Here is a 72,089-nt window from a genome sequence, read left to right as displayed (position 1 = left end):
AATGCTCCATTTGTTACTTTATAAACATCATTCAAAACTACAACTTATCCCACGAAAAATGCTGACTGAAACATAAAAAAGTTATAGGGCTTGAAAGAAGGGGAACACACAAACAAAATTGCAAAAATTAAAATTGATGAAGGGGTTAAGCCACACCTCTTGATCTAAACAAAGTCCCATTTCACTAAAACGTTACCTGTCTTAAAATCAACAAGTGTCTAAAGCTCATGATCCTAGCACACACCCCGAGAGAAAATTGTGAGCCATGTCCCTTACCAAGGGGCACGTCTTTCCAGAATGCAGCATGTCTCTTTACAATGTGGCGCCACTCCGTCGCTGCTTTGTACATTTACCATAGACTATCATTAGTTGTGGTAAAACCGCATCTAATGATTAGTCACGTGCGTAATAACTGCGTAAACGCAGCTTACTACACATGTCTACTAATTTAAATAAGGTCTTACCTGTCACACCGCCGGAAGTCCGCGTCCCCTGCAGTTCTCGCGATAGCTTAGCTTAACGCGAGAACTGCTGTGCACGTGACCGGGGGTTATCTCAGGTCACCCTAGGCTAGTTCTCATGGCCAGCTGACTGCGAGAGCTAGAGTGTAGGTGATCGTTGGAGAGTTATCTCCGGTGGTCATCTACAAGCTCTGCTATGTCTGGATGTCAGGCTGGTTGGTGGTATCATGCCACCATTCAGCCAAAGGCATCCAGATATAGCAGGGCTGGACTCTTCCTGGGACACTCGTAAATAAGGACTGCCTCGGACCAGGGAGTACACTGTTGGCTTATTTATTTTTATTTTTTTCAGAAGATCGATCGCTTCGCTCGGATTACCAGTTTAATAAAGATGGCAAAACTGTGTGGTGTTTTATTTCATTAAAATACTTCTACATGTGTGTGTGTTTTATTAACCCTTTACCAACTATAGGAGTAGAAATGGTAGGAGTCTTATTGACACCTTTCCATTACTAAGCCAGCTTAATGTCACCTTACAAAGGTGACATTAACCACTTATTACCCCATATGCCACAGCTGCAGGGCAGTGGGAAGAGAGAGGCTAAGTGCCAGAAATGGCACATCATACAGATGTGCCATTTCTGGGGCAGCTTTGAGCTGGTATTTATAGACAGGGGGGCCAAAATCCATGGTCCCTTCCTAGGCTATGAATATCAGCCCGCAGCTGTCTGCGTAGCCTTTCTGGCTATAAATTATAGGGGAACCCCATGTCATGTTTTGGCGGGTCCCCCTATTTTAATAGCCAGTAAAGGCTAAATATACAGCTGCGGACTGATATTCATAGCCTGGGAAGCTCCATAGGTATTAACCCCTTCCCAGGCTATAAACATCAGTCCCTAGTCACTGGTTTTCCCTGTCTGGCGCACAAAATTGCGCGGGAGCCCACACCATTTTTTTTTCCATCTTTTTTTAAATTAAACAGATATTGCATTTAAGGCCGGGGTCACACTTGCGAGTTACTCGCATGAGTCTTGCACCTCAATAAGTGGCACTGCCGCCGGCACTTGGGAGAGGAGCATGTGGCTGCATAGAAATACATGCAGCTGCACACTCTAGTCCCAAGTGCCAGCGGCAGTGACGGGTATTAAGATGCGAGACTCGTCCAAGTTTCTCGCATGTGTGATCCTGGCTTAATTCTTTATGTACCATTTTATAGTTTATTACTAAACATCGGGCTTGGTATTATCTATAGATATATCTATCTATTATCTACCTATTATCTATGTATCGATATATCTATCTATCTATAATATCTATCTATCTACCCATCTATCTATCGATATATCTATCTATTATCTAGCTATCAAAATATCTATCTAGCTATCTATAGGTATATCTATCTATAGACAGATATATCAATATATATCTATAGATAGATATATGTATAGATGGATGATAGATAGATATAGCGATAGATAGATAATACATAGATAGATGATAGATAGACAGATAGATACGATAGATAGTTCTATAGATAGATCTATCTATTATCTATCTATAGCTATATCCATCTATTATCTATCATCTATCTATCTATTATCTTTCTATTATCTATAGATGTATATATCTATTATCTATCTATCATCTACCTGTCTATCTTTGTGTGTAAACATTATTCTTCAATGGAGTATGTAAAAGAGGTTGGACAATGAAATTACATCACAAGTTTTTTTTTCGTATATCTTTATTTAGCTTATAAACACACACACAAATCCGCATGAAAAAAACGCATAAAAAACGCAGGTGACCTGATAGTGACCTCAGACGCAGATTTTACCTGTGTCAAATCCTGAGCAAATACTGAGCCATTCCTGACCATGGAAACATACCCTAAAGGTACCGTTACACTAAACGATTTACCAACGATCACGACCAGCGATATGACCTGGCCGTGATCGTTGGTAAGTCGTTGTGTGGTCGATGGGGAGCTGTCACACAGACAGCTCTCCAGCGCCAAACGATGCCGAAGTCCCCGGGTAACCAGGGTAAACATCGGGTTACTAAGCGCAGGGCCACGCTTAGTAACCCGATGTTTACCCTGGTTACCAGTGCTAATGTAAAAAAAAAACAAACACTACATACTTACATTCTGGTGTCTGTCCCCCGGCGCTCTGGTTCCTGCACTAACTGTGAGCGCCGGCTGGCCGTAAAGCACAGCGGTGACGTCACCGCTGTAATCTGCTTTAAGGCTGGCCGGCGCTGACAGTGCAGGGAAGCAGAACGCCGAGGGACGCGACAGACACCGAAATGTAAGTAGGTAGTATTTTTTTTTTTTACATTTACACTGGTAACCAGGGTAAACATCGGGTTACTAAGCGCGGCCCTGCACTTAGTAACCCGATGTTTACCCTGGTAACCAGTGAAGACATCGCTGAATCGGCGTCACACACTCCGATTCAGCGATGTCTGCGGGAGATCCAGCGATTAAATAAAGTTCTGGACTTTCTGCTCCGACCAACGATGTCACAGCAGGATCCAGATCGCTGCTGCGTGTCAAACACAACAAGATCGCTATCCAGGACGCTGCAACGTCACGGATCGTTAGCTATATCGTTGTGAAGTTGGTCAGTGTGAAGGTACCTTAAGGCTCCAGAGTTCAGGCATGGTTGCAACCCCTTCCCCCACTATAGTTACACCCCTGGCTTTGCTGTAGGTGGCCTTAATCATATTATTTGTCTTTAAGGAATAGTAGCATATGAGTAATGTGTTCTTTTGCTCTGTTCCGTTAGGGTATTAGCGCATGGCAAATGCATGCCAAACCAGGACTGGAAGGACTGTGATAAATCTTTATAAACCAGTTATTTAGGCACATGACATAGGTGCGAAATGTAGTGTTATGGCACACGATAGCATAAGAGTCAGGAAGGATAAAGTAAAAATAAATGTCAAAAGAAGAAAACATCCCATGGGGGCTAAGAGTTTACAACACACCTGCTGGATCTGGGTGGTACTGCAGCACTATTAGCTGATGGCTGTGATTTTAAATTACCCACTGATTTATATGTATCACAGAAGTAAAAGACCATTAAAATCCTGCTGTAGATTTTCCTTAAAAACTTAAAACTGCCAGCAGACATATCAACTTTGCAAGATCCTACTTTAATTTAAGAACGTATTCAACCAATTACTTAACTCACCAGCAAGAAATCACTTCTCCGATGGATATTTTGGACCGAGGATTCTGATACTAAGAAACTTCTCCCCTTCTCTCCAGTCTATATATCTAACCAATGATTATTTACTAAAATCCTAGTGATGAAATCACTATTTGCCAATAAATTGTATATTTTTTCAGCATTTTTTTTTGTGCTAGCACCCTTATTCATTGCAAAAAATAATATGTATTTAATACATTTAGTATATGAAAACCATACCCAAATAATACATTCAGAAATTGAAAAATAAAGCATATAAATAATAAATGACCAATCACAAGGCAAGTACATAGAGAAAAGAGGAAGGAGATGAGCACGGTGGCTCAGTGGTTAGCACTATTGCTTTGCTGGGGCCCTGGGTTCCCACCGAGGACAGCAGCTACAAGTAGTCTGTATCTTTTTGCCTCTCTTCTCATGTCACAACCCCATTATATGCCCATAATAACTGTAACGCCTGCAGTTAGGCTACTTTCACACTAGCGTCGGAATCTCCCCGTCGCAATGCGTCGGGCAGAGGTTCCGACGCTAGCGTTTAACGCACTGCACAACGGAGGCAGCGGATGCATTTCTCCGACGCATCCGCTGCCCCATTGTGAGGTGCGGGGAGGTGGGGGCGGTCCGTCGGCAGCAAAAAACGTTACATGTAGCTTTTTTTGCTCACGACGGTCCACCAAAGCACGACGCATCCGTCGCCGACGGATGCGACGTTTAGCAATCCGTCGCAATGCGTCGTCAATACAAGTCTATGGGGAAAAAACGCATTCTGCAAGCACTTTTGCAGGATGCGTTTTTTCTGCAAAACGACGCATTGTGACGGATTGCAGTTAATGCTAGTGTGAAAGTTACCTTAGAAGGAAATCTTCATCTGTTTCTAGTTTGTACCTAACGCATTTTCAAAAATAGACTACATAAAGGATGTCAGTCAGTGCCGGGGCGTAGCTACAGCTGTCACTCACTCTGCTCTGAGCGGTGATTGAAGCCGCACCAGCACCACCCCTATGACTGAAAGTCCAAGGCTACTCTCAGGAAAACAGTTAATTTCCCCCTGGCAGCGGGGCTCTAAGTGTGTGCACCAGGCAGCTCCAGAATGCTAGTAAGGCCTCTTTCACACTTCCGTTTTTTGCAATCCACTGCAATCCATCATTTTGGTCAAAAAACAGATCCTGCAAATGTGCTCGCAGGATACGTTTTTTGCCCATTGACTTGTATTAGCGACGGATAGCGACGGATTGCCACATGTCGCGTCCATCGTGCGACGGATGCGTCGTGTTTTGGCGGACCGTCGTCACAAAAAAAGTTCAATGTAACTTTTTTTGTACGTTGCGTCCGCCATTTTCGACCGCGCATGCGTGGCCAAAACTCCGCCCCCTCCTCCCCGGACTGCAGAATGGGCAGCGGATGCGTCGAAAAACTGCACCCGCTGCCCACGTCGTGCAGTAAATTCACAACGTCCGTCGGTACTTCGGCCCGACGCATAGCGATTCCCTTTAGGAACAGATTGAAAAGTTGATGTAATAGTAGAATTTGAATGTCTTTCAATATTTCTGAAGGTAAAAATGCATTAGGACATCGCAAAAAAATGAAATTGCATAATTTTCATGTTATCTTAATGACATGGTAGGAAATTGTAGATGATTTTAAATTTTTTGAAAAACTATGGCCTACAAAAAAAACTTGTGATATCGAGCTTTAGATTATAGCGTGATTTTTCTCCCTTGTACCTTAACCTAAAGAATTCACTGTATTAGACATACATATATAAAGGAACAAATATATGACCATAAACACGATTTTTTTTAAGTAAAAAAAACTAAGGGCCCAATTCCTTATTGTGAGTGTAACATTTTTTGTCTAGTTTATGGTCTCGTTTCCCAGCTTTTCATTTGTGCCTTATTTTTTTAAATTTGCGCCAGTTGTAAAGTTTATTTTTTTAATGTTCTCCTTTGTGACTGAGTTTTGGGGCTCCCAGATGTTTTTGGCTGACTCATCAAGGGACACTTTTAAATAATGTTTATTTGCTTAAAGAGGTTGTCCACTATGTTTTCATTAATGACCTATCTGATCGGCACCCGGCACTACCGCCAAACAGATGTTATCGGTGGCAGCGTCCACCAGCTGGAAATACTCACTTGCGGAGGTGGCCATCATATGATAGTGGTCACTGCAGAGTACTACACATCATCCCCCTGTATCCTGATTTCAATAGGAGGCGAATGTGTAGTACTAAGCATCGGCCATTACCAGGAGATGTCGAGCTCCGCAAGTGAGTATTTCCAGCCGGTGGCCGCCGACACCGACAACAGCTGATTGGTGGGGGTGCCTGGTTTTGGACCCCAGCCAATCAGACATTGATGACCTATCCTAAGGACAGGTCATCAATGACAAACTAGTGGAAAATCTCTTTCAGTGTTGCATTATTTTAACGGAACATGTGGATTTGTGCGCTAAAATCTCTCTCAAACAAGTTAAAGCCAAAAATAAAGAGCATTTTTGGTTTTGCTCAAAATTCATTAGTCACATGCACCATTTTGGAGAATTTGACTAAAAAAATACAATACAACAGATAAAGAAAGAAGATAAGTGACTTAAAACACTGCAAGTTATGAATAGGGTCCTTTATACAATTGCAAAGGAAAGATTTGTGATTGATTGGATAGAGGTAGGGTGAAAATTGGATGCTACCAACAACTAATACTAATGTCAAAAAGTTCATGTCAATTTCATACAGGCTTGGACTGGCCCACAGGAGAACAGGTGAATTCCCCGGTGGGCCTCCCAACCTGTGTAAAAGCAGTGTTTGTTCCAGTACAGCTATAGGCAGCATCTTGCCATTGATTTAACAATGAGCATAGACAAATTTGTGTGCAGGAAATACTGAATGTAGCTGTGAACAGTTGACCCACAGAATCAATGTCATTGGTTGGCTCTTGGCACCCCAGTCCGAAACGGATTCCATTCCTTATTATATTCCCAAAAAATACTGAATATTTATGTGAAGTTGAACATGGAAACATTGCATAGTTATTTTTCCATAAAAGTTCACGGGGAGCAGAAGGGGTTAAACTTCGCCTGACATTTACTTATGTCAAAAGGCAGCAAATCAGTGGAGATCTCGCAGCCTCTTAGGAGAGGAGAGTTCACTGACAGACAGTGAGAGAATCTGAACTTAAATGGGAATCAAAAAGCGTAAGGCCCAGAGGAGTCTGACAGTTTGCAGCTGCTACCTGGGTATGCTTAACGAAGACAAGGCCCGCTCGCATGAATAGTTAAATTAGCATGTGTATGCTCTCCCCTCATTATCACACATCTAACCCACCTTGATACGCAGGAAAATCTCCTTGTGATGTGACAGCCCAGCCACTGTCAGAGAGAAGCTGTTACAGGAACCTTACTCTGTGGTAATGGGTTCTGAACTTCTTATTTTTTATTAAGCACGGTGATACATTTTGACAGCATAAAAGAAGAGGAGAATTAGCATTTAGGGTTGATCCCAAACAAAGACCAGTGTGATATGTTGTCAGCTGTTTCGAGTATACATCATGTCAAAAATGGATGGTCGTGTCCTATGTATTTTTAGGTTTATTGGTAGGTCGGGTCAAGTCTATCCCAAGATATGAATAAATTGTAAGGAAAGACGAAGAATTGACTGAAATTTAGGTCTTATGCACTTCCATGATTTCTACTTACAATGGCTCGGTGATGCTATGAAACAGAAATGGCGTTTACCGTGTAGAAGACTAATTCGCAATACCCGACAGTAGTTACTAGGGGGTCATTCGGGAAGCAATGATTTTTCTTGGATGCAAAAAACAGACCAATTTTCATCAGTATTTTAGATCAGATTTTCATCAATGTTTGATCAATGTTTCAGAATTTACTGGAGATGAGCAAATTGATTCTCATGATCCTGGTCCAGTATTAATTCTCTAACCTCTAACCCCCCTTCTCTTTCGAGGCTGATCCTTAAGGTACCGTCACACTGAACGATATCGCTAGCGATCCGTGACGTTGCAGCGTCCTGTGCCATCGTTGGTCGCTGCAGAAAGTCCAGAACTTTATTTCGTCGCTGGACTCCTGCTGACATCGCTGAATCGGCGTGTGTGACGCCGATTCAGCGATGTCTTACTAAGCCGCGCTTAGTAACCCGATGTTTACCCTGGTTACCAGCGTAAAAGTAAAAAAAAAAAAAAAAACACTACATACTTACCTTCCGCTGTCTGTCCTTGGTGCTCTGCTTCTCTGCTCTGTGTAAGCACAGCGGCCGGAAAGCAGAGCGGTGACGTCACCAAACAGCGACGCTGCAGCGATCCGGATTGTTGTCGGTATCGCTGCAGCGTCGCTTAGTGTGACGGTACCTTTAGACAGAAAATAGGGCTAGAATAATTATTTAAATGACTAGTCAGCCAGCCCCCTTAACACACACCACTGAAGGTATACTAACAATGGAGCTGCCAAGGTGGCGCTGATACCTGAAGAGCAGGACATCTTTGTAAACACAAGTTTATTAGTAATGTTGATGCTTTTTTACAGCACCTAAAAAATTATGTTCAAAGTGCATAGCAATGTGACAAATTCTTGTACCATGATCCAGCACCATCACATCTCACCTTAGTGATGACACCAGACAGGATATGACTTCAACGTTGACCATAAGAAAAATACTAGGTCGAAATTTGGACTTTCTATAACTTCTTTCAGAAAGGAGTTTTAAAAACTCTCTTGTAGCCAAGGAAATATATTAAAGGGAACCTGTCACCCCAAAAATCGTGGGTGAGGTAAGCCCACCGGCATCAGGGGCTTATCTGCAGCATTCTGTAATGCTGTAGATAAGCCCCCGATGTTACCTGAAAAAGGAGAAAAAGACGTTATATTATACTCACCCAGGGGCGGTCCCGCTGCTGGTCAGGTCGGATAGGCGTATCTGGTCCGCTGCGGTGCCTCCCATCTTCATTACAAGACGTCCTCTTCTGATCTTCAGCCACGGCTGCGGCGCAGGCGTACTTTGCTCTGCACTCTTGAGGGCAGAGTATAGTACTGCAGTGCGCAGGCGCCGGAAAGGTCAGAGGCCCGGCACCTGCGCACTGCAGTACTTTGTCTGCCCTCAACAGGGCAGAGCAAAGTACGCCTGCGCCGGAGCCGTGGCTGAAGATCAGAAGAGGACGTCTTGTAATGAAGATGGGAGGCGCCGGAGCGGACCAGAGACGCCCATCCGACCTGACCAGCAGCGGGACCGCCCCTGGGTGAGTATAATATAACGTCTTTTTCTCCTTTTTCAGGTAACATCGGGGGCTTATCTACAGCATTACAGAATGCTGCAGATAAGCCCCTGATGCCGGAGGGCTTACCTCACCCGCGATTTTCGGGGTGACAGTTTCCCTTTAAGAATATGCCTCCTTCATTAATAGGTTACAAAATGTAAGTAACATAGCTGTTGGATGGATAATCATTGATTAGTTCTATCCTGTTGAACCAAAGGGAAGTCCTCATTGTATGTTAGGACCACTGGTGGACAGACAAAAGAGGACTACTGTACAAGAACAATAGATGGGCCTTCAGCCTTCTGCAGGCCATTAGCTTCTCATAATGCACAATTCCTCCTTCTTTGAAGGTGAAAATAAGCCCTATTACGTTTTAGGCTGCTTTACGGTTGCAAAGTTTGCATCCATGATATGTCCACCCCTGGTTGGGACCCACAGCAAAGTCAGCACTTTGGTAGCACAGTGTCCATTTACATAAATTGCAAAAATCCTTCAACTTGTCCTAAAATTGCAACAGCCATTTATGTAAAAAATATTATTTAGAAAATACTTAAAAAAGGCAGAAAAATAATAAAAGCTACTGATAAAAGTGATGGATGCAATGATAATATTCATCAAGATCACAAATAGAGGCCACCAGAGAAATGTTCACTATCTTTAGGATGCATATATACTACACTGGGCGTCCCTTGGCTTGAAGCTGTTCTCAGGAGATACCTAACAAGCTTGACTTTTCCATATGGTAATATTAAATATATAGATATAGATAGATAAAGGCAAGTTCTAAATGCATAATAACAGACTGTGACACATATAGACATGCAGACTGAACAAATAAGGCATATTTATTAAGGGCAAGTATTTTTTCAAAAGGCGTCATATCTTTGAAGCCTTTAGCCTAAGGCAATTATTTTTTCAAGAAGGCACAGTACTGGTGTGTTTTAAGAGGTTTTCATGTCTATCAGGGCTTTAGGAGACTTCACGAAACTCTTCAGTAAAGCTCTCGATTACAACTATGTGCCCAGGCTTAATTACGTGGAAGGACCATCATGAAGACTCTTTAACCATGTTTCTTATCTCCATGTAGTAAAATCTCATCGCTCTAATTCTATTTCTTACAGGATCAGGATTCACTTACCAATATAATTAAGCCCCATACACATTGGTAAGTTCTAGCGGTTCAGTGGTCAACTGTCTTCCAGACTGCCCCACAGACCGCTATGCTCGGCTCACTCAGTGCTCCTATGTTCTCTATGAGAGAGCTTTAGCTTATCTCCCCAGAAAAACTATAGGGTCTCCTATTGAAAATCCAAATTTCCAGATCCTTCTCACCCCAAGATCATTTGTTGAGGATTAGTTGGGATGTTCTAATGGGGTTCTCCTGAGAAAATAAGTTAGCACCTATCCTTTGGGAACCTGTGACCCACACCTGTCATCAAAATGAACACAGATCTCCACTGCGGTCAGATATAGTTTCAGATGGTTACAATATGTCTGACCATGGTGGTGACAATCTAACGCACAGCTTCGACATCAACTTCTGTAAACTCAAAATAAAGTAATAGGTACCTCAAAACCCATTGTACGGGAAGCTTTAAATTAAATGGACTAAACAACCCTTTCATTTTGATGTTTAGTGCCCACTTGTTTCTTACTGGACTTTTTTGGTTACCAATTTGGATAGCATGTTTATTCTTATTACATTAATTCCTTGGCAAGGCGGATATCGTAAACCTAAACGGATCATAGTATCGGCAATGCGCATCTATTTGTTATTAATATATGCAACTTAAGACCTCCTTCACATGTACGTGTTTCCGGTACATGTGGTATCCGTTCTTTTCACGGATACCACACAAACCTATTATAATCTATGCTGATATGCACGTGTCAGTTTTTTTCTGGCAGCATGGATGACAAGTTGCAATACAAGTCTATGGGTCCGTGAAAAACACGTACAGCACATGGATTGTAACCATGTGCCATCTTTATACCGCCCTTGTGAAGTACGTGTTTAACATTGTAAAGTATAGAAGCTTGGTAATTACATTCTTTCTTGATCCATAACGGAAAAACACAGAGGACACTGATCTAAAACACTGATGGCACACTGACCCAAAACATTAATGACAGTGGTACTGTTTTTTCTGGTACCAGTTTTATACGGGTGTGTGAAGGGGTCCTAATAGTGTTGTGCCCATTCGTTCACAGCCTAAAATGTTGAGCAGCCACCAGTTCCTACCACCTGTGCCTCGCATTGCAAAAGCATACTATACAGAGGTGTTGCCTATATTGCTCTCTGCTCTTTTATCTACACAACGTTCACCTTATGGCAACCTTCACACGTTCAGTATTTGCTCAGTATTTCACCTCAGTATTTGTAAGGCAAAAATCAGTAGTGGAACAATCTTGTGCACCCCTTCTGCATTTCTCACCAACTCCTGATTTTGGCTTCCATATACTGATGTAAAATGCTGACAAAATACTGAAAATGTGAATGTGGCCCATACATATAAGTATTTGATACCTTGCTCATTTTGATAGTTTGCCCACTGACAAAGACATGAACAGTCTATAATTTTAAGACTAGGTTAATTTTAACACTGAGACATAGGATATCAAAAATAAAATCCAGAAAATCACATTGTATAAAATATATAAAAATATTTGCATTTTGCAGTGAGAAATAAGTATTTGATCCCCTACCAACCTTTTACCAACCTTTTAGAGTTCTGGCTCCTACAGACCAGTTAGACGCTCCTAATTAGCTTGTTACCTGCATTAAATACAGCAGTCTTACATAGTCACCTTTATAAAATACTCCAATCCACAGACTCAATCAGTCAGACTCTAACCTCTACAGCATGGGCAAGACCAAAGAGCTTTATAAGGATGTCAGGGGCAAGATCATAGACCTGCACAAAGCTGGAATAGGCTATAAAACCATAAGTAAGAGGCTGGGTGAGAAGGAGACAACTGTTGGTGCAATAGTAAGAAAATGGAAGAAATACAAAATCACTGTCAATCGACATTGATCTATAGCACCATGCAAAATCTCACCTCGTGGGATATTCTTGATGATGAGGAAGGTAAGAGATCAGCCTAAAACTACACGGAGGGAACTTGTTAATGATCTCAAGGCAGCTGGGACCACAGTCACCAAGAAAACCATTGGAAACACATTACGCCATAAAGGTATAAAATCCTGCAGTGCCCGCAAGGTCCCGCTGCTCAAGAAGGCACATGTGCCGGCCCATCTGAAGTTTGTCAATGAACACCTGGATGATTCTGTGAGTGATTAGATGAAGGTGCTGTGGTCAGATGAGACAAAAATTGAGGTATTTGGCATTAACTTAACTCGCCATGTTTGGAGGAAGAAAAATGCTGCCTAGGACCCTAAGAACACCGTCCCCACTATCAGGCATGGAAGTTTATGCTTTGAGGGTGTTTCCCTGCTAAGGGCACAGGACTACTTCACCACATCAATGGGAGAATGGATGGAGCCATGTACCGTAAAATCCAGAGTGACAACCTCCTTCCCTCCGCCAGGACATTAAAATTGGGTAGTGGCTGGGTCTTCCAGCAAGACAATGACCCAAAACATACAGTCAAGGCAACAAAGGAGTGGCTCAAAAAGAAGCACATTAAGGTCATGGAGTGGCCTAGCCAGTCTCCAGACCTTAATCCCATAGAAAACTTATGGAAGATGTTGAAGCTCCGAGTTGCCAAGCGACAGCCTCAAAATCTTGATGATTTAGAGATGATCTGCAAAGAGGAGAGTGGACCAAAATTTCTCCTGACATGTGTGCAAACCTCATCATCAACTACAAAAAACCTGTGACTGCTGTGCTTGCCAACAAGGGTTTTGCCACCAAGTATTAAGTCTTGTTTGCCAGAGATCAAATATTTATTTCTCACTGCAAAATGCAAATACATTTATATAATTATACAATGTGATTGTCTGAATTTTATTTTTGATATTCTATCTCTCAATGTTAAAATTAACCTACCCTTAAAATTATAGACTGTTCATGTCTTTGTCAGTGGACAAACTTACAAAATCAGCAAGGGATCAAATACTTATTTCCCTCACTGTATATAAATAGATAGATAGATTTGCGTGCTTATTTTTCTACTTGTATTTATTTTTTAAATAACAAAATGGTGTGGGGTCCCTCTTAATTTTCATACCCATCTGTGGAAAAGCCGATGGCTGGGGTCTGATGTTAATATTCTGGGAGCGGGCCAATAGTCATAAAGGTTCACCGGCTATTAATAGCAGTTCACAGCTGTTTGCATAGCCTTTGCTGGTTATTATAGGGGAGACCCCTCCAAAAAATGATGTGGGGGTCCCCCCTATACTTACTAACCAGAAAAGGCTGAACAGACAGCTGCAGATTGATATTAATAGCCTAGGAAGGTGCCATGGATATTGGCACCCTCTCAGACTTAAAACGTTAGCCCTCAGATGCCCTAAAAATGGAGCATCCATTAGATGTGCCAATTCTGGCTCTTAGCCTCCGCTCTTGCCACTTGTCTTGGTGTGGTGGCAAGTGGGGTAATAGTTGTGTTGTTAATGTCAGCTGTTCTTTGGCCGCTGACATCAAGCCTAGAAATTAGTAATGGAAAGGCAATCTGTAAGATAAAAAATAAAAATAAAATAAAATTTTTGTGTGCCATAGTGGTCTGTGAGTGCTTTTTTGTACTCATATTTTGGTAGCATTATTTATTTGTCCACTATTTTTGAAATTGTTATATAGTACTGGAGAAGCAAGTATAGCGATGCTTCTGGCTGAGATTGGTTGCTTATGCTTTTTGTATCTATATTTTGAAGATAAAAAATAAGTCCAGCTCACCATAATTGACATCGATAGGTGTTCAGAGCACAGTAAACGCTGTGTCAAGGCATGGGACAATCACAAAACGGAAGAAATCCAGATCAATGAACTTGTGAACTAACTTCTTTCTTTATTTACTGAAAGTGCTCATCAAAATGGAGGAGTCTTACAGACAAAAAAATAGAAGAAATCCAACTCAACAAACTTGTGAACAAACTTCTTTTCGTATTCACAGAAAAGTGCTCAGCAGAGGATAAAACAGCATCAGCGATGGAAGTTACATGGTATGCGACTTCAATGCGTTTCAGGTGACTGCGCACCCCTAATTTTTTAGTGAATAAAAAAAGAGGTTTGTTCACAAGTTTGTTGAGTTGGATTTCTTCTGTTTTGTATCTGTAAGACATCCCCATTACTAACCCCATAGTCAAATTTAATGAAGACACAGACAGAGTAAAGTCCTTTAATTGAAATAAATACGCTGTGACACTCCTGTACCCATTTATTCCACAAAATAAAAATAAAATAGCAAAGTAATACTCTCCTTTCCACTGATAATCCATTAATGCCCATGTCCCATCACGATCCAGTTTGGTGAATGAACACATCATTTGGGGAGTGTTTATTTCAATTAAAGGACTATGACCTGTGTGTGTGACAATAATTTGGGGGAATGTAGAGACTCAAACTTTGGTCTCCATATGGTGTGTTGTCTGTAGTGGAAGGGGTGTCAGAGGCCCATTATACTATTCTTACTCTGGGGAAATTGATTCCACTTTAGTGGTGTGTGACAATAATTTTTGGAAATGTTTTCACTCTAAGTTGAGTCTCCATGTGTGTTGCCTGTAGCAGTAAGGCTCCCTGACCAGAAAGGCTGCACCTACTTTCAGTCATCTACCTGTGTTACTATCCTTAAAATGTTTTAACAATAGTAGTCTATGAAACTGATGTTTGTGGCACCTGAATGTCGCTGTGCAGAAAAGCAGTTTGAGTTGTTGCATGAGGTATCAGGGCTCCCATCACAGCAGTCTTACATCGGTCCCTAATTCAGCTCGCGTTCATTGAAACTTCAATTCCAAGCTGTAAATGCTGGCCCAGACCCCGATATCTCATGCATGGACCATGACTCACTGCTGCTGTAAAATTATGACATTCCTACTGTGGGTCAATTAATCAGTCATCTACCTGTGTTATTATCCTTACATTTGTATAACATTTGTGGTCTACCAAGCTGATATTTGTGTCAGATGAGTGTGGCTGAGCAAAAATCTAGTTTCAGCTGTTGGGTGAGGTATCAGGCCCCCCAGCACAGCAGGCTTACTCTGGTCCCTCACCCACCTCATATTCATTGAAACTTATATTCAAAGCTCTAAATGCTGGACCAGACCCTGATGCATCATGCATGGCCCATGGCTGACGGATGTTTGTGCCATTATCAAATTTCTACTGTTGGTCATTTGATCAGTCAAATACTTTTGCTACTATCCTCACATTTTTCTACAAATAGTAGTCTACGAAACTAATGTTTGTGGCTTCTGAGTGTGGCTCAGCAGTAAAGCAGTTTGAGGAGCTGTTGCCCAAGGTATCAGGGCTCCTAGCATAGCAGGCCAACACCGGTCCCTCATCCTACTTGTCTTAATTTAAACTTAGTTCAAAGCTGTAAATGCTGGCCTAGACCCTGATACCTCATGCATGGCTCATAGCTGACTGCTGGTGTGCCATTATCAAATTTCAACTGTGGGTCAATTTATTATTTAACTACTTGTTTTACTATCCTTACATTTTTATAACATTTATGGTCTACCAAGCTAATATTTGTGCCAAGTTAGGTGGGCTGAGCAAAATTCCAGTTTCAGCTGTTGCATGAGGTATCAGGGCTCCCAGCAAAGAATACTTACAGCGGTCCCTCACCCACTTCTTCTTCATTGAGAATTCAATTCAAACCTCTAAATGCTGGGCCAGACCCTGATACCTCATGCATGGCCCATGACTGCTGACTGCTGCTGTGCCATTCTAAAATTTCTCCTGTGGGTCAATTGATGCCACTTTTCCTGGTGTCTGCCCCTAATTTTTGGAAATGTTTGGATTCCAAGTTGGGTCGCCTTCATGTGTCTTGCCTGAATTTGGCAGGTCTCTCAGGGCACCAGGCCTACACCTGTCACTCATCTACCTGATACTGATCAATGTTGAGGCTAGAAATGCCGGTCCAAGCCCTGTCCCATGCATCTATGCTGCGCAATTATACTATTTGTACTCTGGGTCAATTGAGGCCAAAAAATAACAATTAATTCCACAAAGCAAAAAAGAAAAAAGAAAAATTAAATTAAAAACAAAATGCAAATGATGAATCAGGCCTTCTATCTTTTTCGGCCTAACAATGTAACAATATTAAATAAAGTTAAACATGAAAAAGGAATGTGTGTTTAGTCCGGTAACATGATAAGTAATTGTTCTCTGACATCACCGCTCTTTTATACTCCGTGATTTACATTGTATTATAATAATGAGATCACACTGCAATTTCCATAAAAACAAATGAAAATGTTAGAAAATGATAACTGTGAATCTTTTTTTTTTTCAAAGAGATTTCCCATATGTATTTCCACTACAAACCTCGTTCTGCCATATGGGCATCAGCGGGGCGTCTCAATACCTGGGTGGTTTAATTAAGATCCACTAGCCTACTGGAAGACGATTTTAAATTCTTTCTCCCATTGACAATGAGAAGCTTTTTTTCATAAGTCACTGGGGACGTGCGCAAGAACGGGGTAATTATTTGAGATAACATACAGCTCTGAGACCTGGGCTGGGTGTGCGGAGAGCTGCATATGAAAAGAGGGCAAATAGATAGAAAAAGTCTATCATAAAAAGGTCAACATCTCCCATTATTTTGCATGCTGGCGATGGTCCATAAAGCTTCTCACAATGAATGACAATTGTTTTGTTCCTTTGACTTACAGAAATATCTCATTCTGCATTGGTAAAGCTGATGGTATGACACTCTCGTTAGAATAATCTATTATGTTGCCAGCCGAAAGTGAAAGTATTTAATATAGACTCTCACATTAAATAAAAAAAATAATATGTCGTTTATAATGTGTTATGAGTGATCTGCACATAATGTAACAATAAACGACAAAAGCACCAAAAAACGCAACCGAAAAACGTCCAGTAATGAAAATATTGAACAACTTTATTGATTAAAAATAGACACACAGGTATGCAGCATGGCAGGCAAAACGAATCCCCTATACGAGCCCACATACGTTTCTAAAATACAGGAACCGAACTAAGGTGCACAACTAATAATCATGGACCATGTATATACCAAATCCATATGTATGAATAACATCAATGGCACAACATCATCAATCATTAGTGCCCATGACCCTAAAGACAAGTGTCAGATAATAAATATCATAAATGGTATACAGGCTTCAATCAATGGCACTCATGGTCCTGCAAACAAGTATCGGATATACAGTACATACCACAGTGGTGGATCAGTGGAATGTGCACCGAAGTCCGGTCCTCCCCGACGCGCGTTTCGGCGGGTGGCCTTCCTCAGGGGGATACTTGTTTGCAGGACCATGAGTGCCATTGATTGAAGCCTGTATACCATTTATGATATTTATTATCTGACACTTGTCTTTAGGGTCATGGGCACTAATGATTGATGATGTTGTGCACCTTAGTTCGGTTCCTGTATTTTAGAAGCGTATGTGGGCTCGTATAGGGGATTCGTTTTGCCTGCCATGCTGCATACCTGTGTGTCTATTTTTAATCAATAAAGTTGTTCAATATTTTCATTACTGGACGTTTTTCGGTTGCGTTTTTTGGTGCTTTTGTCGTTTATTACATATATATACATGCAGCTGTCCTTTTTTGTAGTCCTATGTCTGTCTTGGTTGATATGACTGTTATAATCTATTATCACCACACGATCTAATTATCCTTGACAGACTATGTATGCTTCTGTTCTGTACATAATGTAACAATTTTGTGTTTGGAAGAAATACCAATATTCCTACGCTTTTATTTCTCTTTATATTCTCCAATCTATTACCACCTCCACGTATTTTTAGATTTGCTTTGAAGTGGCGTCCAGCTTCGTAAATACATTTTTATTTATTTTTGCTGTACAGGTAAAATGTAAAATAAAGTAAACTTTTAATAGATTTGTAATACAAATAAAATTTTAAAATGTTACAATTTTGAAATTTAAAACAGTAAACACACGTGTCCCCATGGTAACAGACAACAAACAAACCTTGTGTAGTCTGATGCAGTTCTTCTTATTCACCTGTACAGTTTTCTACATACATACACTAAAGCAATCACTACACACATAAAGATATATATATATATATATATATATATATATATATATAACACAGTACAGGCCAAAGGTTTGGACACACCTTCTCATTTAAAGATTTTTCTGTATTTTTGTGACTATGAAAATTGTACATTCACACTGAAGGCATCAAAACTATGAATTAGCACATGTTTAATTATATACCGTATTTTTCTGACCATAAGACACACTTTTTTCCTCCAAATTTGGGAGGAAAGTGTGGGTGCGTCTTATGGTACAGATGTAGCATGTGGGGAGGGGGGCAGCAGTGAGTGGGATCACACTGTTATCCCACTTCAGGATGTCCTGGCTGCCTAGAATCAGTGCTGGGGAAACCATGTGGTCCCAATGATTAAGTGCAGTGAATATTCATTAGCTACTCCCCACCCACCTATCAGCTGAGTGGTGAGCCAGGAGAGGCAAATGAATACTGCACTTAAGCAGGGACACACGTGGCTTCCCCAGCGCTGATTCCTGCAGCAGCTGGGGAGATCCGTGTGTCCGGGGGAGGATGAGGCAGCAGCAGGAGCAGGGTCCGGGGGAGAGATCGCTGTACCTTCCTGGGCTGGACACTGAGTGCTGTGCAGTGTGCACAAGGAGGACCTGTGATGATGTCAGAAGTGGGCGGGCTGGAGCATCACATGGCAGCACAGAGCCTTCCCTCTTCTTGACATCATCACAGGTCCTTCAGACTCCAATACTTGAATCTGCTGGCTTCCATTACCTGTGCTGTGGAAAGGCAACAAGAGGGAGGGCTCTGTGTGCAGTCATGGGATGCTTTTACCTCACCACAGTGTGGCTGGCTGCCACAATTAAGAGGTTAGTCTTTCCAAAACACAATAAAGCATTCTGCCACTTCTTTAGTGAACTATAACTCCCAGCATGTCATAAGATCTGCAGGACATGCTGGGAGTTATAATTCTCCCATTGGATTTTAAAGCAGCACTCCAGTGTTATTTTGCAGTGCTGGAGAGGTGCTTTAAATATAAGCCCTGTGCCCCCATTCTTATACTCACCCTCCAGCATCTTCATATAGTACTGTACAGACACCACACTGGTCCTGCAGCTTCCAACATAATAACATACTATTATATGTGGTGTTATTATATATAATAGTATGTTATTAAATATTTTACCACATTTTTTTGCTTCAAATATTTTTTTCCCTATTTTCCACCTCTAAAACCTGGGTGCGCCTTATAGTCCGGTGCGTCTTATAGTCCGAAAAATACGGGTACTTGGCAAAAAAGTGTGAAACAATTGAAAATATGTCTTATATTCTAGGTTCTTCAAAATAGCCACCTTTTGCTTTAATGACTACTTTGCACACTCTTGGCATTCTCTTGATGAGAATGCCAAGACAATACAGAAAAATACAGAAAAATCTTTAAATGAGAAGGTGTGTCCAAACTTTTAGTCTGTGCTGTATATATATATATATATATATATATATATATACACACACACACTGTATATGTATATATATATATATATAATTTTAGAATTTAACATTGTTTTGTCTCTCTTGCTTTGATGAAATCCATGAGTTTCTATGGTAACAGACAACAAACTTTGTGTAGTCTGATCCTGCAGTCATACTTCCTTCCGTTCCCCCCACCACAGCTCTAGTCATACATTGGGCAGTAAAGTGAGAAGCATAGGACCAATGAAAATAAGTGGGTCTTGACACCAAGTTATGTATTTCCCTTTCTCTATAAGATAGGGGTTTTCATGTTCCAGTCCTTGGTGTCAAGAATCTTTAAAATGTAAAAGTCAGTTCAAGTTTTTGTCAGTAGTCCTGACACCTCGACAGATCACTCATGGGAAAGGGTAAAAGTACTCTCCAAAAGACAGCCCAGTATTGCTTTCCAAAGTCACAGGGCAAAGCACTCGGTTGAAGATTTCAACCCCTTTTTTAACAACTGGAGGGTGTCTCAGCACCAGTTGCTGCTTTTAGAGGCAGGTGTTGGCTGTATAATAAAAGGAATCAGACGGGATTCACAAGAGTGTAGTTCACAGTCTGCATATGAACTAAAAAGCTAGGACTGACCGCGAGTCTCCTGACTCAAACTTACAACCTTATAGACACATATGAAGTTGGAACTGCAGGACAGGAGACACCTGGTTAGTCTGTGCGTTGCATTCTGAAGCATACAGACTGTGAGATACACCTATCTAATCCCAGCCTTAACCCCTTCCCGACCTTTGACGCCACGTAGGCGTCATGAAAGTCGGTGCCAATCCGACCCATGACGCCTATGCGGCGTCATGGAAAGATCGCGTCCCTGCAGATCGGGTGAAAGGGTTAACTCCCATTTCACCCGATCTGCAGGGACAGGGGGAGTGGTAGTTTAGCCCAGGGGGGGTGGCTTCACCCCCTCGTGGCTACGATCGCTCTGATTGGCTGTTGAAAGTGAAACTGCCAATCAGAGCGATTTGTAATATTTCACCCATTATAACGGGTGAAATATTACAATCCAGCCATGGCCGATGCTGAAATATCATCGGCCATGGCTGGAAATACTAGTGTGCCCCCACCCCACCCCTCCGATCGCCCCCCCACCCCCCCGATCTGGCCGGTACACTGCTCCGGCTCCCCTCCGCCCTGTGCTCCGCTCCCCCCCGTGCTCGTGTCCGCTCCCCCCGTGCTCCAATCACCCCCCCGTGCTCCAATCACCCCCCCTGCACTCCGATCCACCCCCCCCCGTGCTCCGTTCCACCCCCCCGTGCTCCATTCCAGCCCCCCCGTGCTCCGTTCCACGCCCCCCGCGCTCCGTTCCACCCCTCCCGCGCTCCGATTCCCCCCCCCGTGCTCCGATCCCCCCCCCCCGTGCTCCGATCCCCCCCCCCGTGGTCCCCCCCCACCCTATCATACTTACCGATCCAGCCGTGGTCCCGTCCGTCTTCTCCCGGGCGCCGCCATCTTCCAAAATGGCGGGCGCATGTGCAGTGCGCCCGCCGAATCTGCCGGCCGGCAGATTCGTTCCAAAGTGCATTTTGATCACTGAGATATAATCTATCTCAGTGATCAAAATAAAAAAAATAATAAATGACCCCCCCCCTTTGTCACCCCCATAGGTAGGGACAATAAAAAAATAAAGAAATTTTTTTTTTTCCACTAATGTTAGAATAGGGTTAGGGTTAGGGGTAGGGTTAGGGTTAGGGGTAGGGTTAGGGGTAGGGTTAGGGTTAGGGGTAGGGGTAGGGTTAGGGGTAGGGGTAGGGTTAGGGGTAGGGTTAGGGTTAGGGCTAGGGTTAGGGGTAGGGTTAGGGGTAGGGTTAGGGTTAGGAATGTGCACACGTATTCTGGTCCTCTGCGGATTTTTCCGCTGCGGATTTGATAAATCCGCAGTGCTAAACCGCTGCGGATTTACCGCGTTTTTTTCTGCGCATTTCACTGCGGTTTTACAATTGCGATTTTCTATTGGAGCAGTTGTAAAACCGCTGCGGAATCCGCACAAAGAAGTGACATGCTGCGGAATGTAAACCGCTGCGTTTCCGTGCAGTTTTTCCGCAGCATGTGTACAGCGATTTTTGTTTCCCATAGGTTTACATTGAACTGTACACTCATGGGAAACTGCTGCGGATCCGCAGCGTTTTCCGCAGCGTGTGCACATACCTTTAGAATTAGGCTATGTGCACACGGTGCGGATTTGGCTGCGGATTCGCAGCAGTGTTCCATCAGGTTTACAGTACCATGTAAACATATGAAAAACCAAATCCGCTGTGCCCGTGATGCGGAAAATACCGCGCGGGAACGCTGCGTTGTATTTTCCGCAGCATGTCAATTCTTTGTGCGGATTCCGCAGCGTTTTACACCTGTTCCTCAATAGGAATCCGCAGGTGAAATCCGCACAAAAAACACTGGAAATCCGCGGAAAATCCGCAGGTAAAACACAGTGCCTTTTACCCGCAGATTTTTCAAAAATGGTGCGGAAATATCTCACACGAATCCGCAACGTGGGCACATAGCCTTAGGGTTAGGGTTGGAATTAGTGTTGTGGTTAGGGGTGTGTTGGGGTTAGGGTTGTGATTAGGATTATGGCTACAGTTGGGATTAGGGTTAGGGGTGTGTTGGGGTTAGTGTTGGAGTTAGAATTGAGGGGTTACCACTGTTTAGGCACATCAGGGGTCTCCAAACGCAACATGGCGCCACCATTGATTCCAGCCAATCTCGTATTCAAAAAGTCAAATGGTGCTCCCTCACTTCCGAGCCCTGACGTGTGCCCAAACAGTGGTTTACCCCCACATATGGGGTACCAGCATACTCAGGACAAACTGCGCAACAATTACTGGGGTCCAATTTCTCCTGTTACCCTTGTGAATCTAAAAAAATGCTTGCTAAAACATAATTTTTGAGGAAAGAAAAATGATTTTTTATTTTCACGGATCTGTGTTGTAAACGTCTGTGAAGCACTTGGGGGTTCAAAGTGCTCACCACATATCTAGATAAGTTCCTTGGGGGGTCTAGTTTCTAAAATGGGGTCACTTGTGGGGGGTTTCTACTGTTTAGGCACACCAGGGGCTCTGCAAACGCAACGTGACACCCGCAGACCATTCCATCAAAGTCTGCATTTCAAAAGTCACTACTTCCCTTCTGAGCCCCGACGTGTGCCCAAACAGTGGTTTACCCCCACATATGGGGTATCAGCGTACTCAGGAGAAACTGGACAACAACTTTTGGGGTCCAATTTCTCCTGTAACCCTTGGGAAAATAAAAAATTCTGGGCTAAATAATTATTTTTGAGGAAAGAAAACGTATTTATTATTTTCACGGCTCTGCATTATAAACTTCTATGAAGCACTTGGGGGTTCAAAGTGCTCACCACACATCTAGATAAGTTCCTTTCAGGGTCTAGTTTCCAAAATGGGGTCACTTGTGGGGGGTTTCTACTGTTTAGGCACATCAGGGGCTCTGCAAACGCAACGTGACGCCCGCAGAGCATTCCATCAAAGTCTGCATTTCAAAACGTCACTACTTCAATTCCAAGCCCCGGCATGTGCCCAAACAGTAGTTTACCCCCACATATGGGGTATCACCGTACTCAGGAGAAACTGGACAACAAATATTGGGGTCAAATTTCTCCTGTTACCCTTGGGAAAAATAAAAAACTCTGGGCTAAATAATTATTTTTGAGGAAAGAAAACGTATTTATTATTTTCACGGCTCTGCATTATAAACTTCTATGAAGCACTTGGGGGTTCAAAGTGCTCACCACACATCTAGATAAGTTCCTTTGGGGGTCTAGTTTCCAAAATGGGGTCACTTGTGGGGGGTTTCTACTGTTAAGCCACATCAGGGGCTCTGCAAACGCAACGTGACGCCCACAGAGCATTCCATCAAAGTCTGCATTTCAAAACGTCACTACTTCACTTCCGAGCCCCGGCATGTGCCCAAACAGTGATTTACCCCCACATATGGGGTATCAGCGTACTCAGGAGAAACTGGACAACAACTTTTGGGGTCCAATTTCTCCTGTAACCCTTGGGAAAATAAAAAATTCTGGGCTAAATAATTATTTTTGAGGAAAGAAAACGTATTTATTATTTTCACGGCTCTGCATTATAAACTTCTATGAAGCACTTGGGGGTTCAAAGTGCTCACCACACATCTAGATAAGTTCCTTTCAGGGTCTAGTTTCCAAAATGGGGTCACTTGTGGGGGGTTTCTACTGTTTAGGCACATCAGGGGCTCTGCAAACGCAACGTGACGCCCGCAGAGCATTCCATCAAAGTCTGCATTTCAAAACGTCACTACTTCAATTCCAAGCCCCGGCATGTGCCCAAACAGTAGTTTACCCCCACATATGGGGTATCACCGTACTCAGGAGAAACTGGACAACAAATATTGGGGTCAAATTTCTCCTGTTACCCTTGGGAAAAATAAAAAACTCTGGGCTAAATAATTATTTTTGAGGAAAGAAAACGTATTTATTATTTTCACGGCTCTGCATTATAAACTTCTATGAAGCACTTGGGGGTTCAAAGTGCTCACCACACATCTAGATAAGTTCCTTTGGGGGTCTAGTTTCCAAAATGGGGTCACTTGTGGGGGGTTTCTACTGTTAAGCCACATCAGGGGCTCTGCAAACGCAACGTGACGCCCACAGAGCATTCCATCAAAGTCTGCATTTCAAAACGTCACTACTTCACTTCCGAGCCCCGGCATGTGCCCAAACAGTGATTTACCCCCACATATGGGGTATCAGCGTACTCAGGAGAAACTGGACAACAACTTTTGGGGTCAAATTTCTCCTGTTACCCTTGGGAAAATAAAAAATTGCAGGCTAAAAGATCATTTTTGAGAAAATAATTTTTTTTTTTTTTTTCATGGCTCTGCGTTATAAACTTCTGTGAAGCACTTGGGGGTTCAAAGTCCTCACCACACATCTAGATTAGTTCCTTTGGGGGTCTAGTTTCTAAAATGGTGTCATTTCTGGGGGATCTCCAATGTTTAGGCACACAGGGGCTCTCCAAACGTGACATGGTGTCCGCTAATGATTGGAGCTAATTTTCCATTTAAAAAGCCAAATGGCGTGCCATCCCTTCCGAGCCCTGCCGTGCGCCCAAACAGTGGTTTACCCCCACATATGGGGTATCAGCGTACTCAGGACAAACTGGACAACAATATTTGGGGTCCAATTTCTCCTATTATCCTTGGCAAAATAGGAAATTCCAGGCTAAAAAATCATTTTTGAGGAAAGAAAAATTATTTTTTATTTTCATGGCTCTGCGTTATAAACTTCTGTGAAGCACCTGGGGGTTTAAAGTGCTCAATATGCATCTAGATAAGTTCCTTGGGGGGTCTAGTTTCCAAAATGGGGTCACTTGTGCGGGAGCTCCAATGTTTAGGCACACAGGGGCTCTCCAAACGCGACATGGTGTCCGCTAACAATTGGAGCTAATTTTCCATTCAAAAAGTCAAATGGCGCGCCTTCTCTTCCGAGCCCTGCCGAGTGCCCAAACAGTGGTTTACCCCCACATATGAGGTATCGGCGTACTCGGGAGAAATTGCCCAACAAATTTTATGATCCATTTTATCCTACTGCCCATGTGAAAATGAAAAAATTGAGGCGAAAAGAATTTTTTTGTGAAAAAAAAGTACTTTTTCATTTTTACAGATCAATTTGTGAAGCACCTGAGGGTTTAAAGTGCTCACTAGGCATCTAAATTAGTTCCTTGGGGGGTCTAGTTTCCAAAATGGGGTCACTTGTGGGGGAGCGCCAATGTTTAGGCACACAGGAGCTATCCAAACGCGACATGGTGTCCGCTAACGATGGAAATAATTTTTCATTCAAAAAGTCAAATGGCGCTCCTTCCCTTCCGAGCCTTACCATGTGCCCAAACAGTGGTTTACCTCCACATGTGAGGTATTGGTGTACTCAGGAGAAATTGCCCAACACATTTTAGGATCCATTTTATCCTGTTGCCCATGTGAAAATGAAAAAATTGAGGCTAAAAGAATTTTTTTGTGAAAAAAAAGTACTTTTTCATTTTTACGGATCAATTTGTGAAGCACCTGGGGGTTCAAAGTGCTCACTATGCATCTAGATAAGTTCCTTGGGGCGTCTAGTTTCCAAAATGGGGTCACTTGTGGGGGAGCTCCAATTTTTAGGCACACGGGGGCTCTCCAAACGTGACATGGTGTCCGCTAAAGAGTGGAGCCAATTTTTGATTCAAAAAGTCAAATGGCGCTCCTTCCCTTCCAAGCCCTGCCGTGCGCCAAAACAGTGGTTTACCCCCACATATGAGGTATCAGCGTACTCAGGACAAATTGGACAACAACTTTCGTGGTTCAGTTTCTCCTTTTACCATTGGGAAAATAAAAAAATTGTTGCTAAAAGATAATTTTTGTGACTAAAAAGTTAAATGTTCATTTTTTCCTTCCATGTTGCTTCTGCTGCTGTGAAGCACCTGAAGGGTTAATAAACTTCTTGAATGTGGTTTTGAGTACCTTGAGGGGTGCAGTTTTTAGAATGGTGTCACTTTTGGGTATTTTCAGCCATATAGACCCCTCAAACTGACTTCAAATGTGAGGTGGTCCCTAAAAAAAATGGTTTTGTAAATTTCGTTGTAAAAATGACAAATCGCTGGTCGAATTTTAACCCTTATAACTTCCTAACAAAAAAAAATTTTGTTTCCAAAATTGTGCTGATGTAAAGTAAACATGTGGGAAATGTTATTTATTAACTATTTTGTGTCACATATCTCTCTGGTTTAACAGAATAAAAATTCAAAATGTGAAAATTGCGAAATTTTCAAAATTTTCGCCAAATTTCCGTGTTTATCACAAATAAATGCAGAATTTATTGACCTAAATTTACCACTAACATGAAGCCCAATATGTCACGAAAAAACAATCTCAGAACCGCTAGGATCCGTTGAAGCGTTCCTGAGTTATTACCTCATAAAGGGACACTGGTCAGAATTGCAAAAAACGGCAAGGTCTTTAAGGTCAAAATAGGCTGGGTCTTGAAGGGGTTAAAGGGTTTGCCCAGGGTTGGCTTAAAAATTTGCCATTACTCTATGTGAGTAAATCCTCACAGTGCGTAATGTGCATGCTGACAAGATTCTCCAGTGCCGGCGCCAGGAGTGAGTGGCCGTGTGACTGCAAGTATGCGATTTGCACACATGTGGTCATGTGCCAACTAGACATGCACAGTATTGCGCAATACAAGTGTATTGAACAAAGTCAAACACGTCTAGTTGGAATGTGGCCAGAAGTATGCAAATAGCATACTTGTGGTCACATTACAACCACTCCCGGCGCTGGCACTGAAAAATCCTGACAATGTGCACACTGCGCGCTCAGAGTATTCATAAGTCTGTAGTCACATAGCGTGATGTCAAACTTGTACCACAAACCTGGACAACCCAATTAGATGGCATCATCGATTTGTTCTCTCTTAGTGGTGGAGCCAATATATAGTATTATACTGTAAAATATATACAGTATATTGAACTTTAAATATCATGTAGACACGTGCTGTAATTATTCTTTTCATTGGTGGCCCAGAAGCTAGGGACATAGCAGCTTACTTTAGGGATCTTAGGGCACAGGTGACAATTTGAACCCTTGAATCTAATCTTCCTCAAAGGTCTCCTGTACGTGGAAAAATGTTAATGCGGGCTAAAGAGCACGGAGGCAGCAGGTGGCGGCTGGCAGGCACAGAATCTCCAAGTGTATGCCACTGACGTTCGTGTTTTGAGCAGCTGGTAAAATTAACAATGTAAATGTACTATTTTTCATTAACAACTATCACAATCTTGGAAGGTTTTCATTGCCCTTCTTCTTATATGCAGCCTTTAAAACGATATTGATGAGCATTAAAAACAGTAATGAAGAATCTTGGCAGTAATCTACATTTATTATTAGAGAATTGCATAAATAGCAATCCCCTGATGTTCTGGTAATAACATCAATGCTTTAGGGGCAATCTAAGAATAGGGTAAAACAGCTGAGGATGCTTTCATCAGCTAGATGTAGATCAATTAAGACTGAATTTCAGCAATAAAAATTGCCGGTGAGTGCGTTCATCAGTTGGTTTGTATCATGCACTTTAACAAGGACCTTTCAGCTCAGAATTTCACCCACCAAACTATTTGCGGTTACGGCCAAAAGTGTTAAATGAAAATGAATTATTCTTCCCAGAAAATTATTGCAATCACACATGTTTATTTCCTTTGTATGCACTGGAACAATACAAAAAAAACAGAGAAAAAAGGCAAATTGAACATAATATCACACAAATCCAAAAAATGGTCCAGAAAAAATTGTTGGCGCCTTTCCAAAATTATGGGTAAACCACTTTCTTTCAAGCATGTGATGCTCGTTCAAATACACCTGTGGCAAGTAACAGGTGTGGGCGATATAAAAATCATACCGTAACAAGATCAAAGGAGGAGAAGTTGACTCAATCTTTGTATTGTGTGTCTGTGTCTGCCACAGTAAGTACGGGGAACAGAAAAAGGAGAAAAGATCTGTATGAGGACCTGAAAACCAACATTGTTAAAAAATATTAACAATCTCAAGGTTACAAGTTGATCTCCAGAGATCTTGATGTTCCTTTGTCCACGGTGTGCAACATAATCAAGAAGTTTAGAACCCATGGCACTGTAGCTAATCTCCCAGGATGTGGACAGAAGAGAAAAATTGCTGAAAGGTTGCAACGCAGGATAGTCCAGAAAGTGGATAAGCAGCCCCAATCAAGTTCCAAACAAATTTAAGCTGTCCTGCAGGCTCGCCTCAGTGTCAGCGCAAACTATCAGTGCCCAGTGTCAGAAAGCTTGGATTGCATCCTATGTCATGGGTCTTCCAGCAGGACAATGACCTCAAGCATACTCCAAGAAGCACCCAGAAATGGATGGAAACAATGTAATGGAGAGTTCCGAAGTGGTCAGCAATGAGTCCGGATGTAAATCCCATTGATTACCTGCGGAGAGATCCTAAAATTGCTGTTGGGAAAAGGCGCCTTCAAATATGAGAGACCCGGAGCAGTTTGCAAAAGAAAAGTGCTCAAAAACTACAGCTGAGAGGTGTAAGAAGCTTGTTGATGGTTATTTGAAGCGTTTGATTGTAGTTATTTATTTCAAAGGGTGTGCAACCAAATATTAAATTGAGGGTGCAAAGAATTTTGTCCGGCCCATTTTTAAGGTTTATGTCCAATTTGCCTCTTTTTCCTCTGGTTTTTTTTTTTGTGTTGTTCCAATTCACACAAAGGGAATACACATGTATAACGAAACATGTGTAATTGCAATAATTTTCGGGGACATACACATGACTATATATGCATATGTAATTCTTTCAAAGACAAGTCCAGCAAGCAATAACTTTACATGGGCAGTCCGTTTCTCCGCTATTGAGTTATCAGCATTAGAATTGATATGCAAATGAGCCTGAAGTGCTATTTTAGCCAGAAGCTCTGCCACTCCAGCTCTATTTTCTGCCCAGCACCACCTCCTCCTGCGTGTCTTAAAGCCTATATAATGTGTGATTTCAGTCAAAACAACCATCAGTCAACCATGAGAAGTTGGTGTTAGGTGGGGAATAGAGCCGGAGCGACAGAGGCTTCAGTTCTATCATAGCTCTTCAGTCTTACTTGTGTATCAATTCAAACACTGATTTCTCAGTAATGAGGGAATGGACTGGTCATTTGAAGGTATTGCTGGACTTGGCTTTGAAAGATCTACATGCCCAAATGAATAGTTTGAGGGTGAGACCTTGTTAAGTCTGTTTTTGTATATACAGTCCATGCATTCTATTTTCTTTGTGTTGTGCCATCCCTCTGTTATGATATGCATGAGTATACTGTTTCCCTTTCCAATGGGCCATGTCCCGTCACGCACTGACAGTGTCCATTTAATGGTGACAACGTCAGACTATATGTTAACCTTATCGACAAACTTATTTTCAGGAGATAAAACAGAGTGATAAAATTATTCCTATGATTTCTTCTTTTTTTATCGAAAACACTATTTTTTTTTTAAGCAAACGTGCAATGAAATATTTCCTTTTTAATATATTGTATTAAGAAAATTACTAGGGGAGGATAGCATCTACTAAACGCACGGCACGTGATCTCAAAGATACGTATATTGGGATAAGATGTGACGTGACATAGCAATGTTGGAAGTTCTAAATCAACGCGCCAGGTTATGTTGGGGTAGCCGAAACAAAGAAGCGAAGAACACAATAAAGGTTAGATGCCACATCCCAGCAAGTCTCTTACAGTTATTAATTGGTGAGGATATGACTCCAGCACAGACAGCTATTAAAGGTTTACAGAGAGCAGCAGATCTTCTTAAAAATAGAGCTGAGCCCCTGTCACCCAGGCCAAACTTCCTAACGAAAACATCTCCAGACAGCTCAGATGAAGGGTTACGCATGTAGCTGGGATAGGATGTATCTCCGGCTTCTGATCTATTATCATTGGCTTGTAATAGAGGAAACCAGAAGCTAAAAGGTAAAGCTGAATAGTGCAAGAATACATAACCATAATATATAAAACAAGACTCTTTACATTGTGCATGGGAACAGAAAGAAGCAGAAAACATTGGCTAAGGCTACAAACTCCATTGCCGCCAGCCCACCCATTGGCCCTACTTACATGTCTACTTTGCTAAGTATTCCTAATCCACCATAAATAATTATTTTGTAGAAACTTTTTAAGAACCTTGTTTTGTGTCGTCTCTCCTGGAAATATATGAATAAGTTGGCGTCTAGCTGTTACTATTTCATTCTCAGTAGGGTGTAGTGTCATCACCTGGTCATCTATGATTAAACTGTATCTCTGCAACGTGGCTGTGCCATTAGTTAACTGGCAGCTCTAAATAGGGCTTCCACTGACAAGTTTTGCACTGGTTACCCCAACAATCATGTCCCAGGGGAGACCGGGCCTTCATACTTTAATCCCTCTACAGGGATGGGGACTTTTGCGGGGATCCAGGGTTGATTCTCCGGAATAGCCACTGGCTGATGGAGTTGGCTTACAGGAAAGTCAGATCAAAACCCATGACATACAGATAGAGACAAAAACACCAGTCAGAAGAATAGTCAGTAAATGGGTTGAAGTTAGAAGCAGAATAAACAATGTGAGGATTCACTCTCTCAGGTAGTCATTAGGTAGCTTCACAAAAGCAATGCTGCTTATTCCAAACGTGCATTTTTATTGTTTTCATAAAAATCCAAGGGATTCAAAACCAAAAACAGCCTCTTCTGGGCACAAAGTATAACAGCAACTTAAGAGGTCATTCAGTAGGAACATATATTAGTGCTATATAACCACCCCCTGTCGGGTGCTCCTGAGTAATAAGAACTGCCTCTATGCGGCACTGGAAGTCAGAGACTTGTGGACTGCAAGAGCGACCTGTGCAAACTATCTAATGGTTCCTTGGGGGCCCCAGCAGGTTATGACTGTGCTTCATGATGGAGAAGACATTGAAGCTGCTGCTTTACCAATCAGCATTCAATTGATTTTACATAAAAAAGGGATTTTACAGAAAAAAGGGAGCATCACATGTGTCTATCCTCTCTCTGTCATGCGATTCATGCACTGAACCATCCCCCACCTCCTTTATGGACAAACATTAGTTCTACTATGAAGTCGAGTAGTGGGGAATTATTGTGAAAAACAGTATTATATCAAATTGTACTGCTTAAAACTGGCACCATCCCCTGCAATTTGCTGCCCTAGGTGCTGAACCTTAAGTGCCTAATGGCATTTCCAGCCCTGACTCATTCATATGAACATGCTTACCTGCTTAATGTTAGCATAATATCGGGCGGCACAACAAATATTAGAGCAGATGTAATTTATTTTTAATACTTCTTGGTGAAAAAATGCCAACATTTACAGCATTTTAGTGCATCAAATGTTTTAGACACATTTTAATTTTCATTTGGCTAGGGGAGTGGCTTAAATGAAAGGGGGTGTCTTGGGAAAATGTGGCATGGTTAAAATGTGCTCAACATTTGTCCAAAATTTGAGTTAAGAAAAGTGGTGATAAGTATCCAGCCAATAGGTGGTGTAAAGTTATGCAACAGTTTGTAGATGAAATGTATTATCCCACATGAGCCACTGTAAGACTACTTGGCAGATTTTAGGACTGTCTAGTCTGTTTTCACTGTCTATACAGTTCATCAGACAGGGTGTTAGTGGTAGCGGAACGCAACAAATTATAACAGAAATGGTAAAAGGTGCTTTCGCAGCCCGGGGTTCACCGTGCAGAGATGGAACCTGCTGCTGAGTAATGACAGACAATATGGCGGTACAATGTGGATACATAGACGGGTTAAACTTCATCCTGTGTGAAGGAAGCAAACCCTTTTACGTCACAGGGCCGCGCTACCGCACCAAGAGCGCAAGCAAGGAGTTTCAGGACTCTATCCCAAGACACAGGATTAGAGTATGTTCAGACCACTTGCGCTCGACACCGCAACTGGGGTGTCAAAGTAAACAAAAATATAACTTAAAGCACAAGAGTGTGTGCTGTGCTGCTTTGGCGGACGCCACTAACCACCCAGACTTGGGATAGGAAAGTGCTCTATAAGCGCACGGTGCCGCACTGGCGGTTACAGCAATAGACGCTGTATCGTGTGTCTTTACGTTGACAGCTTAGTCGGGCACTAGACAGCAAGCATCCACCTTTTGCAAACAGTCATACACAAGGGAGGGGATTTTAAAGAACGACTTGCACTCATCAACAAACACGATTCCAAATGTACACTAGCGTATGGCCGTGCAGCCATGCAAACCTTTTATAGCTGCAGCAAGAACCGGACCTTCCCAGAAGGACCAATGTGAGTTACCCACAGAAGAAGAACACCTACAGGACTTTCCTAAAGGACCAATGGGATTTGGTGCAGTATCTAAGCATGTGACACTTGATCTCCAACAAGAGATCTTGCCCTGGGCATGCTCAGAAAGGGAAGAGCGGGACTTAGTCCCAAACAGGTCTGCTCACCACTGCCCAATACTGGCTACAATGGCAGAAGCTGGAAAGGCAGCAGTAACCAGTCATCCTGTATCAGCCTGAGCTAGACGCTGGGACCGACGTCTCTGCTGAGCAGACTCCACTGCTTCTGGAGAAGAATGGGAGACCACAGCAGAGATGGTTCCAGATTCCCCCTGTGCAGAGGTGGGATCTCGACACCTAACACAGGGTTAGTACATGTGACCTAATGAACTGCATTTATGTATTGTCTTCATTCTCTATAGGGGAGTGCCTCATCCCTCCTTCGTAACTGGTAGCTCACAGTGGCCAACTCAAGAAATGATCTGCAGTTCTTTGCAGCGGCTACTACTCATGGAACCAAGCTAGGCATTGCAGCTCCATCTAATGAGTACTTCCAGTGGGTGTATGAGCTAACAATAGCTGATCGGTGGGGTTGTTGATCTGATCTTTAAGATAGGTCATCAATATTGTATAACTGGAGAACCCTTGTAAGGCTTTCAGCCTTAGGCCGGAGTCATACTACAACAAGATATAGCCAAGTCTCGCAGGTTAAAAACAAGCTCTGGCATCGGCACTCCAGAGCGGAGCGTACGGCTCCATGTATTGCTGTGCGGCTGCACACTCCACTCTGGAGTGCCGTGCCAGAGCTTGGTTTTAACCAGCGAGACTCGGCCGTATCTCGCTGTGTGTGATCCCGGCCTTACTCAGAAGAACAGGGAAAGTAAAATTGAGAACACTCCTTTTGAATTAGCAAACTCAAATCTTCTGTATACATTGGTGTATTTTTTTGTAATTTTATCACCAAATGCACAATATTTTTTTTTGTGCCAATTGAACTGAATCTCACAGACTAGTCTCCATACTACCCTTCTCCTAAACAAGACATCATATTTGGCTGATAGATATTTTTTTAAAATATGCAATTTATCTGACCTTGTCACTGACATTGAACTAGTAAATTCATAAATTTCCAATGCAATGTTCAATGTGGACATAATTTCATACAACAAAGATTTTTACAAATTGTCAACACCTATTTATTAGCTTCTAGCCTGTGCTGCTCAGTTTCGCGAGGCTCTCTTACACTTTATTCTACCTTCTACATTGAGAGCACACCCGAACATCAGGCCTATTGACTTAGTTGTCACTTCCATGATGGGTTCCCATGAGGCAACATTTCTTCCCATCGTGTGCTACTTAGATTGATGAAAATGTGGTGCAGGTCTCAAATAACTTGATCAGCAGATACGGGCATGATGCTGGAATAAGATCTTTTAATTTACTAATGTAGCATTCACAATGAAAGTTGTGTCTTGGACAAACAATTAGATTTGATTACCACTGTGGAACCGGCACTTTTGTAATCCATAGACACATGTCTAGGCTTGAAACATTTGTATTGCATAATAATAATTATAATAATAATAATAGTAAAAATAATTTTTCATCTTTTTTCTTACCTTTTGTCTTGACTTCTTGCTATGTTGACAATCCACATCCTCTTTTTCTTGATTGTGGTTAAGTCGGGTGTGTTGTTAGTCAATATTATTTGCTTATTTGTTTCCAAAAGCCCCACAATATTTTCACATGTTCATTTGTGGCCACTTTTTCCACTCTATTGTCCCACCAGTTCTTCATTGTGAGCAGTTAGTAATTTTCGCAAATGTTCCAATGAATTATTTTTACTACAGTATTATTTTGCTGTTTTGTTCCTTACACAGTCTGCATTTGGCATCATCATTAGACATTTCTATCCTCATTCTTACTGCATTCATTGCAATGAGCTGTTGTTGTGCAACCGGTATTAGTTCTTTGGTTTCTTTCTTCAAAATTCCATTTGAAAGCCGTAGCCATGTTTTTAAAATTTTCCCGTATTCTTGCCCAAAAATTGCTGATGCAACGCCTTTTTTTTTCCAGAGGTCCATTCTTGTTTTGGTTGTATGTTTTCAATGCTCTTTGTCTATTGGACTTTCAATAAGTCTCAATTTTTCACGTCAATAAATGCACTTTTTGAGCTGTCCTTGACATTCTGTAGGCCATAAATGCATGCTCTTCTTCATCGACTGTTTGACTCTGATTTTCTGATCAGATACAATGTATTGACATGAGAACGAGGCTGTAAAACATGGTGAAAAGTCAACAACCTTCTCGCTTTTTATCCAGATTGTCCAAATCACTTGACTATCCCAGCAATGTATCTTATGATGGGTACTGGTACTTACATATTTATGGATCTGACATTGTTGCCACCACTTAGTTTTGGCTTTAGAGTTATTCACTCTTTTTGACTATACCGTTTTACTTGGCTGTGCTTGATGTTATCCACAGAATGCTCAGGCACTAAGGCTTCATTTTTCATTGTTATTAAGGTCATGTTCATATGTAGTGTAAATGCTGCATTTTTCTACTTCTTGATATGTGTATATTTTATGCAAGTATCTGCTCCATTGTACACAATAACAATCTTATTATTTTGTTTCTGCCGTATTTTCGCCTTTACTTGATGCTTTTTTGGTGCAGAATTGAAGCAGTCTATTCAATACGTTTCTTTTTAGTGCAGAAAAGTTTTGATTCTGCATTAAAAAATGAATGGTTTTTTTCCAGGCTCATTAAAGAAGCCTACAGAGAAAAAATGCACAGTTCAGTAACGTTTTTAGATGCCCCATGGCCATATATATTCATGGAATGAATGAAACAATTTTGGGGGTATCAGTGGTCAACGGCGTACTTTGTTTTAGACCAAAAACCTCAGGAAGCACTTAGAACAACTCAGTGTTGACAAAATTACAATCGGTCAACTGCAGAAATGAGCTCTGAGGCCCGTTGGCTTTTAGTGTTGTTTGTCCTTCTAGTATTTAATAAAGATTAATAATTTTAGGTATTAGTTTATGTAAGTTTGATTTGGATTCTATACCTGTGTATCCAGTATATGATTTACAAAGAAATGAGCTCTGCTCAGATCTGTGCACATCCTCCGCCGATATATTACAACATCATAAGTTCTTGGGAAGAATCCAATGTGTAATGAAGGTCAACACCAACTGATGATCTGCTGGTAGTTAACAATATTGTTATTTTTATTATTATTAACACTAGTGAAGATTTTGTAGAAATGATCCCACGGCTGAAGTGAGATTTATATCTTCTATTAACATAAAAAGAGGAAAATCTTGTTCCAGGCAGAAGAGAGCAGCAGTTAATATGGAAGCAATTTTCAGACTCGCTCTACGAAAATCTTGTAAAATGCATCTGTCATCGAGTTTAAGAGACTGAGTAACAATTTTTACAACAAATTAGATAATTACAGCTCCGCAAACAAATGACATTTTCTTCTCTAATTGCTAAACAAACATTATTGCAATCTAAAGGTAATAAGGAAATAGCCACTTAAGCAAAATGCAAGTGTCAGAATTCATTGCATCAAGGAGCGGAGAACTATGACAAGGCATATTTGTACACCGACCCATGTCTCTAAATGAGCAGAATATATATGTGATAACCTCACGTGGTGTACAGTAGAGGATTGCCGTCTTGGCAGTTTAGGTTGCGTCTCTCGGTGGCCAAGCTTTCTGTCACGATGAGCCTCGTTCCCTCTTCAATTACACGCACGCAAAGTTCTACAATATATGAAAAGACAAGGGATATACCAGTGAGGGATAGTCTCCCGCTGTGCCAGATGCGTATGGGACTGATTGAGATGGGCTCCTGGACGTAGGGCTGATCATGAATTCCAAATCCATGCACATCAGGGTGGGTAATGTGGACAATGATGGTTTGCACAGTAGTTGCTTCTTTATGTAGAGGGTGATGATGGTGATAGTGGTTTGTGAAACTAAGCCCCGATCATGAAGAAGCAGTGTGAACTTAAACAAAACAGTCTCTACGCTAACGAAATGTTGGACAAGTAGTTTTTTACAAACAGTAGGTAACTGGTGTTGGTTTATGGTTTCATCGAATCAGTGTATTCCTTCCTTAGGGCTGACCTTCTGCTCCAAGACAGGTTTTACTCCTTAAGGCTCCTAATATAAAGGCTGTCAGCTTTCATTCTTTTATTAGTCCCTTCTAGACCAGCTGTCAGGGGGAAGAAACTCCTTCTCGTAGAAAATGGCTTCTTCTTCTAACTCTTCTCACAAAATATTTGCTCCTCCCACTGTCATGTGACTCTTACAGCTGCAGTCATTGGCTGACTGCCCAGGAGAGTTTGTTCCAGAAGCTTCTGCATGCCAAGCAGAGCTGGGTTACATGTTCACGCCTATCAGAGGAAGAATAACCCTTTTTGTGCTGCCCATCAGTAAGTCTCACACTGTGTTTACAATAAGCAGTTTAAATAGAAATAACAGCATTAGTATGGAACACACTATATATCCGGTATCTCTTGGAAATGCCCAATTGGATGGATTTTACATATTTAGTTGTAAGGCTGACTATAAAATGTTTCATATGCAGGTGGCCTGAATGTTGAACATGGAAGGCTTGAGATCCCAGAGCTCAAATACTTTATAGGACAATTCTCTTTTCAGCCATTGAGAAGGCTCTACACCCCCAGGTAAGTCAAGTAATTAGAGAGTCATATTGGTGAGATTGGGGCCCATTAATTGTTGTTGCCTTATTCATAGACAAAGCTTCAGCCTAATGTAACTGCCAGCACCCACTGCAGCAAACTGAGAGGATGGCAGTCAAATTTTAGCCTGGGGGACATGCACAAAGTGCTGGCCCATGAGCAGCGAGACTCATCCTAAGGCTTTAGTCTTATGTAACGTGTAGCGTGTAACTTGTGTCTCAGCTCTGGCCACTAACAACCTAATTCATAAAATACATGGTCTCTTTCTACTGTTTCAAGTAGGCAAAAGGGATAAAGTTTCTCCTTGTAGAAAGCACCAAGTTAACGTAAGGAGACTTAAAGACCATGCAGAACTTTCTTCTGAATTTAAATATGCAAAATGGCTCTTCATAGAGAAACAGTTCGCAAACTCTAGCTACTGGAAGTTGCAATACTTACATACAATATTGACACTTTAAAGGGCCTTGTCACATGACTCAGGATGAAAGCCAAATCAGGAACTCTAATTACAGATACATGTCTCAGTGTCTTTACCCCTCATAAGTGCAAAACGGGAGAACTGATTTGAATGGGTGATTGGCCTCTGATAGGGAGTCTAAGGGTTATAGTTTCTTTTTATGAAGAGCACTAATTAGGCAAATTGAGAATTATAGTCCAAGTAATATAATTGACAAATGGTTTACTTCTTGTTAGTAGCTACACAATTTCTGCAAACCCATGCAATTTGCACTTAATTTTGATTTATAATGTAGAAATAAAATTTGTGCACCTTCACTTCCCCTTCCCAATCTCCTGAAGAAGTCTTGTGTGACTTCGAAACGCGTTGAGAAAATAAACAATCAATTCCAGCTTAAAATCATGTGGACCGTAATTTGTACAGCAGCACAGGTGATACCCACAAATTATTCCAGTTCTAACGTATCTCCTTGGACCTTGTTATTCCAGAAAGAGACCTGTTATACAATCTTACCACTACCTTTGTTTCTCACAAAGCCTGTCCAACACTAAGGAACATAAAACAAAAAGAAATGACTCTGCAAGTTACCATCAATTTTTCGATATCGTGACACCCTACCATCAGGGATGTTCAGCACATTTCTCTTAGCTCACCGTGTACTACATTGGTCTACTCAGGGGTACCGGCTACATTTTTACAGAGCTGCTTAAGATCTAATTACTCTGCAATATTCAACCGAACACGAAAGAGCTTTGCCTCTACTCTTTTGCCCTCGATTATCAACAATGTTATTTTTAGTTTCAACATCCAAAACAATGGGGAAAATCCTTCTAATTAAGGAAAGATTATGGAATAGGTTCCTTCAACTTTTCTCACTTAAAACTTGGTTAAAATCTGACTAGAAAATCTGTGATAATGAAGGGACTTGCAAAAGTGGTAGTCTAGACAAATATGTCCAAAACACTATTTTGATAATACTATTTCTGGCAAAATGACACACCCTGAGAATCTTCAAGAAGATGATAATGATGATGAGGACACACTGATAAACAAAAGATCTTTGAGTCCTTCATCAGTCAAACTATGGCCAAACATTTAACTCAGTCACATAGGACACACAAGATATCAGACACGAAGCAAATCAAAGAGAAACATCATCTGTAGGCTTTTCTGCTCCCATGTTCAGAGAAAATAGTGAGTATAACCCAGGGCAAAGACTCCCTTGTGTCCCACTTACAACCCAAAAGAATCTCTCAGAATTGATGAAACAGCTAGATATCTTGAACATACAATCAGCCACACAATCAGCCACATTATACCAATCCAAACAATTAAAATATAATTGTCTTGATTATAGAAGTTTAAACGTTTTTTTCCAGAACGAAAAATTATTACATATCCCTGTGATAGGGGGATGACTTAATGAGAATTGGGTTGCAACCATTGGGACACCCAGCAATCCCAAAGATGAGGCTCTGGATCCTGTGACCCAAGTTATAGAAACCATACTGAATACAGCAAAATTACATGCTCAAACACCACTCTATTTATTATTGTCTATGGAACTGCTGGAGAAAGTCAAGAGCAGTGTTTAGTCCCATTAACAATTAGTAGAGATTAAGCATGTGATATTCTGCTCGATTCAAGATGGTGATTTGCAAAGGTAGGTTCCCAGGATCATGAGCCTTGTGTCAGTATCTAGTCCTGGAATCTGTTTCTCTTGCCCTTAGACTTGCCCTTAGTTAACATGGATCTTGATGTTTCACGTCGGCCATCTTGCTTCCTGCCAAAGTTGTATATATAGCCAGCACCTGCTCTGTTTCATTGCTTGTGTATTATGTTTTGGACCTTGTTCCTCTGCAGTCCCAAGCCTGGACTTACTATCCCTGTTGGTCCTTTCCTAACGGCGGAGTCCTCTGCCAACCTGCACGTCTGGATCCCTGCCTGCTGACCAAGTGATTGCTGGACACCTGACTTCAGAAACCTCTGACTGACCACACCTACGGTGAAGTAAGAACTCCAGCCAGCTTGTGTGTTCCTCTGCTCTGCAAGAGACTGTGTCAGTGCTGGACATTCTTGTGCACTCATTGCTCAGTGACTTTGCATGCTGTGTCGCAGAGTATCAGCTCTGCTATTACTGCTTATCAGATTGACTGAACATTTATCTGGATTTACATGCTATATTGCATTCAGATCACAAATACAATTCTGCTTGTTCAAACCAATGTGTCTGCAGTCTCTTTGACCTAGCCACTGGTGTCCAGTTGTATCCACTAGTATCGTGACACCTTGTCTCTAGGTTGCTGGCGGCTCTTCAACAATCAGTAACTTATCCCCTATCCCATGAATACTTTTAATTCATAAAATTAAAATTCCCATATTTGAAAGGATATGTCCATCCCTAAAGGGAAGAGAATAGTGATGAGCGAGTATACTTGTTGCTCGAGTTTTCCCGAGCACGCATGGGTGATCTCCGAGTATTTGTGACTGCTCGGAGATTTAGTTTTTGTTGACTCTGCTGCATGATTTACAGCTGCTGGCCAGCCTGAGTACATGTGGGGGTTGCCTGGTTGCTAGGGAATCCCCACATGTAATCAAGCTGTCTAGTAGCCGCAAATCATGCAGCTGCGGCAAGGAAAACAAAATCTCCGAGCAGTTACAAATACTCGGAGACCACCAGAGCGTGCTCGGGAAAACCAGAGCAATGGTCTCCGAGTCCCTGTCTCCCTTCCTAGCTCTGATGTCAGTAAACCCTCCCTAATTATGAGTGTGTCAGCCCTCTTAAGAAGCTCATGTCTTGCATTTCTGGTTAAGAATAGTCTTTCTTATCTACTATAATCATGCATAACTACAATAATTCAACTTAAAAATGAACCTTTTTTTCGGGGAATCTTCATACATGCCTCTGCAGTTGAGTCACGCTTTCTGATGAAATCTCTACATGTGAGTACCAGTACACAGTGACAGCCACCAAAGATCTCTCAAAGGCCCCACTCTCGCAGCCTAGTTATAGAGTCGGAATAGTAAAGAACAAGGATTTTAGGCATGAAGGGGCCATCATTAGAGAAGTTTTTAATTTCCCACATGCTACAGTATATAGTTCACCAACAGTTCTACCTATGTACTTTCACTAATCCCAATACACAAGACTTTAGAGAAAGTTTCCTAGAATTTTTACATTTTTTCTCCATCTCCGATAACACAAAACATTCTCTTTTTACCCCCTTAACATTGCAGGAAATGTCATGCACTATGGGTTTGATATTAGTAAAAATGCATGACCCATAGTGCTAATACATGACTTTTCCATCATCTTCTGGGCGTATCAGCTTGTCTGTCATGTCAAGTTGGGTCCAGCGAATGACTATTTTATACCACACCATCCAACAATAAGATTTCCCATTTCCGTATCATTCAACCGGAAGTAAAAAAAACTTACATACAAACTCAACCGTCAGTATTGTCACTATTCATCGGAATATTTCTCTTTATTCTCAGAATCACACGTGATGAGAAAATAGCTAATTGTAGATCAAGTGTCCTCTTCATAGCACAGATCTGCTGAATAATTGTACTATCCTGTAGCAGGTGCCAGGAAATTATCAAGCATCTGTTGTATCATAAAATAACATTTAGTTTGTATTATACATTATAAGTTCATCCCTGCGGAATCCTCTTGATTTATGGTGTCGCAATGCTTCACCTGATTTGCACATAATATTAATGTTGAGGAATGAAAAGAACTGCATTATGCATATTATGTGTGTGCATATATATTTACATACATTTATATTCTTGCCTGCTAAATCTTTCCGCATCACCTGGGAGTGATATTATTAAGCAGTGGAATGAACTGTAGAAACTCAACCATGAAGTGGAGACCCCTTAACCCTATAGAGCGTGGTCACCGATTGCTCAGGAGCAGAGGGCACAAAAGTCACCAACGATCTGCTGACTCCATAACTGCAGAGTCAAGACCTCCTCTGGTATTAACATCAGCACAAAAAACTGCCCCCCTAGTGCTGAGTGTCGGATGGAGTAGTGTAAAGCTGCCACCATTGGACTCTGGAGCAGTAAAAATGTTGTTGTGTTCTATGCAGGGATGGATCACACTTCTATACCTTATGTTCGAGGTTGGATTTGGTGAATGTCAGAAGACTGTTGCCTAACTGACCACATTGTGTCCGCTCTACAGTTTAGTGGCAGAAGGATAATGCTATGAGGTTGTTTTCAGGAGCTGTCTTCTCTCCCTTGGTTCCAGTGAGGGGAAATCTTAAAGGGGCTGTCCATGCACGACATATTGATTACCTATGCACAGAACAGGTTATGAAACTCAGATGGGTGGTGGTCTGACACCCAACACCCCTATGATCAGCTGTTATTCGCTCTGGTTTCTGGTTGCCGTGTACTGCAGAAAGGCTTCTATTGAAGAATAGTACTGACAGAACAAATAAGAGCTGATCACTTAGGATACAGGATGTTGGACCTCCCCCAATCTTATATTGATGACCCATCTAATGAATAGGTCATCCACATGCTGAACCAAGTCAACCCCTTTATTGCTTCAGTCCACCAAGACATTTTGGACAACTGTAGCTTCCAACTTTGCGGGAAAAGTTTGGAGAAGGTCTTTTTCTGTTTCCCATGACAGTGCCCAGTGCATATAGCAAGGTCTATAATGGCATGGTTGGGAGAGATTGGTGTGGAATGACTTGCACTTTTGGATAAATTGGAAAAAATTTCCACATACTCCAAAATCTTGCAGAAAACCATCTCAGAAGAGTGGAAGTTATAGCTGGAAAAGGGGAATCAACTCATTATTACTATCTATGGATGCAGAATGGGAAGTCATATAAGTTCCTGTAGGTGTAAGGTGTAGGTGTCATAATACTTTTGTACAAATAATGTTCTGCACGCTCCTCTTAAAAGTTTTTTTTCACTCTTGTGGTCCCAGCAGGATTTATGTCTCCTTAAATTCTACAAAAATCTGCCTTCGACAAAGTAATTCGCTTCCGCATGGAATTAGAGAAATGGTGGCCTTTGGCCACCATTTTTCTGAATCTTGAAGAGCCATCAAAAGATTTAAAAATTATAAAAATCTTTAAATTCACCTTACTGTTCACCTCTCCCGCCCCTCTGCTCCTCACCGTCAAATGTTCGGTCCTCGTTGCAATTTCTGACCCACATGTTGAAATCCCCATAATATCGGGACCATTCAAGTACTTGCACAGAACTCTCCTGATTTCAGCACGAGTAGTGGGGATTAGAAGATGTGACTGGATGATGATGAGGAGCGAAGGGCCCAAAGAGGAGAGGGGTAAGTTGAGTATAAGAATTTATTTTTTACATATTATGTTTATAATCCCCTGGGGTCTAGAGAAACCCCAAGGCATTTTAAGGGGCGTTAAGTTTGCAAAGAATAACGTCTGCGCGAATAGAATTTCTTGGAGAAAAAAACACACAAATTTTGCCTAATTTATTCATCTCAAATTTATGTGTATATACACATAAATTACATACATGGGATGGACACAGCCTGCAGGGGGGAATACTTTTCCTGTCCAAAGATTGTGCTTTGGCCCCCTAATATGTGATTCACACATGGACCGACATTAGTGCATTGATTTTAGGACATGCTGCTGATTTTCTATTCCCTACAGTAACCTATATGCAACAAATTTGACGTGAAATTCGTAAATGATTTTACCCAACGTGGAAAATCTGAGCAAAATACCATTGATTGATTTCCACTCAGGGGCAAACTGACTTGGATTTAAGAGGAGTTGTGTTATGGGTCTTTCCACCTGGCATGTCAATAGGTACACAAGAATGCTAAAAATTTTCCCATGTCAGGTAGATAAACTCTGCTCTACACCGTGCATTACAGTATATATTAGAATATTTAGGCGATAGATTTATAAACCAGTTCTGTTTTGCTATTTTTTAAAAAGCAGTTAAGGCTTTCAGGGGTTAATACGCATCCACAGAATTAACCTTTTTGATTAGGAAATGCATCACAAGTTTTTCCTCTCTCTGATTAGAAACAAGTAAAAAAGAATGGCTTTGTGTCATGTCAACGTGTGGGAAACATGCAGTTGTTGGCTGAATGAAAGAGGGGAGGTGAGAAGGGCCATGCTGTCTTTGTGACGTGGGTTCAGGCAGGTGCCAAGCTAAACACGAGCAACCGCCATGGGAAAAAAAATCTACAGCACACACCAGGAAATTGTAATTTTTCAGCTCTATGAAAACAGGTACAATACTAGTACAAATTATAAATGGGTCTATAATGGAGGAGCTGTCCAAAGTAACATTTGTCTTAAAGAGGATTTGTAAATTTAGATCCAAAGCCTTATGCCAATATGGCAATGCAGCCTCCGTGAAGCTCAACCAGCTATTATGGGAGCTTTACTTGGTGGGGAATTTGTTGATCTTGATTATCTGTTTTGCCATAAAAGCACAATTTGGATTTTACGTGACAGGTGTCCATACCTCACACAATTAAAGTTTCATTCAGATGCATTGTAATTATATTTTACTTGGCTTTTGAAGAAATTGATAAGGATATGAAATATTCACTTACACTATAAACTATATACTATATACAGAGCTCCTATGTATAATGTCAGCGGTGATCACTGTATTACCTGTACACTTACACTATAGACTATATAGTATATACAGAGCTCATGTATAATATCACCGGTGATCATTGTATTACCTGTGCATTATACACACTATATACAAAGGCCCTGTGTATCATGTCACCGGTGATCCCTGCATTACCTGTACACTGTCACTATATGCAGAGCTCCTGTGTATAATGTCACTGGAGATCCTGGTATTACCTGTACACTGTCACGTTATACAGAGCTCCTGTGTATAATGTCACTAGTGATCCCTGTATTACCTCTACACTATGCACTATATAGAGAGCTCCTGTGAATATTGTCACCGATGATCCCTGCATTACCTATAAACTGACACTATATACAGAGTTGCTGTGTATGATGTCGCCGATGATCCCTGTATTACCTGTACAGTGATACTATTTACAGAGCTGCTGTGTATAATGTCCCCAATGATACCTGTATTACCTGTACACTGACACTATATACAGAGCTCCTGTGTATAATGTCACTGGTGATCCCTGTACACTGATACTGTATACAGAGCTCCTGTGTATGTCACCGGTGATATCTGTATTACCTGTACACTGACACTATTTACAGAGCTCATGTGTATAATGTCACAGGTGATTCCTGTATTACCTGTACACTGACACTATATACAGAGCTCCTGTTTTTAAAGTCACTCACTGGTGATCACTGTATTACCTGTACGCTGACACTATATATACCACTCCTGTCTTTAAATTCACTGGTGATCACTGTATTACTTCTATACTATGTACAGAGATTCTGTGTACAATGTCACTGGTCAACTCTGTATTACCTGTATACTATACACTATAAACAGAGTTCCTGTGATATTAATATTGTAGTTTTTATTAATAATAAGTATTAAAGTATACGGTCAATATGTGGGGACAATATGTGGTCTGGTCATGATGTGGTGGTATTTGTCACTTGTATGTGGTATTAATTGGTTACTATGTGGTAGTATAAAGCGGTCTGGTCATGGTGTGGCATCATTTCTCACTTTTATGTGATTTTACTCGTTCACTATATGATTTGGTCATGGTGTGGCTTTATTTTCCCTTGAAAAATGGATTATTTGGTCACTATGTGATTGGCTGCAGTAATCATATCTGCAGGCAGGGTAAACAGAACACCAGTGGGGAAAACTGGAACTGGTACTGAAATGTCAGGTATTAGGTATAGGTGATTACTGTATGTATTGTCTCTGTTTTATTGAATGTGTCAATTGACTTTAATAGGCAAACAGATACCAAACCTCTGTCTGTTTAGCAGTGGAATAGCGTGGGGTGCCAATGACCATGGTAAGGAAAGAATTGCACCCTCTAATCCAGTAATAATGCCCCTTGAACACCCTGGTAAAACAAATAATGCCTCCTAAGTGTCTGCTTTGGATATATGAATACCCTTTAAAAAGCATTGATGCTTCTGAGAGCCCCCTTGTGCCTTTCCTTGCAAAAAAACAAACAAAAACAAATTTATATACTGAGCCCTCTTCTTCCCTGCACATATTGCAGGACAGCACAGGCAGTACAATGCAGTTACTGCATCACACCAAAACCCTGCTGTCTTGAATGCATCCTGTGACCTACAGCATGAATGGCTGTGGGGCAGGGAGCTGCACTACCACATGATACAATTGTATTGGCATCATGTTGATGCTCATACACTCCAAAGACGTGCTCGCTCTGAGATCCAGGCCACCCATCCAGAAGTTCTTTAGCACTTGGTGCTAGTAATGCAAATCCTTTTTTTTTGTGCCCCAAAAATGTTGTGACCTGGGCAAGTACCCCTGGCCTCGACAATGCTACACCACTGCTGGTTAGTAGGGATACTGCCTCGACTGTGCTTTGAAACAAGCATATCAAATACTTATTAAGGTGAATCTCTCAGCAATTTTTTCAATTGAATCTGAAAGCAGCATGAAACAGATAACATGATTCCAGTGATGTATCACTTACAGGACTGCTTGGTGTAGTTTTGACAAAATCCTTGTTTTCTCTGCTGTAGATGTATCAGATGAATGGTGAGCTGTGTATAGCCCCGCCCACATCCCTGATTGGCAGCTTTCTGTGTGTCTTGCAAGAAAACTGCCAATCAGTGGTAGGGGCGTGGCTACGCAGAGTAGCTGGACTGCTATGCATGTGAGACCTAGTCCGGAAGTGATAATCTCCTGCTGATAAAACACTGATTGTATTGAAACTACAAAAAGCCTCTGAGCAAGTTATACATTACTAGAATCATGCTATCTGCCCCTATATTGTGAAAACCCACTGACAGATTTAACTGTGCAGTACACTTTGGTCATTGCAGTCAATAGCAGATATAGGCAATTGTATGGCCATTTGTATATGTAAATGCAAAAAAAGTCTTGGCGACCTAAGATGTACGACACAATGTCTAAGACCCCAGCAGTGCCACAATAGTTAACGAGTGGCTCCTCTTTGGAGATTGTTGAATGCTTTCATATTCCACTTTCAAAGATATGTAAACAACGTACACGTCTCCCAACACATCTATTTTGTTCACATTTATGTCAGTCTGTTCCTTGGGACGCTTTCCGCATGCTAATAGTGATATCAGCACAGAGAGAAATAATTAGGCTCCAGAAGAAGAACCTTCCACCTTTCAAACATGTGACAGCGTCAGGTGTGCCATGTCTTCCATCGTGGTACTTAGAAATCGAGAAGAGGAAGCTCAACTTTGAAGTGCGCATACCGAATATCTAAGGTTTATTTTCGAGACGCGTTCTCATCTTCTCCGACAGAAATACACATATTGATAATTATCCTACTTGCATATCACATACCTTTTGTTTCCTTTGTCTCCAGTAGCGTCCTACCACCCCCAACAATGGTTCACCATTGTGTATCTCCTGCTTTAGAACTCAAACATGGGTCTTCTGAAGAAGGACCCTTCCCATGTTCTCGTCTCAAGATTAAAGCCATGTTTAAGTTTAATGAAGCCGGTGTGTGCTATATTATCCGTGATATTTGAAAATGAAAATACAGATTTTCACATTTTAATCTTTCCCCCAAAAGGCTCCTGATTCTTCTCTCGCTAGATCAATCTCCACGGCCCATCTGAGTAATTTATAAAGTGCTACACTCTGCGGTATTGCTCGGCCTCATTATCATTCATCTTTTTTGCATATTTAACTAGTGATTTTAATTAGTCTTTTATAATTAATGCACATAATTTCGTCTTTCTCTCCAAGTGTCTATCACAGTCAGGAATATCAAGGCATTGCTATTATTTTAAGCCAAGAGGTTTGGTTTCTGAATCTCACGGTTTACTTTAGGACTTCCATATCGTGGTTTTTAGGGGTCTAGATGAAGCAAATCACTGATCATTGGAGCCATTTGAAGAAGATGTAACACCAGAATAAATCAATATTATTAATAATAAAATCAATCATATTTACTACTCCATGAATTAAAGGGTGTATGATTTCAGCAAAAGATTGCACATACTGTATATTTTTTGGTGTAGATGGTTCCTTACCTGTTGGTGACTTTAGAAGTGAATGGATGCCATAACCCAATTTATTGACCCTGGACTAGTATCGAGAATGTTGCTCTAAAGCAGGGGTACACAACTTTTTTTTTGTCCAAGGGCCACATTGTCATACTGATTTTATTCCAAAGACCTCAATGAAATTTAAATGGGTTATTACCTTCTGTGACATTTACATCATAAATGTTTGATATGTTGAAATTCTACTGACCGGACACCTAAGGCTACTTTCACACTTGCGTTTTTCTCCTTCCGTCGCAATCCGTCGTTTTGGGCAAAAAACAGATCCTGCAAATGTGCCCGCAGGATGCGTTTTTTTTCCCATAGACTTGAATTGCCGACAGATCGCGACGTATGGCCATACGTCGCATCAGTCATGCACTGAATCCGTCGTGTTTTGGCGGACCGTCGGCACGATAAAACGTTCAATGTAACGTTTTTTCATACGTCGCGTCCGCCATTTTCTCCGCCCCCTCCTCCCCGGACTTTACACTGGGCAGCGGATGTGTTGAAAAACTGCATCCGCTGCCCACGTCGTGCACAATTCTCACAATGTGCGTTGGTACATCACGCCGACGCTTAGCGACGGAGCCGTACCGACGCAACTGTGAAAGTAGCCTAACTCTACTAATCAGCACTCACATAGGTTTTTTTTTACAAGGATTAAAAAATATATTTTGCACCAAAGAGCACATAATAAACACTTTAAATACTCTTTGAATGCACACAGCGCTGTTTTTTCATGTTATTTTGAGCATTTACCATTAAAACCAATAGGAAGAACAACAGAAAGCAATTTTTACATATATTTCGTAGTAAAAGCCATTCCTATTCTAAATCCTCATCAAATAATTGTGTGAACATACCCTAATAAGAAAACGTTAAAAACGCACAAGGTGTTTGTGCTTACTGCCTAACGTTTTATAGTTCTCATAAACTTCAGTGGAGAGAGTCACAGGCATGGAAGACCACCTGTCTAATTCACATACACATTTCTGGAGTGCTAAACAGGTGACAAGACCCCATTCTCCTGATGTACAAAGCACCCAAGGAAGTCTACACAGGGCACCATTAATGATGGTCAGTCCATGCTCCTCTGCTGCTTCCACTACTCTCCTGTGTGTGGCTGTCCACATATAGTTAACCTGTTGTGCAAGTGTTTTTGTGCCCCTTTCAGGGTTGACCACTCCCCTCTGCTACATACTGGCCTCTGGCAATCTGTGATTGCCAGTGTTAGTTTCATACTGCCTGTTTCTAGAGTTGAAGGAGTTGGTTGTTTAAGGAGGCATTTGGAGTGTTATTCAGAAGTGTTATTCCCTGTTTTCTACTCTGTTGTTTGTGAGTGCATAGTTGTATGATTGGTGTTTTCATTTATCCCTGTACTTCTTCCCTTGCTAGTCTGGTTTGTGCATTCTTATACACTACAACTCCTTACTGCTCTGGGTGAGGGAGAGGACAGAAAAAGGCACATTTAAGAGCTCAGTAAGGTATCACCATCAGAAGTATTCTGGGGAGCAGGGATAGCTAGGGTGCCCCTAACTTTAGGGATATGGAAGGAGCCCCTAGCCCTGGGATATCCTGCAACAGTGCCATGGTCGGATTAACACTTTGGGGCCATCATATTGTGAGGATTTGCTGTGGGGTCATCAATCTATGCATGTCTACTTACTGTGGGGACAAACTGTGCAGAAGAATTTATTGTGGGATATAGAATGTGTAGGGAGCATTTATAATGCTGTATGGAGGTATGACATAAATATCACAGTGGGTGAGAAAACTGAGGGGCTTTAATAGGGTGCTATTTCTGTATATGTGACACAATACATGTCCCTCTCTCTGTGTTTAAAAGTTGGAAGACATGCCTTTCCGTGACTTTGCCTATGTACCGAGACCGCATGAACTCTGCAGAATATAGTTTTTTTTGGTGGGGGTGCCCAAAACGGATTCTTGCTATTGGGCCCCATGTCTTCTAAGTATACCTCTGGGAGTGAGAAAAAGGATTGACCTTTTAATACAATGCCTATAATAATAAACCATTCTAAACATTTACAGTGTTAAAATATTTATTAACTCTACAGAAAAAAAATAATTAGGAAGTAATCACATTTGCTAATAGGTAGCATATCCACCCTTGTGTATTTTGGAGCTTAAAGTAATAAAGACAGTGCTGATTTGTAACTTCTGTGGATACCTACCTAGCGTTCTTTAGGGACTGCAGAACATCCATATGAAATTACAAGTCCTTTTAGAGTTGTATCCAGCAGAAGAATAAAGGCCCCTTCACATTTAGCGACGCTGCAGCGATACCGACAACGATCCGGATCGCTGCAGCGTCGCTGTTTGGTCGCTGGAGAGCTGTCACACAGACCGCTCTCCAGCGACCAACGATGCCGGTAACCAGGGTAAACATCGGGTAACTAAGCGCAGGGCCACGCTTAGTAACCCGATGTTTACCCTGGTTACCATCCTAAAAGTAAAAAAAAACAAACACTACATACTTACCTACCGCTGTCTGTCCTCCAGCGCTGCGCTCTGCTTCTCTGCTCTCCTCCTGTACTGTCTGTGAGCCGGAAAGCAGAGCGGTGACGTCACCGCTCTGCTTTCCGGCTCACAGCCAGTACAGGAGGAGTGCAGAGCACAGCGCTGGAGGACAGACAGCGGTAGGTAAGTATGTAGTGTTTGTTTTTTTTTACTTTTAGCATGGTAACCAGGGTAAACATCGGGTTACTAAGCGCGGCCCTGCGCTTAGTTACCCGATGTTTACCCTGGTTACCAGTGAAGACATCGCTGGATCGGTGTCACACACGCCGATCCAGCGATGTCTCCAGGGAGTCCAGCGACGAAATAAAGTTCTGGACTTTATTCAGCGACCAACGATCTCCCAGCAGGGGCCTGATCGTTGGTCGCTGTCACACATAACGATTTCATTAACGATATCGTTGCTACGTCACAAATAGCAACGATATCGTTAACAATATCGTTATGTGTGAAGGTACCTTAAGACTCCTCATCAGCTCGTCAGGCACCATCTCTTTTCAAGCTCTCATTTGCAATAAATAATGTTGGCGAGATGATACCCAGGCGCTGAATAATGTTTCTCTTTTAATTTTGTTAACAGCTTTTATTTTAAGTGCTTTTTATAAATTTGTTAAATTCATAGCACCGGGAGTTGCCTCACTATTTGATAACTAAGTACCCAAGCTCTCCTTGGCTTCTACAAGGAGACTATTTACTTAGGCTCCTTAATGTATTATTAAAATGGGTAAAGTCCCCTTGGGATATCTTCTCGTTATGTGCCTCCATTTGCCGAATAAACCATGCGTTGTTTTCATCTCGTCCTCATGTTTCTTAATGACTCCATTGGTGATTTCAGAGGTATACGTGCCCCTCCTTGATCAGTGGCATCTTATTATGCAGCCAAATATAGGATTGGAGCAAAAAATAGATTCGAGGTTTACAATTAGTCATGTGAATGATCACATCTGTGGTATGGCCTGGTTCCAATTTTTGGATTTTATGATGTGGCTTTTTTTTACACCTGCAAAGCTGATATAAGTGATGATTCTATGCCTAGATCAAGAATTTGATAACATTAAAACCACTTACTGATGTTAAAAATAACATTGATCACCTTGTGATAATGGCTCTTGTTGGATGGTGGGATACATTAGGAAGCCACCAAGAGAAGTCAGTTCTATAAGTTGATGGATTGAAAGCTGGAAAAATGGGCATGTGTAAGGATCTGACTGATTTTGACGAGAGACAAATTGTTAGACTAGAAAACTGGGTATGAACATCTTTAAAATGGGAGCTCTGGTGGAATGTTTCTCGCATGTAGTGGTGTATACTAGAGATGAGCAAACCTTTCAAGGTTCGGTTCTTTTCAAATTGGCGAACATCCCGATGTTCGCCAAACATTTTGCATAATACTTGCCGAACATATCCAAACCCTATTAAATTCACAGAGTACACATAATGTAACTGCGGAGCATGGATGTATATGACAGGGCCTGGGACAGGACTTGGACCAGCATTTGCAGCTTAAAAATTGATCAGTAACAGGTGGAAGATTGATAGGTGTAGACCTGGCTCCCTGAGAGTCCTGCCAAATTCAGGCAACACACATGAAGGAGACCCAATTTGGAGACCAAATATTTTCAAAAAGTAGGGGCAGACACCAGAAAAATTGGCATCAATTGACCTACAGTAGAAATTTGATAATGGCACAGTAGCAGTAGACCATACATGAGGTATAAGGGTCTGGGCCAGCATTTACAGCTTTCAATTAAAGTTCAAATTAAGACCAGGTAGGTGAGGGATCGGTGTAGGCCTGCTGTGTTGGGAACCATGATACCTCATGCAACAGCTCAAACGGATTTCTGCTCAGCCACACTCAGGTGGAAGAAATATTAGCTTCGTAAACTACTATTGTTAGAAACATTTAAGGATAGTAACACATTTAGTGAAAGTAAGTGCAGGCCTGCCGATCTGGGAGCCCTACTGCTACAGGCAATACAGATGAAGGAGACCCAACTCAGGCCACACTTCCATTTATGAAGACCAAAATGCAAAAGGGTTCAAATTTCCCCTGATGGCATTGATATTGAGCTTGAGATATTCCTGCACCATCCTCTTCAGTCGTTCACAATGTGTCTGACTTCTACTCTGTTCTGCTGGTGCACATGCTGGTCTACAAAATGTGTTAAATGACCTACAAAAATTGCTTCTGCCTCTTACACAGCTGCTGCTGATGTTTTTACGCTGACGACTCAATGTTCCTGAGGTTAGAAGTCTATAACTGCGATGAAGACTGTCTTCCTCACTGCTGTATTGGGTCAAACCATTCTTAAGATTGTCTACAAGTATGTTTTGATACTCGAGCAAGCTGGCGTCCCTTTATAGGGGGGAGGAAACATGTGCCAAAATTTACTCTTGTATAGTGATCTAACAGAGTGGCAACCCAATAGTCAGCACTAGAGTTGAGCGACCTTGACCTTTTTAGAGTCGAGCCGGGTTTCGCGAAACCCGACTATCTCAAAAGTCGGGTCGAGTGAAATCGGCCGATTATGACGTAAAGTCGGGATCGACCGAAACACGAAACCCAATGCAAGCCAATGGGGCAGCATAGTCGGCAGTGAGTGGGGGCCAGGAAAACACCTAGAGTGCCCATTTTAATGTCAAAACCATCCATTCTTCTTAATGAAGCTTGTCAAGCGTAATTTACCTTATAATAATTGGAAGGCATTTGAAATTGGGGGTCATTTGGCTAAAGTTGTGGTGGGTAGGGCTGGTTCAAGCAATTAGTGGGCCCAGGAAATCTGGACCACGTCACGGCAGTGGAGCAGGGAGAGGTAAGTATTTCAACTTTGCAAGTGCTGTGAACCTGAGCAAGCAGGGGGGGCCCACTCGTTGGCATTGGCACTGGCACAGGGCCCCTCAAAGTACAGCGGTGTGTTTGCACGGCGGGGGCGCCTCCCACCGGCAGCAACACTTTTGCGTACCATGAGAGGCCCTGTGCCAGTGACGTCGCCAACTAGTATTCCTCCCCCCACCTGATGAAGGAACCTGCACTTTCATCTGCACCTTCCTGTTTGTCCCCGTGTAAGGTGGTATGGTATGCGGGAAGGGGGACCTGACTTTCAGCAGGGTCGCAATCTTGCAGTGTAGCGTGCACGGGAAATGTTGCGTTATGGGTCAATGTACCAGCAGACTCATCTATCACTGGCTGGGCAATGGGCAGGATGAGGAGGAAACACAGATATAGGCCCAAAGAATAAAGTGGGCTAAATGCAGTTCAAAATTGGTAACACAGGACTAATCAGGGGGCATTGCAGTGGAGGACAACTGGAATGAGAGGCTGACACAGAGAGTAGGCCCAAATCAGTAAGTAGTCGAAATGCAGTTCAAAATTGGCAACAGTAGTAAACAGGCGGCACAGCTTTGTTCAGTGGAGGAGAACAGCAAGGAGTGGCAGACACCGATAGTAGGCCCCAACCCAACTAGTAGGCCAAATGCAGTCTAACATTAACAACTACTTAACGAGCGCCTGAAAACGGAATTTCAGGACAGGAAACCAGGAGAACAGCAAGGAGCGGCAGACACCGATAGTAGGCCCCAAACCAACTAGTACGCCAAATGCAGTTGTTCCGTTTAACCACAATTTAATGATAGCCTGAAGATAGAAGTTCAGGAAAGGCAACCTGGAGAACACCTTGGAGTGGAACACACCATCTCTCTACACCCCATACCCAATTTGTAGGTCTAATGCAGCGTAGTTTCCAACAACTACTAAACGAGAGCATGATGATCGAAGCATTGGCGAGGAAACCTGGGGAACACCTTGGAGTGGAACACACCATCTCTCTACAGTGGAACACACCATCTCTCTACACCCCATACCCAATTTGTAGGCCTAATGCAGCGTAGTTTCCAACAACTACTAAACGAGAGCCGGAAGATCGAAGCAATGGAGAGGAAACCTGGGGAACACCTTGGAGTGTAACACACCATCTCTCTACACCCCATACCCAATTTGTAGGCCTAATGCAGCGTAGTTTCCAACAACTACTAAACGAGAGCCGGAAGATCGAAGCAATGGAGAGGAAACCTGGGGAACACCTTGGAGTGTAACGCACCATCTCTCTACACCCCATACCCAATTTGTAGGCCTAATGCAGCGTAGTTTCCAACAACTACTAAACGAGAGCCGGAAGATCGAAGCTCAGAAAAGGCAACCTGGGGAACACCTTGGAGTGTAACAAACCCTCTCTCTACACCACGGAAGGGCTGATTCTTAGGAAGGAAGGCTGTCAGAAAGAAGCAGGGCGCGTCCGAGGGTGATTATATTCTTATTAGGTATATACTCACCCTCTTACGCGCCCTGCTTCTTTATTTGTAATGAATGTTTATTTGCAATGTGGTTTTGACTTACTCTATTTTTTTGGTAAATAATGATTTTATTATTTTCATTGTTTTGCATCTTCTTGGCAATAATATAAAGAAGACGCGACAGGACAACACTCGGTGGATGCCATATCTGTGTTTAAAATTGAAAAAACCTTTCAGTTAACTACTTGCAGGAGAAAGTTATTGTAGCTGGTGGCCATTTTTAGTACTGTACCAGATTTTTGTTGTATGTGTTTGTTTTTAATGTTAAAATGTCTGCATTTGATATCTCTCCAGTATTTTCTTTTTTATAAGCAAAATACTTATTTTTATATTTTCTGATGTTGGTTCCAGGGGTACACGGGCAGCAGTGGTGTGGTCAGTGGAGGCCTAGTGGAAGGAGTGACCGCAGACAGGCATCGAAGGCCTAAAATAATAACACATGGCTGTAGGCAATTTTAAATTGGTTCCAGGGGTACACGGGCAGCAGTGGTGTGGTCAGTGGAGGCCTAGTGGAAGGAGTCACCGCAGACAGGCATCGAAGGCCTAAAATAATAACACATGGCAGTAGGCAATTTTAAATTGGTTCCAGGGGTACACGGGCAGCAGTGGTGTGGTCAGTGGAGGCCTAGTGGAAGGAGTGACCGCAGACAGGCATCGAAGGCCCAAAATAATAACACATGGCTGTAGGCAATTTTAAATTGGTTCCAGGGGTACACGGGCAGCAGTGGTGTGGTCAGTGGAGGCCTAGTGGAAGGAGTGACCGCAGACAGGCATCGAAGGCCTAAAATAATAACACATGGCTGTAGGCAATTTTAAATTGGTTACAGGGGTACACGGGCAGCAGTGGTGTGGTCAGTGGAGGCCTAGTGGAAGGAGTGACCGCAGACAGGCATCGAAGGCCTAAAATAATAACACATGGCTGTAGGCAGTTTTAAATTGGTTCCAGGGGTACACGGGCAGCAGTGGTGTGGTCAGTGGAGGCCTAGTGGAAGGAGTCACCGCAGACAGGCATCGAAGGCCTAAAATAATAACACATGGCTGTAGGCAATTTTAAATTGGTTCCAGGGGTACACGGGCAGCAGTGGTGTGGTCAGTGGAGGCCTAGTGGAAGGAGTGACCGCAGACAGGCATCGAAGGCCTAAAATAATAACACATGGCTGTAGGCAATTTTAAATTGGTTCCAGGGGTACACGGGCAGCAGTGGTGTGGTCAGTGGAGGCCTAGTGGAAGGAGTGACCGCAGACAGGCATCGAAGGCCTAAAATAATAACACATGGCTGTAGGCAATTTTAAATTGGTTCCAGGGGTACACGGGCAGCAGTGGTGTGGTCAGTGGAGGCCTAGTGGAAGGAGTGACCGCAGACAGGCATCGAAGGCCTAAAATAATAACACATGGCTGTAGGCAATTTTAAATTGGTTACAGGGGTACACGGGCAGCAGTGGTGTGGTCAGTGGAGGCCTAGTGGAAGGAGTGACCACAGACAGGCATCGAAGGCCTAACATAACAAAAATGTCAATACAATGGTATTGTCAGTGGCAGGCATTGAAGGATGTCAGCGCATAGACTAAACATTGGTGGAGCTGTGAGATAATTTTGCAAGTGGTAGAGCACTGTTTGAGCTGGGGTGGGGGGAAACTGTCTTGTGGCCGGCGGTACAGGCCCAGGGCCCCTCATATTACAACGGTGTGTCTGACGTTGGGTGCGCACCACCACCGCCAGAGACACTTTATTGTACTAGGAGGGACCCAGTGGCAGTGCCGTTGACCAAAAGCGGGCTCACCCACCTCTTCAGACAAACTGCACTCTCACGGGTGCTGTCGCCAAGTGTCGATACCACGGCCCCGTGTGGGGAGTTTGGCCATTTAGTGAGGTGTAAACATGTCGTATGCTGGACAATCAGGTGCAGAAAATTACGAGATTGGAAAAGGCATTCAGAATAGTCCACAGGCAAGACCTTTTCATAGGAAAGCTAGGTGTCAGCCGGGCAAGGTGGGGCAAAAGATTTCGAAATCCAGTTGTGGTTCATTTTAATGAAGGTTAGATCATCTACATTTTGGGTAGCCAGACAAGTCCTTTTTTCTGTTAGTATTGAACCTGCAGCACTGAATACTCTTTCTGATAGGACACTAGCTGCCGGGCAAGCAAGCTCCTGCAATGCATATTCTGCCAATTCTGGCCAGGTGTCTAATTTTGATGCCCAGTAATCAAATGGGAATGACGGTTGAGGGAGAACATCGATAAGGGATGAAAAATAGTTTGTAACCATACTGGACAAATGTTGTCTCCTGTCACTTTGAATTGATGCTGCAGTACCTGTCCTGTCTTCGGTCATAGCAAAATCACTCCACAACCTGGTCAGAAAACCCCTCTGGCCAACGCCACTTCTGATTTCTGCCCCTCTAACTCCTCTGGTCTGCTGGCCCCTGCAGCTCGTGTGAGAACGATCACGGGCGCTGTGTGCAGGGAATGCCAGAAGCAAACGGTCAATAAGAGTTGATTGTTTGGTTGCTAATATTAGTTCCAAGTTCTCATGTGGCATTATATTTTGCAATTTGCCTTTATAGCGAGGATCAAGGAGGCAGGCCAACCAGTAATCGTCATCATTCATCATTTTAGTTATGCGTGTGTCCCTTTTGAGGATACGTAAGGCATAATCCGCCATGTGGGCCAAAGTTCCAGTTCTCAAATCTGCGGTTGTGCTTGGTTGAGGGGCAGTTTCAGGCAAATCCACGTCACTTGTGTCCCTCAAAAAACCAGAACCCGGCCTTGCCGCGCCACCAATTTCCAGTGGCCCCGGAAAAGCTTCCTCATTAAAAATATAATCATCCCCATCATCCTCCTCGTCCTCCTCCTCCTCTTCGCCCGCTACCTCGTCCTGTACACTGCCCTGGCCAGACAATGGCTGACTGTCATCAAGGCTTTCCTCTTCCTCAGCTGCAGACGCCTGATCCTTTATGTGCGTCAAACTTTGCATCAGAAGACGCATTAGGGGGATGCTCATGCTTATTATGGCGTTGTCTGCACTAACCAGCCGTGTGCATTCCTCAAAACACTGAAGGACTTGGCACATGTCTTGAATCTTCGACCACTGCACACCTGACAACTCCATGTCTGCCATCCTACTGCCTGCCCGTGTATGTGTATCCTCCCACAAAAACATAACAGCCCGCCTCTGTTCACACAGTCTCTGAAGCATGTGCAGTGTTGAGTTCCACCTTGTTGCAACGTCTATGATTAGGCGATGCTGGGGAAGGTTCAAAGAACGCTGATAGGTCTGCATACGGCTGGAGTGTACGGGCGAACGGCGGATATGTGAGCAAAGTCCACGCACTTTGAGGAGCAGGTCGGATAACCCCGGATAACTTTTCAGGAAGCACTGCACCACCAGGTTTAAGGTGTGAGCCAGGCAAGGAATGTGTTTCAGTTGGGAAAGGGAGATGGCAGCCATGAAATTCCTTCCGTTATCACTCACTACCTTGCCTGCCTCAAGATCTACAGTGCCCAGCCACGACTGCGTTTCTTTCTGCAAGAACTCGGACAGAACTTCCGCGGTGTGTCTGTTGTCGCCCAAACACTTCATAGCCAATACAGCCTGCTGACGTTTGCCAGTAGCTGCCCCATAATGGGAGACCTGGTGTGCAACAGTGGCAGCTGCGGATGGAGTGGTTGTGCGACTGCGGTCTGTGGACGAGCTCTCGCTTCTGCAGGAGGACGAAGAGGAGGAGGAGGGGGTGCGAACGGCTACAGCCAATTGTTTCCTAGACCATGGGCTAGGCAGAACTGTCCCAAACTTGCTGTCCCCTGTGGACCCTGCATCCACCACATTTACCCAGTGTGCCGTGATGGACACGTAACGTCCCTGGCCATGCCTACTGGTCCATGCATCTGTTGTCAGGTGCACCTTTGTGCTCACAGATTGCCTGAGTGCATGGACGATGCGCTCTTTAACATGCTGGTGGAGGGCTGGGATGGCTTTTCTGGAAAAAAAGTGTCGACTGGGTAGCTCGTAGCGTGGTACAGCGTAGTCCATCAGGGCTTTGAAAGCTTCGCTTTCAACTAACCGGTAGGGCATCATCTCTAACGAGATTAGTCTAGCTATGTGTGCGTTCAAACCCTGTGTACGCGGATGCGAGGCTAAGTACTTCCTTTTTCTAACCATAGTCTCATGTAGGGTGAGCTGGACTGGAGAGCTGGAGATCGTGGAACTAGCGGGGGTGCCGGTGGACATGGCAGACTGAGAGACGGTGGGAGATGGTATTGTTGCCACCGGTGCCCTAGATGCAGTGTTTCCTACTACGAAACTGGTGATTCCCTGACCCTGACTGCTTTGGCCTGGCAAAGAAACCTGCACAGATACTGCAGATTTGGTCTCCCCTTTGAAAAAGCTGGACCGCGAAACGCGCGTCAGGGGCGCCAGGGAGTCTGTGGGATTGACTTTGTACCATGGGTAAGCATTAACTTTTACACCGATGCACTTCATGGCCATTTACAGCGGTACTTGCATCCATATAATTTGGCTATGGACTGTGTTATACATTGGGCCCTTTGATTTGTGCTAAATCGGTATGAATATGATATCATGCGCCATGGTTTAATACACATTTTTCCCATGAATTCCCTGTCACATCACTAGTCTATTCCTTGTTTTATCTCCTGTGCACACTGCATTGTGCGGATATGGTGTAATTTTTGTGTGTTTCTTTGTATATGTTCAATAAATTCAAGTATTTTTATAATGATCAGTGAGATTTTGTGCTTACTCCATTTTGTTTGTTGTTTGGACTCTTCAGGGAGTATTCTCACACATAATAACTATGTTGACTTTGATGGAGGGGTACTACTGATTCACTCCTGGCCACAGTGTAATTCTGCTGTCTATGACCTATCATACAGATACTGCAGGTGGTGCGGAAAATGGTGGCCCTACACTGCCGGAAGGGATGTTGCGTTGCTGACTAGCTTCATTGGCCGAGGGTGCTACAACCTTAAGGGACGTTTGGTAGTTAGTCCAGGCTTGCAAATGCATGGTGGTTAAATGTCTATGCATGCAACTTGTATTGAGACTTTTCAGATTCTGTCCTCTGCTTAAGGTAGTTGAACATTTTTGACAGATGACTTTGCGCTGATCAATTGGATGTTGTTTAAAAAAATGCCAGACTGCACTCTTTCTAGCATCGGATACCTTTTCAGGCATTGCAGACTGAGCTTTAACTGGATGGCCACGCTGTCCTCCAACAGGTTTTGGCTTTGCCACGCGTTTTGGGCAAGATACGGGCCCGGCAGATGGAACCTGTTGCGATGTTGATGCCTGCTGCGGCCCCTCCTCCTCCGCTTCAGAACTGCTGCCGCCTGCACCCTGTTCCCCCAATGGCTGCCAATCGGGGTCAAGAACTGGGTCATCTATTACCTCTTCTTGTAGCTCGTGTGCAACTTCGTCTGTGTCACCGTGTCGGTCGGTGGTATAGCGTTCGTGATGGGGCAACATAGTCTCATCAGGGTCTGATTCTTGATCAGCACCCTGCGAGGGCAATGTTGTGGTCTGAGTCAAAGGACCAGCATAGTAGTCTGGCTGTGGCTGTGCATCAGTGCACTCCATGTCAGATTCAACTTGTAATGGGCATGGACTGTTAACTGCTTCACTTTCTAAGCCAGGGACGGTATGTGTAAAGAGCTCCATGGAGTAACCCGTTGTGTCGCCTGCTGCATTCTTCTCTGTTGTTGTTTTTGCTGAAGAGGACAAGGAAGCGACTTGTCCCTGACCGTGAACATCCACTAACGACGCGCTGCTTTGACATTTACCAGTTTCACGAGAGGAGGCAAAAGAGCTAGAGGCTGAGTCAGCAAGATAAGCCAAAACTTGCTCTTGCTGCTCCGGCTTTAAAAGCGGTTTTCCTACTCCCAGAAAAGGGAGCGTTCGAGGCCTTGTGTAGCCAGACGACGAACCTGGCTCCACAGCTCCAGACTTAGGTGCAATATTTTTTTTCCCACGACCAGCTGATGCTCCACCACTACCACTACCCTCATTACCAGCTGACAATGAACGCCCCCGGCCACGACCTCTTCCACCATACTTCCTCATTGTTTTAAAAACGTAAACAAACTAACGGTATTTGTTGCTGTCACACAAATTACACGGTGAGCTATAACTTCAGTATGATTTAGCTACCCCTTTACAGGTGAGTGAGACCACAACGAAAATCAGGCACAATGTTACACACTCTGTTGTTGGTGGCAACAAATGAGAGAGATGCCACACACGCAGGACTGTCACTGAAGCACAAATGTAAATATTAATCTCCCACTGATTTGATTATTTTTTTTTTTTAAGGGAGACTTTAGGAAAAAAAAATAATAGAATAAAATGATTTTTTCAGGAAAAATTTAGAAACCAAATAAAATAAAATGATTTTTTCAGGGAGAATTTAGAAAACAAATAAAACAAAAAAAGGCTTTCTATGGCCCACTGAGTGAGAGATGACGCACACAGGAGTCAGGAGTGGCACACAAGCCCAGAGGCCAATATTTATCTCCCACTGATTGATGTAGTGATTTTTTCAGGTAGATTTTGGAACCCAAATCAAGCTAAAAAAAATAATAGGCTTTCTATGGCCCACAATTGGAGAGAGAGAGAGAGAGATGGCACACCCAGGAGTCAAGACTGGCACACAAGCAGAAAGGGCAATATTAATCTCCCACTGATTTGTTTTTTTTTGTTTTTTTGTTTTTTTTTCAGGGAGACTTTAGGAAAAAAAAAATAGAATAAAATGATTTTTTGAGGAATTATGTTATGTTTGCTAATGACAGGTGTTATGAAGGCAATCCAGAAACACAGTGTGCTTAGCGATCAGAGCGCACACAGTGATCTGACAAATACCCAAAAATACAAGAACGAGCTCTGAGACGTGGAAACTCTGTAGACTGCACACCTGATCCTATCCTAAACACAACTAAAAGCGGCTGTGGATTGCGCCTAACAACTACCTAGGCAACTCGGCACAGCCTAAGAAACTAGCTAGCCTGAAGATAGAAAAATAGGCCTGACTTGCCCCAGAGAAATTCCCCAAAGGAAAAGGCAGCCCCCCACATATAATGACTGTGAGTAAGATGAAAAGACAAAACGTAGGGATGAAATAGATTCAGCAAAGTGGGGCCCGATATTCTAGGACAGAGCGAGGACAGTAAAGCGAACTTTGCAGTCTACAAAAAACCCTAAAGCAAAACCACGCAAAGGGGGCAAAAAAAAACCCACCGTGCCGAACTAACGGCACGGCGGTACACCCTTTGCGTCTCAGAGCTTCCAGCAAAACAAAAGACAAGCTGGACAGAAAAAAAGCAACAAAAAAGCAAAAAGCACTTAGCTATACAGAGCAGCAGGTCACAGGAACAATCAGGAGAAGCTCAGATCCAACACTGAAACATTGACAAGGAGCAAGGATAGCAGCATCAGGCGGAGTTAAGTAATGAAGCAGTTAACGAGCTCACCAGAACACCTGACGGAGGAAGCTCAGAAGCTGCAGTACCACTTGTGACCACAGGAGTGAATTCAGCCACAGAATTCACAACAGTACCCCCCCTTGAGGAGGGGTCACCGAACCCTCACCAGAGCCCCCAGGCCGACCAGGATGAGCCGCATGAAAGGCACGAACAAGATCGGAAGCATGAACATCAGAGGCAAAAACCCAGGAATTATCTTCCTGAGCATAACCCTTCCATTTAACCAGATACTGGAGTTTCCGTCTAGAAACATGAGAATCCAAAATCTTCTCCACAATATACTCCAATTCCCCCTCCACCAAAACCGGGGTAGGAGGCTCAACAGATGGAACCATAGGTGCCACGTATCTCCGCAACAACGACCTATGGAATACATTATGTATGGAAAAGGAGTCTGGGAGGGTCAAACGAAAAGACACAGGATTGAGAACCTCAGAAATCCTATACGGACCAATAAAACGAGGTTTAAATTTAGGAGAGGAAACCTTCATAGGAATATGACGAGAAGATAACCAAACCAGATCCCCAACACGAAGTCGGGGACCCACACGGCGTCTGCGATTAGCGAAAAGTTGAGCTTTCTCCTGGGACAAGATCAAATTGTCCACTACCTGAGTCCAGATCTGCTGCAACCTATCCACCACAGAATCCACACCAGGACAGTCCGAAGACTCAACCTGTCCTGAAGAGAAACGAGGATGGAACCCAGAATTGCAAAAAAATGGAGAAACCAAGGTAGCCGAGCTGGCCCGATTATTAAGGGCAAACTCAGCCAACGGCAAAAAGGACACCCAATCATCCTGGTCTGCAGAAACAAAACATCTCAGATATGTTTCCAAGGTCTGATTGGTTCGTTCGGTCTGGCCATTAGTCTGAGGATGGAAAGCCGAGGAAAAGGATAGGTCAATGCCCATCCTACCACAAAAGGCTCGCCAAAACCTTGAAACAAACTGAGAACCTCTGTCAGAAACAATATTCTCAGGAATGCCATGCAACCGAACCACATGCTGAAAGAACAAAGGTACCAAATCAGAGGAGGAAGGCAATTTAGCCAAGGGCACCAGATGGACCATTTTAGAAAAGCGATCACAGACCACCCAAATGGCTGACATCTTTTGAGAAACGGGAAGGTCAGAAATGAAATCCATCGAAATATGTGTCCAAGGCCTCTTTGGGACCGGCAAGGGCAAAAGCAACCCACTGGCACGAGAACAGCAGGGCTTAGCCCTAGCACAAATCCCACAGGACTGCACAAAAGTACGTACATCCCGTGACAGAGATGGCCACCAGAAGGATCTAGCCACTAACTCTCTGGTACCAAAGATTCCAGGATGACCAGCCAACACCGAACAATGAAGTTCAGAGATAAGTTTATTAGTCCACCTATCAGGGACGAACAGTTTCTCTGCTGGACAACGATCAGGTTTATTCGCCTGAAATTTTTGCAGCACCCGCCGCAAATCAGGGGAGATGGCAGACACAATGACTCCTTCCTTGAGGATACCCGCTGGCTCAGATAAACCCGGAGAGTCGGGCACAAAACTCCTAGACAGAGCATCCGCCTTCACATTTTTAGAGCCCGGAAGGTACGAAATCACAAAGTCGAAGCGGGCAAAAAATAATGACCAACGGGCCTGTCTAGGATTCAAGCGCTTGGCAGACTCGAGATAAGTCAAGTTCTTATGATCAGTCAATACCACCACGCGATGCTTAGCTCCTTCAAGCCAATGACGCCACTCCTCGAATGCCCACTTCATGGCCAGCAACTCTCGATTGCCCACATCATAATTACGCTCAGCGGGCGAAAACTTCCTGGAAAAGAAAGCACATGGTTTCATCACTGAGCAATCAGAACCTCTCTGTGACAAAACCGCCCCTGCTCCAATCTCAGAAGCATCAACCTCGACCTGGAACGGAAGAGAAACATCTGGCTGACACAACACAGGGGCAGAACAAAAACGACGCTTCAACTCCTGAAAAGCTTCCACAGCAGCAGAAGACCAATTAACCAAATCAGCACCCTTCTTGGTCAAATCGGTCAATGGTTTGGCAATGCTGAAAAAAAATTACAGATGAAGCGACGATAAAAATTAGCAAAGCCCAGGAACTTTTGCAGACTTTTCAGAGATGTCGGCTGAATCCAATCCTGGATGGCTTGGACCTTAACTGGATCCATCTCGATAGTAGAAGGGGTAAAGATGAACCCCAAAAATGAAACTTTCTGCACACCGAAGAAACACTTTGATCCCTTCACAAACAAAGAATTAGCACGCAGGACCTGAAAAACCGTTCTGACCTGCTTCACATGAGACTCCCAATCATCTGAGAAGATCAAAATGTCATCCAAGTAAACAATCAGGAATTTATCCAGATACTCACGGAAGATGTCATGCATAAAAGACTGAAACACAGATGGAGCATTGGCAAGTCCGAACGGCATCACTAGATACTCAAAATGACCCTCGGGCGTATTGAATGCAGTTTTCCATTCATCTCCTTGCCTGATTCTCACCAGATTATACGCACCACGAAGATCTATCTTAGTGAACCAACTAGCCCCCTTAATCCGAGCAAACAAGTCAGATAACAATGGCAAGGGATACTGAAATTTAACAGTGATCTTATTAAGAAGGCGGTAATCAATACACGGTCTCAGCGAACCATCCTTCTTGGCTACAAAGAAGAACCCTGCTCCCAGTGGTGATGACGATGGGCGAATATGTCCCTTCTCCAGGGATTCCTTCACATAACTGCGCATAGCGGCGTGTTCGGGCACGGATAAATTAAATAATCGACCTTTAGGGAATTTACTACCAGGAATCAAATTGATAGCACAATCACAATCCCTATGCGGAGGTAGAGCATCGGACTTGGGCTCTTCAAATACATCCTGATAATCAGACAAGAACTCTGGGACCTCAGAAGGGGTGGATGACGAAATCGACAAAAATGGAACATCACCATGTACCCCCTGACAACCCCAGCTGGATACCGACATGGAATTCCAATCCAATACTGGATTATGTGTTTGTAGCCATGGCAACCCCAACACGACCACATCATGCAGATTATGCAACACCAGAAAGCGAATAACTTCCTGATGTGCAGGAGCCATGCACATGGTCAGCTGGGCCCAGTATTGAGGTTTATTCTTGGCCAAAGGTGTAGCATCAATTCCTCTCAATGGAATAGGACACCGCAAAGGCTCCAAGAAAAACCCACAACGTTTAGCATAATCCAAATCCATCAGATTCAGGGCAGCGCCCGAATCCACAAACGCCATGACAGAAAACGACGACAAAGAGCATATCAAGGTAATGGACAGAAGGAATTTGGACTGTACAGTACCAATGACGGCAGACCTAGCGGACCGCTTAGTGCGCTTAGGACAATCAGAAATAGCATGAGTGGAATCACCACAGTAGAAACACAGACCATTCAGACGTCTGTATTCCTGCCGTTCAACTCTAGTCATAGTCCTATCGCACTGCATAGGCTCAGGTTTAACCTCAGGCAGTACCGCCAAATGGTGCACAGATTTACGCTCGCGCAAGCGTCGACCGATCTGAATGGCCAAAGACAAAGACTCATTCAAACCAGCAGGCATAGGAAATCCCACCATGACATCCTTAAGAGCCTCAGAGAGACCCTTTCTGAACAAAGCTGCCAGCGCAGATTCATTCCACTGAGTGAGTACTGACCATTTCCTAAATTTCTGACAATATACTTCTATATCATCCTGACCCTGGCACAAAGCCAGCAAATTTTTCTCAGCCTGATCCACTGAATTAGGCTCATCGTACAGCAATCCGAGCGCCAGGAAAAACGCATCGACACTATTCAATGCAGGGTCTCCTGGCGCAAGAGAAAATGCCCAGTCTTGAGGGTCGCCGCGCAAAAAAGAAATAATAATCAAAACCTGTTGAATAGGATTACCAGAAGAATGAGGTTTCAAGGCCAGAAATAGCTTACAATTATTTTTGAAACTTAGAAACTTAGTTCTATCTCCAAAAAACAAATCAGGAATAGGAATTCTTGGTTCTAACATAGATTTCTGATCAATAGTATCTTGAATTTTTTGTACATTTATAACGAGATTATCCATTGAAGAGCACAGACCCTGAATATCCATGTCCACACCTGTGTCCAGAATCACCCAAATGTCTAAGGGAAAAAAAAAAAAAGTGAACACAGAGCAGAGAAAAAAAAATGATGTCAGAACTTTTTCTTTCCCTCTATTGAGAATCATTAGTTAGGCTCCTTGTACTGTTATGTTTGCTAATGACAGGTGTTATGAAGGCAATCCAGAAACACGGTGTGCTTAGCGATCAGAGCGCACACAGTGATCTGACAAATACCCAAAAATACAAGAACGAGCTCTGAGACGTGGAAACTCTGTAGACTGCACACCTGATCCTATCCTAAACACAACTAAAAGCGGCTGTGGATTGCGCCTAACAACTACCTAGGCAACTCGGCACAGCCTAAGAAACTAGCTAGCCTGAAGATAGAAAAATAGGCCTGACTTGCCCCAGAGAAATTCCCCAAAGGAAAAGGCAGCCCCCACATATAATGACTGTGAGTAAGATGAAAAGACAAAACGTAGGGATGAAATAGATTCAGCAAAGTGGGGCCCGATATTCTTGGACAGAGCGAGGACAGTAAAGCGAACTTTGCAGTCTACAAAAAACCCTAAAGCAAAACCACGCAAAGGGGGCAAAAAAAAAACCACCGTGCCGAACTAACGGCATGGCGGTACACCCTTTGCGTCTCAGAGCTTCCAGCAAAACAAAAGACAAGCTGGACAGAAAAAAAGCAACAAAAAAGCAAAAAGCACTTAGCTATACAGAGCAGCAGGTCACAGGAACAATCAGGAGAAGCTCAGATCCAACACTGAAACATTGACAAGGAGCAAGGATAGCAGCATCAGGCGGAGTTAAGTAATGAAGCAGTTAACGAGCTCACCAGAACACCTGAGGGAGGAAGCTCAGAAGCTGCAGTAACACTTGTGACCACAGGAGTGAATTCAGCCACAGAATTCACAACAGAAGAATTTAGAAACCAAATAAAATAAAATGATTTTTTCAGGGAGAATTTAGAAAACAAATAAAACAAAAAAAGGCTTTCTATGGCCCACTGAGTGAGAGATGACGCACACAGGAGTCAGGAGTGGCACACAAGCCCAGAGGCCAATATTTATCTCCCACTGATTGATGTAGTGATTTTTTCAGGTAGATTTTGGAACCCAAATCAAGCTAAAAAAATAATAGGCTTTCTATGGCCCACAATTGGAGAGAGAGAGAGAGATGGCACACCCAGGAGTCAAGACTGGCACACAAGCAGAAAGGGCAATATTAATCTCCCACTGATTTGTTTTTTGTTTTGTTTTTTTCAGGGAGACTTTAGGAAAAAAAAAATAGAATAAAATGATTTTTTCAGGAAGAATTTAGAAACCAAAGAAAATAAAATGATTTTTTTCAGGGAGAATTTAGAAAACAAATAAAACAAAAAAAGGCTTTCTATGGCCCACTGAGTGAGAGATGACGCACACAGGAGTCAGGAGTGGCACACAAGCCCAGAGGCCAATATTTATCTCCCACTTTTTTTTTTTTGTTCCAGGGAAAATTTATAAACCCAATAAAAAAAATAATAAATAGGCTTTCTATGGCCCACTATCTGAGAGACAGAGAGAGATGGCACGCTTAGGACTGGCACACAAGCCCAAAGGCCAATATTAATCTCCCTTTTTTTTTAAGGGAGAATTTATAAAACCAAAAAAAAAAAAAATAAATAGGCTTTCTATGGCCCACTATTTGTGAGAGAGATGGCACGCTCAGGACTGGCACACAAGCCCAGAGGCCAATATTAATCTCCCACTTTTTTTTTTTTTTTCCAGGGAAAATTTATAAACCCATTAAAAAAAATAAAAAATAAATAGGCTTTCTATGGCCCACTATCTGAGAGAGAGAGAGATGGCACGCTTAGGACTGGCACACAAGCCCAAAGGCCAATATTAATCTCCCACTGATTGATTTATTGATTTTTTCAGGTAGAATTTAGAACCCAAATAAAGCAAAAAAAAAAAAAATGGGCTTTCTATGGCCCACTGAGTGAGTGATGATGCACACAGGAGTCAGGAGTGGCACACAAGCCCTGAGGCCAATATTTTTCTCCCACTGATTGATGTAGTGATTTTTTCAGGTAGATTTTAGAACCAAAATCAAGCAAAAAAATAAATAGGCTTTCTATGGCCCACTGAGTGAGAGATGACACAGACAGAGATGGCACTCTAGCAGAAATGTCAATCTTAATCTCCCAGAAAAAAAAAAAAAAACAGGGAGTGTCCTTCAATTACTATCTCCCTGCAGTAATCTCAGCCAGGTATGGCAGGCAGCAATAAGGAGTGGACTGATGCACAAATTAAATAAAAAGTGTGTACAAACCAAAAAGATAGCTGTGCAGAAAGGAAGGAACAAGAGGATTTGTGCTTTGAAAAAAGCAGTTGGTTTGCACAGCGGCGTACACACAGCAATGCAGCTATCAGGGAGCCTTCTAGGGCAGCCCAATGAGCTACAGCGCTGAGGGAAAAAAAAAAAAAATGTAGCTTCCACTGTCCCTGCACACCGAAGGTGGTGTTGGGCAGTGGAAATCGCTACAGCACAAGCGGTTTGGTGGTTAATGGACCCTGCCTAACGCTATCCCTGCTTCTGACGAAGCGGCAGCAACCTCTCCCTAAGCTCAGATCAGCAGCAGTAACATGGCGGTCGGCGGGAACGCCCCTTTATAGCCCCTGTGACGCCGCAGACAGCAAGCCAATCACTGCAATGCCCTTCTCTAAGATGGTGGGGACCAGGACCTATGTCATCACGCTGCCCACACTCTGCGTTTACCTTCATTGGCTGAGAAATGGCGCTTTTCGCGTCATTGAAACGCGACTTTGGCGCGAAAGTCGCGTACCGCATGGCCGACCCCACACAGGGGTCAGATCGGGTTTCATGAAACCCGACTTTGCCAAAAGTCGGCGACTTTTGAAAATGAACGACCTGTTTCGCTCAACCCTAGTCAGCACTATTTCTAACCCTAAAAATATGGGCATCATTTTGTAGTGCAGCAAGAAGTCGCTCATGTGTCGGGCGCTTCCATGAGGTCCAAGCCCATGCTGTGTTTATAACGAGGTAACACTCAAGCTTGCTTCCTCTGTCTCCTCCCACCAACCACATACAACAGAGAGGGGATCATTAGCATCTTCATCGTCTGATTATTGCCCACCTATCATCTTTTCCTCCTTGTTCTCCTCCATTTGTTCCTCAGCTCCTGCACCTTCACTAACGGTTTGTCCGGTACTATGTGCCGCCCTTGATCACTGTAATCCACCATTCCATTGCATCCACCTGTGCTATGACAGTGCTGTACTTAGAGATATTGATATTCCTTCAGCAACCTCCTCTGATTCCACCCCTTTTTCTGGGACCACCATCTCCTCCCGCTGATTATTCTAAGTGTGCTTCAGCATGTAGATGACCTGAATAGTAATGCGGATGATGGCATGGTCAGCGCTAACCATCTTAGTAGCTATTTCAAAACTGTGCAGAAGGGTGCAGAGGTCCTTCTTCTATGCCCACTCCCCAAGCGTGATTTGCACCACATCTGTACTGCATTGGCCCAGTCTATGCAAAAGAACATACTGCACCAGGGCTCACTGCTGTTGCCACAGTCGCACCAACATGTGCAGAGTGGAATTCCCCCATGTTGGCACATCTCATATCAAACAGTTAACCAGTAGGCTGAAATACCTCTGTAGCGATGTAAGTCGATAACCTGCAGGGTGCAAAAGGCAGAAGTAGGCACACAGCGACCTTGCTTCCTTCAGCAGTGCATACAGGCCAGGATAGAGGCAGAGAAATTGCTGTACCACCAGTTTGAGGATGTGAGCCATGCAAGGCACGTGTGTGAGATCGTAAACGGCCTTCCCTGGCTCTACGTTTTGGACCACACTAAACAATATAAATTATGCAATATTGACATGGTGTATGACCCACACTATTAGCCGAAAGGATTTTGATTAAAAAATGTGGCCTGTGTATGGCCCACATGATTAGCGCAAATTATTTTGATTATGAAATGCGGCCTGTTCTCTGGCCCACAATATTAGCACAGATGATTTTGACTCTGAAATGCAGCCTGGTGTATGACTCACACAATTAACAGAAAGGTTTTAGAATCGGAAATGTGGACTCCTTGGACCACAGTATTAGCACAAATAATTTAAATTCTGAAATGTGGCCTGGTGTATGGCACACATTGTTAGCACAAACTATTTATATTCCGAAATGTGGCCTGGTGTTTGGCCCACACTAATAGCTCAAACTATTTAGATTCTGAAATGTGACTTGGTGTATGGCCCACGCTACTAGCAGAAACTATTTAGATTCAGACATGTGGCCTGGTGTGTGGCCCACACTATTAGCAGAAAGAATAAACTTGGTAATAAATCATGTTTGTCCTCTCTGTGAGGAGTCTGGCTGTGTCTGACAGTTGAACTCTCCACCCCCACAGCTCCATGATCTTGAGCAAGTTCCTTACACTGCAGTGACATTTTAAAACATCAGTGTAAAGTGTGGACTTCCCAGACTTTTAGTGTCTATGGTCCACTATCTGCTGGTCTTGATGACACCAGCCCTCAAGCTCAGTAAATATTGTTTTTTACCTTGAGAAAGGGGCTGAATCGCTTTGGGACAATAAGGAACCGTTTTGGAGCACAAAATGCTTTTTTTTTTACTGCAGCATAACCGTTCAACGTGATATCATCCTCTTCTACTAAGTCCTTGGTCCATTATCTGTTGTTGCTGATGACCCCAGCTATGAAGCTCAGGAATTGGCTCCTACAGTGAAGACGTAACCGCTGCAATCAAAACACAAACACCAAAGCAGTGGTAATGAGCCGGCGCTTGACCAAAAAAGATGAGCACCATTTAATTTTGCATTTTTACTATAATCTAATAGGTTAGGGTCTAGTTATCTAAAAGTACAAAAACTCTTTGCAATGCAGGGAAAAACAAATTCAACTTTTATGTTCTTTCGGAAAGATCATGGCTCTTTAGCATGCCTCACTAGTGACAACATTGCCAAAGTGACCGGGGTAGGAGTGGTTCCCTATCCTGGAAATATAACCCTGCAGTGATCAGCAACAAAAACAACAAATAGGAATAAGCAGAAGCCAAGAAAACAAGAGGCACAAATTCAACAATTGACCTGAAGAAGGAAACATACATAAGGTCAAAATGTAACTGCGGTCAGGAACCACAATGAGCAAGAAAAGCTAGAGGCAAATTTCCCTCAGGAAAAACACAGGCTTCTTGTACATATCATGTCCATGTAACAACCTCTATGGTATGGATATGAATGCAGAAACAGATCCTCACTGCAGCTACATTTCCCAAAGTCACATTATTGTTTACTTATCTATATGTTAAAAAATGTAAAAACAAATTCTAGAATGAACACGACCCTACACTATTATACACATATATCTATTATTTTGAAATCTACAGGAATCAGACCCCAAAATCTGTCACATAGAGTTTTGAAGCCCCATTAATCAGCCAGACGTCAAATCATCACAAACCTGGAATTGCTAGTCCATCCTAATAAGCCATCACATGATCCAGGGAACTAGTCTAATATGTGGAGGGGTGAGCAACTTTTTCCACTAATATTGAGCAAGTTGCATTTGTCTAATGGGAGTTTGGCCTTCATCTCAATCAAAATGTTAGGTCATAGGATGAGCTTGATGGACTTTTGTCTTCTTTAGCAACTTCATGACCTTAAGATTTTACGTTTTTGCCCTTTCATTTTTTGTTCCCCTTCTTCCCAAAGCCATAACTTTTTAATTTTTCTATCAATATGGAGAGGTATAAGGGCTTGTTTTTTGCAGGAT

The 72,089-nt window shown here is 42.8% G+C and overlaps 1 long non-coding RNA gene across 1 annotated transcript; it reads left to right on the top strand.

Moving 5' to 3' along the window:
* The first annotated feature begins 18,822 nt into the window (after positions 1–18,822).
* Positions 18,823–39,779, top strand: LOC138649543 (uncharacterized). Its single transcript, XR_011315322.1, has 3 exons — positions 18,823–18,945; positions 37,027–37,126; positions 39,462–39,779. It is a non-coding gene; the product is annotated as an uncharacterized lncRNA (long non-coding RNA).
* The last annotated feature ends 32,310 nt before the right edge of the window (positions 39,780–72,089 follow it).

This window comes from Ranitomeya imitator, chromosome 9 (genome assembly GCF_032444005.1).
Source record: "Ranitomeya imitator isolate aRanImi1 chromosome 9, aRanImi1.pri, whole genome shotgun sequence".
Lineage (NCBI taxonomy): Eukaryota > Metazoa > Chordata > Amphibia > Anura > Dendrobatidae > Ranitomeya > Ranitomeya imitator.
The sequence above is the reverse complement of the archived record's forward strand: the minus strand, read 5'-3'. Positions and strand labels throughout refer to the sequence as shown.